This window comes from Musca vetustissima, unplaced genomic scaffold (genome assembly GCF_032173495.1).
Source record: "Musca vetustissima isolate MV318-11 ecotype Yass unplaced genomic scaffold, APGP_CSIRO_Mvet_v1 utg197628, whole genome shotgun sequence".
Lineage (NCBI taxonomy): Eukaryota > Metazoa > Arthropoda > Insecta > Diptera > Muscidae > Musca > Musca vetustissima.
The window spans coordinates 2,494-74,582 of record NW_026888608.1 but is presented as its reverse complement, the minus strand read 5'-3'; the positions used below and the strand labels follow the sequence as shown (position 1 = coordinate 74,582).

Sequence of the window (72,089 nt, the reverse complement as noted above, 5' to 3'; positions counted from 1 at the left end):
CGAGTTCTGACATTAGATACTGGCGCATCAAAGTCCATCATAAGATCAGATCTGGTAAAGGGGAAAATAACGCAATTAATGGAGTCAGACTGCGCACAGCAACGGGGGAGCCCGCGGCAGTACACGGCAAGATTACCAATGCCAATAAATCGGAGAATTACGAGTTTATAGTTGCCGATATCGTAGACGAAGTGATAATAGGCGCAGATTTTATGATTGCCTTTGGTGTCAATCTGGATATGAAAGAGCGTGTGATGACCTGGTCTAACGTCGAAATTCCGTTAAACGTGGGCTACGATGAAAGTACACCCATTAGACGTCTGACTACGGACCATCCAGAGATAATACCGCCCTGTGCCGAAGCAATAATATGGGTACCAATGAATGGAGATTGTGGAGCCGAGAAGTTGTGGGTGGTGGAACCAGCAGAAAACATAAACAGTAACATCCTAATAGCGAATTCCCTGGTGAAAAGCAACAAGGACGGATTGATTCCTGTTAGAGTTTTGAACCTGTCAAACAAGCAAGAGCAAGTTTGCCAATTTTCCGATAGTGGACAATGCACACCAGATTAAGCTGTAATTAATTTGGAAACTAGCACCGAAAAGCCAGCAGCCATGGATAAGAAGCACCTCGACGGCTACATAAAAGAGTGGACACCAATTATCACCTTCCGAGAGGAACAAGGCTAAGCAGCTATTATGGAAATATGCCTCTACCTTTGCGTTGACAAAAGAGCACCAAGGAAGAACATCAGTGGTGAAGCATGAAATCCATACAGCAGGCGCGAGACCCATTAAACAGCCTCCAAGAAGTGTTCCCCTGGCAAAAAGGGACGAGGTCCAGAAGCTGATAAGTGAAATGGAAAAGAGTGGTGTAATAGAACCATCGTCAAGTCCATGGTGCTCCCCAGTGGTCTTGGTCAAGAAGAAAGACGGAAGCACCCGATTTTGTGTGGACTACCGAAAGTTGAATGATGCCACTAAGAAAGACAGCTATCCGCTCCCAAGAATCGACGACACATTGGACACATTAGCCGGGACGTCATGGTTCTCCACCCTCGACCTGCAGAGTGGGTACTGGCAAGTAGAGATCGCCGAGAAAGATAAAGAGAAAACAGCGTTTGGCGTTAATGGGGGTCTCTGGCAGTTCAATGTCATGCCATTCGGACTCTGCAACGCCCCGGCTACACTTGAAAGACTTATGAAGCGTGTCTTAAAAGGGCTGCAGTGGAAGTCGTGCCTCATATACCTGGATGACATCATAGTCATGGGACGTAACTTCGACGAACACGTCAAGAACTTAAATGCCCCATTTTGGCATACCCTATACCTGGTGGCAAGTTTGCTCTGGACACAGACGCAAGTGCGTGCGGCATCGGTGGCGTCCTTTCCCAGGAAATCGACGGACAGGAAAAATTCATCGGGTACTACAGCCGGACATTGTCGAAACCTAAAATCAATTACTGTGTGATGAGGAGAGAGCTGCTTGCTGTCCAGCATTTTCTGCTGAGGACCGACCACGCTGCTCTCCAATGGTTGCTGCAGTTTAAGAATCCGGAAGGTCAACTAGCCCGTTGGATTGAGAGGCTCCAGAGTTATGACTTCAGAATCGAGCACAGAAAAGGCGGAAAACACGGTAATGCTGATGCCCTGTCTCGTCGCCCATGCAAGGTAGAATGCAGGCATTGCTCAAAGGCTGAGTGTAAAGAGAATATCGTTGATGTCCGACTATTGCAGTTTGAGTCGGGTGAAGATTGGAGGGGATCCCATTCTGGGCAAAATAATTTCAGCCATGGAAACGGGCAAGCGACCTAGTCGCAAAGAAATTACCTCCGAAAGCCCTCTTTTAAAATCCTATTGGGCCCAGTGGGACAGTCTACTTATAATAGATGGTTGCCTATATCGCAAATGGGAAAGTGAGGACGGTAAATCTCACCGGAACTTGATCGTCGTCCCAGACTCCAAAATAAGAGATGTCTTGTCGGAGTTTCACGATGGGCCAAGTGGAGGACATCTTGGCATAGCAAAGACGGCTGAAAAGGTAAAGCAGAGATTCTACTGGGTCGGCTGTCAAAAATCCATTGCCGACTGGATCGCCAATTGTGAAAGGTGCATAAGAGCTAAAGGTCCAACACGGAAGAGTCGAGGCTACATGCAGCAGTATAATTCAGGAGCCCCTTTTGAAAGAATCGCAATGGATGTAGCTGGACCGTTCCCAACAAGCGACTCTGGGAACCGGTATGTCTTAGTGGTCATGGATTACTTCAGCAAATGGCCAGAGGTTTATGCTATCCCAAATCAAGAAGTCAGGACAATTGTGGACGTGTTCAGCAAAAATTGGATTTGTCGCTATGGTATTCCATCTGAGGTTCATTCCGATCAAGGTAGGAATTTTGAATCAGCGATCTTCAAGGAAATGTGTGACTCCTACGGAATCAAGAAAACCAGAACGACGCCCCTACATCCACAATCAGATGGCATGGTGGAAAGATTCAATCGCACCCTGGAAGAACATCTACGGAAAGTGGTGGATAGTGGCCAACGAGACTGGGATGAGCATATTCCAAAGTTTTTACTGGCTTATAGATCGGCCATTCATGATTCCACATCACGGACCCCAGCCAAAGTTCTGTTCGGAAATTAATTGAAGCTACCTGGCGATTTGATATTCGGTGCTACCCCAAACGACGATGTGAACCAAGATGAAGACAGTCAAAACTCTTTTAGTAAAGTCCACGATGCAGTTCGCCATCGAATAAAAATGGTTAGCAACCGCATGAAGGCAAGGTACGATCGAGCGGCAAATACCGATGGGTTTCAAGAAGGGCAACTGGTACTATTGTTCAACCCACAACGAAAGAAAGGACTATGCCCCAAATTGCAAACGCACTGGGAAGGACCCTACAAGATTGTCACGAAAATAAATGACGTCGTTTATCGCATCCAGAGGAGCGACAGTTCCAGGTCGAAGATGAAAGTTGTACATTTGGAGCGGCTGGCCCCCTACGGAACGGGAACTGTGCCTATTCGGGACGAACAGGCTTAAGCGGGGGGCAATATTACGAATATAATTAGATTTAAGTTAATTTAGATGAATTCCGTTAATTTAAGAATTTGAATTTTAACGTAAATTTCTACTACGCAGTTTATTCGAATAACTTCACAACAACAACTACTGTATAGATTTTTCTACATCCTTCCATTTCCTCTTTCATTGTCTATTTTGTTGTTGACGTACAATTCTTGTTAAACGTCATCATTGATGATCGCTTAATTCCTCTTTCATTGTTACCCTCATTGTTCACTCAATGTAAGTTTGTATGTGTTTGTTGTATTGGTAGATTGTTCTGATGCTACCAGATTGTTCGTAATCTAGATGTTACCACATCGTCTAGAAACTTCTGTAGCGACAGGCATGGCTATATAAATAGAGGAAATGGCAAGGCAGTTAGTCAGTTGTGAATCAGATCGCGAATTGAAACCGTCAAGTAAAGTGCAAAGTAAATTTGTGTCAATAAAATCATTGTAATAATCGTAATCAGTAAGAACCCGCGTTTTATTTAGTACGAACTGCATTGGGAAATAAAACAACGTCTACACGGGATTAAGTAAAATCCAAGAACGTAACAATATTTGATAAATTAAATTGCATAAATTACAATATAAATCTTGATTGGCGATTTATATTGTAATTTTTATTCATAAGGTTAACAGTCAGGCGAATTCATACCTTAGTCTTCTCTTGCTGTCAATTTTTAATCGCCTAATAAAAACCAGAACAGGATAACAATTCGAAATATCTTTAAAAAACGTATTGATAAGATTATGCACGAATATTTTGTTTCGAATAAAAATATTTTTATTTATTTATTCTTCAAATAACAACTTTGACAGTCAATGAAGACTTTTGAATAAACCATCAATGAGCAAAAAGTTCTGAATGAGCATGTTCAAATCAGAGAACAACAACAAGTGGTTTATTTTGATACTTATGCGCCACTTGCTAATTATGAGCACAAGTATGTTTTGCCACTTGGGTATGTTTTGTCGAGTCGTTTTGCACACTCGGTTAAATTTCTTATCTCACTCTCTTGCTCTCTGTACATCAAGTGTTGTTACTTGTTGTTGTTACTCAGTTGCTTGCCTTATGCTTTTCGAGAGCGAAAACACAACGATCAGAACAAAGAAGAAGCAACAACTTGTTTTTCTAACAAGTGGCTTATGCACTTGAGTGTGTTATACGCATGCTTTTGATTTTCACCGGAAAATGTTCTCATTTGAGGACAATAATTTTACCGTTATTTTAAGTTTTCTTTAGTTTTGAATAATTAATGTGATTCATCAAAAGAGTTTTAGCAGTACAGTTTTCTAGTTACAAACTAAAATTAATGAGTTTGTTTGGTGAAATAAAATAAATAAATGTCGAACAATAAAACTTTTAAACTATAAAACTTTTAAAACATTCATTTTATTTTTCTTAAAACTGAGTATAATTTGCCGATTGACAAATCTTACACGACCACTTGTGAGTTTGTATACCTTTTACTCTCTCATAATCTAGCTGTGATCCTAAAATCAAACAATTGTTGTTGTTAGGGTGTGAACAAATACTCGAGTATAAAAAATACTTGCACTCAAAAGGCTTGACACCCAAAACACTTGTACTCATCTAAGTGGCTTACGTTTGTCTGTGGCTTGTTGAAGTTCTCTGGCCTACGCACCAGACACCTGAATCCGAACTGTGCAAATTAAAATGAATTCAACAGAAAAGAGAATATGGATATGGAGATATTTTTTTGCAAACTGAAGGCGAGCTAAGCTATTTTAGTGGTATATTATAGTACTGTATACTGTATGTTCGGTGAATCGTGCGATTTCTATACAACGAATAATCAGGCATGTCACAGAAATGAATTCCGTTCGGAAGTGGAATTAATTCCGTATTTAGCTTCTTCAGAATTTTTTTCGGAATGAAACCATTTTTGATTTTGAAAGTTGAATTGCATTTATTTGAGAACTTGTAACTTTTAAATTCACATAAAAATTCACATTTTTTGGCTTTTTATTTCAAAATTTTGTAAATTTTAGTTATCAATAGTTATTTATCAACAAATGAAACCTTTTTTAGGTAAGACAGCTTGATCCCTTTCTTGTTGTTTTAAAAATAAAAACAACAAGATTTTTATTTTTGGGATATTGTCCCAGGGAGTCACGTATCGCTCCACTAAACAAAAAACCCTTCTTCCGCAATTTTGTTACATCCACAACGTCAAGCCTAAGTAAAGTCTCAGAAAATGTTGTGGCGGAACATGTAACCATGTGCCATAACTCCAATGTTATGTGTCTCTACTTTGCAGGGAATCAACATAACATGTTTGTTGGTATCGCTCAATCACAGAAACAATAGAAACTCCCGGCATTTTTAAACAAATATTGGTTTTTCACTGGGATTTAAAGAAATAAGATTAATTTTGATCGACTTTTTCAGAAATATAGCACTTGGGCCCACACCGATAAGTTTGATACGAAATTATGCAACCAACCCAATAAATTTGCTTTGTTTTTCTTTAATTAACGTCAATCGGGTCTATTTTTAGTCGATCTTCTTTTTGTAGTTATAAAACTATCGAAATATTACCATAGACAAGGGAAATAGGAAGTGTATTAAGTAGTTGCAAATGTTTTGAGCAGGGCAAAAATCGGGAAAATAACAACAACATATTGAAATATATATATTTTTCCAAGTATAATATAGAAGGATGGCTTATTAAAGATTGTTTTAAAACATAACTAAAAAATATAAAAACCATTAAAATTTTAGTTTCGCCTCATTTTATTGCATTGCAGTTCTATTTGCAAATGCATTTTTATAATTTTTGTTCAGCATTATCAATATCTCTTCATTGAACCGCAATTATCAAGTATAAAAATTCTTTTTGATTACCTTCGGGTAATGTAAATATATTTGAACCAGAGAACTTCAACAAGCCACAGACAAACGTAAGCCACTTAGATGTTTTGGGTGTCAAGCCTTTTGAGTGCAAGTATTTTTTTATACTCGAGTATTTGTTCACACCCTATCAACAACAATTGTTTGATTTTACGATCACCGCTAGAGTATGAGAGAGTAAAAGGTATACAAACTCACAAGTGGTCGTGTAAGATTTGTTAATCGGCAAATTATACTCAGTTCTTGTTGTGTTGGGTCGTTTCAGTTGTCGTGGAAACTAGTATACTCATTGAACATGAGGGTTGTGTGTGTGCTATTGTTTTTAGTATTGCAAATGATTCTGTACAAGGTTAGGAAAAGAGCATACCTAAATTTTAATAAAAAGAAAATGCATGTTTTAAAAGTTTTATAGCTTAAAAGTTTTATTGTTCAACATTTATTTATTTTATTTCACCAAACAAACTCATTAATTTTAGTTTGTAACTAGAAAACTGTACTGCTAAAACTCTTTTGATGAATCACATTAATTATTCAAAACTAAAGAAAACTTAAAATAACGGTAAAACTATTGTCCTCAAATGAGAACATTTTCCTGTGAAAATCAAAAGCATGCGTATAACACACTCAAGTGCATAAGCCACTTGTTAGAAAAACAAGTTGTTGCTTCTTCTTTGTTCTGATCGTTGTGCTTTCGCTCTCGAAAAGCATAAGGCAAGCAACTGAGTAACAACACTTGATGTGCAGAGAGCAAGAGAGTGTGACAAGAAATTTAAGCGAGTGCGCAAAACGACTCGACAAAACATACCCGAGTGTCGATGAATCAGTGAATTTGTTGTTCAAGTGGCAAAATATACTTGTGCTCATAATTAGCAAGTGGCGATAAGAATCAAAATAAGCCACTTGTTGTTGTTCTCTGGCGTAGGCCAAAAGGTGGTCTGTTCCCGTACTGCCAGAATTTCTCACTTTTTACTACGATAACGAATTTTCCTTTATGATATCGAAGGAAATAGTAAAATCTAGTAGATTCTTGCAGTACGGAAACAGACCAATTATTTGTCTATTCTTAAATATTTAAATATAGAGAACAACAACGATTGTTGATGTTGGCGGGGTTTGAGGTGAAATGTTCTATAGAATTGCTGGAAGTGATCATATAGACAGCTTAGAGTTCGTCTTACAAAAGAACTAGAGATCTGCATATATGAGATGTGGAGTCCTTTTTTTAAGACCTAGCGGTGTTTTTTAATTATAGACCAAAACCTAGAGTTCTTCTTTTAAAACAACTGTATATCTGCAAATAGAGAGGTCTTTAGGTATTTGTCGAAAAGATCAGGCGGTTATCTTATAGGAGAACTGGCAGCTTTCTATGTACCAGTTAAAAGTGGTATTTATATAACAGACGGTCTTTAAAGACCAGCTGAAAATGTGTGCCTCACTGAAAACAATCTACTCTTTTTCTTACGGAAGTTTTTGCTTCCAGTTCTACGAGCCAGAACAATTCTGTCGGAAGGATTTTAATGGTTTTAAAATTTAACAATGGTGATGAGGTCGAGGTCATGGTTACATCAATATATTTAATTTTGTGTTTGTGACTGGGCTTATACCGTCTCCTCTTCTTCCTCCAAACTCATACCAGACAATTTAAATCCCAGCATAAAAATACGTTTGTATTTATTATTTTTTTTTTATTTTATTTTTTTAACAAACGTGCAAATGATATATAATTTTTTATTATTGACATTTAAGAACAATATTTAAAGTATGCATGGTTGTATTTGACGGGCTCAAGTACAAAAGACGCATAGTTGTATTTGAATTTTTGAAATGAGACTAACTTTATTATTTTGCCATGATATAAATATTCCCACTCCACATTACAATAACGGGGATAAAAAGACCTTGGCAAAACATTTTGCATATATAGCTAGAATTAGGCTGTAGAGGGCATTTTAAAATAGTGGGAGCTATTTTAAAATGCTTACATGTCGATTTTTGATATATTTGTTTTAAGAGTTAATTAATATGCATATTGTATATGTATATTTTTCTATTTGTTATATGTCATAATAAACTAATTATTTTAGAAGTGGCCTAACATTGACTTGGAGCAGCTGAGTATGCCTGTATAGCAAAATATTCGTTTTGCACAAAAACTGGAATATGATGTAGTTATACTTGACCCAATTACAAAATATATATTTACTTTTTATATGACAGTTCACCACGCCCTACAAACCATACGTTAAAAATCGTTAATGCCAAAACTGTTTCAACAGGTACGAAGCATCCAACGGTGCTCCGAAAATGAAGTCTATTTCACATGACTTATACAGGGAATTTCTTTTTGGGTCATTCACACACACAAACACGCATGAACCATCACTGACACATTGCTGAATACATGCACTAACATTTTGTTATACATACATGCCTATAAATACACGATATCGCATTGTAAAGAAAAATTAGTTCATATTTTATTACCTTTTTGTGGTTCTCTGTGGGTCTTTTATAAACTATAAAGGATCGCCGACATTTATTCTAATGCTGTAATTTGTATCATCCTGAATGTTATTCATTCTCCATTTATGGTACAAATAGTTTATCACCTCTCAATTTCACTACGAAGATTTACCAGCCAACGGCGTAAATTGTATTGATTTTTTGTCTGCTGTTCATATCCTTTGTTCTTTGAATGATAGTAATTTTAAAATGTTTCCACCCGATGAATTATTCAAACCACGGCACTAAATTCCAAACATTTATTCTTTTTTCAGTATGCTTTAACATTTCACCAATTTTATATATTTTGTTATCATTTTTCGCGTGTGAACTACGAGTTGTTTGTATGAAGGTGACGTCGTTTTTCTCGATTATGTTTGTTATCCTCATATACGATGTCCTGTGTTGTCAAAAAAGCTTTTCCATTAAAAGCTTTGCATCACTTTGGACAACAACCGTTTACAGTGTTTATTAAGAATATTCAAATGACATTGTATACCACGAAGCAAAACAAAATGCTACAATTGTACAGGGTGACGGCAAAACCCAGCTGATTTGATTCCACGTAATACTCGTGCCAATTTCGATGTGACAAATTATGTTTTTTAATGGCCTAACTGGAAAATTGAGTGCGCATTAAATTAGAAATTATTCTTTATTAAATAACCTTCCGTATTCAATTTACACGATCTAGCTGCTGTGAATGTTTGCAACTGTAAATCCTTCTTGATTGAATAATTTCATTGGTTCAATTAGTGGACATAATTATAAATTTGATAGATTTTCATCAATGATGAGCTTCAGTGTATTTTAAAGTAGGGATAATTCACATTCCTTTTTATTTACCAACGACGTAGCTTTTCCAGTACGATAAAAAGGGTTCTATAAGCACAATTTTTGCTTTGATTTTTTGTTTAACATCAATTTCTTTGCCAAGGTGCTAAATCAGGACTATATGTTACATAATACCTAAGGACTATATAATTTCGCCCAGTAAGCGAATTCATAGAGAAAACTTAAGTTTAACGTCAAATTGTTTGCCGAGGCGAAAAATAATTGTTTCGCATTTTTATATTTTAAAAAGAAAACATAACCAAAACCCAACACAATTTACAACTTTGTGAGATAATTTACATGAACATGTTCTTTAAAATCTTGAGATAGTCCAAATGTGCAGTTCACAAAAACTATATAAATTCAAATTGAATTGAATGTTGAGAAAATATTAATATTTTCGGTTCGACGTCTAACATAATTTTGTATTTATGTATAGGTTTCAAAATATGATTTGACAGCAAACTTTATACTCAGCTGTCCGACCTTATATAGGCCTTGATAATACCGACCAAATACGACCACGACAACGCCTGCGAGAATTGCCATACTACGACTGCGCCTACCATAATATGGGTGATGTACTTATATTAATGTATGGCATAATTATACAAGGTAGTCACATGTAGTCTCCCATGTTTCCAATTTTTTTTTATAAATTTGCTTTTGATAATATTCATCATTCAAATTTTAAATGAAAATACCTTCCTTGTGTTCATTGTTAATGTATTAATTATATCTCTTATATATATAAAAATGAAATGATGTGCGTTGTCTGCTAAAAACTAGAGAACGGTTCATCGGATTTTAAAAATTCTTTTTGCGTTGTATTCGTATTGTTAACCGGAAGGTTTAGCAGTAAAAAAATTTGCAAAATATTGGTTTTGAAAAAAATCCTTTTTTTAAACAAGCAGACAAGAAACGAAAATATTGAATTAAAATTATAATTTTTTTATCAATCAATAATAATAATAAAAATGCCAAAACGGGGACGACCAAACATTGGTCGGCAGAGCAAACAGGCTTGAAATGTTCGCGGAGGTCTAGGGAAGGTTTAAAAAGTGAGAAAAAATCGAAAACCGCGAACATTTTGCAGCCCATTTGCATTTCCTCGAATTTAGTATCGATCTATTTTGATAGCACCACGTCGCAGTTGTTATTTTGAGATATTTTGGGTGAAAATTGGTTGCGTATCATTCATTTAAGCCTACATTTGTCAAATATTGAAAATTTTCAAAATATTTAATTTTTTTCAATTGGATTGACATTGTACTGAAACATTTTTTGGGAGAATACAAAAATAAATTGAGAAGTATATCATTGAATGTACACGCGATCATTGTATGTATACGTTTTCCATAGACTAATGCAGAAGAGATTTTGAATCGAGTTCGTGTCCATTCAGGGTATTCGGATTCTAAGATCCATGCCCTAGATTATTTTGTTTAAAAATAATAATAGGAACAAGTTTTTCCTTAAAGCACCTCAAATGTTGGTATGCCACGGTCGTTTTTCAATATCTTTGAACATATAAACAGAACACCTCGCATATATCCGATTCCAAAAATGTGTATCACAGAGAAAACTAATATACGAAACATTTTCTTTGCAAAAATCTATCATTAACCTCAACTAAGATCAGATAAATCCTCAACTAAGAACAAAAACTGAGCAATATTAGACAAAATAGCCAAGACTTAATACCTTTAAAACGTTAAGATATAGTGTATAATTTCTGGGATGATGTTTTTATTCACAGGAATCCGTTATACCTAATTATAGCCAATTCTATGAGAAAATATGGCCAATGTCTTTACAATACCGAAAATGGGGCGAGACCTGTATGTATTGCTAACCTAAATAGATAAATTTTCGCAAAAATGTGTCTCACTACCTATATTTAGGAATGACATATTTTAGCTACTACAATGGGAATGGAGGCATATTAATTTTTGGTAGGAAGATTTTACACCGCATGACAAATTATGGGTGCTACCAATATTGTGGACCAATATAGACAAATTTTAGTAGGACTCATGCTACCAAATAAAACAATTACAGCTGATTAGTTTGAAAAACGTGCCCAAATCCCAAAAGGGTCGCATAATGTGATGTGTCATTATATGGAGGCTTTTCAGAAACATGGGCAAACTTTGTTAGGAACATTTTCCACACAATGATCATCCCAAATATAAAATTACAGTCAAATACAGATTATTAGGGGGTTACCAGGATACTTGGGCCAATATAGATAATTTTAAGTAGAGAGATTTTCTGCTCAATAAGTTTCACCTATATTAAATTAAAAGCAATTCTGTTGAAAATGGCGGTACCCTGAAACATGTGCCAACAATGACAATGTTTGGTACGGACACTTTCTGCTCAATTACAACCAATACTGTTGAAAAAATCTTGAAAAATTCATATGTTTATATGGTACGTGAAATATTGAGCATTTTCTTATGTGCAAATTTCAGAGCACTATCTCAATCGTGGTGGGTAGAAAAAACGAACTTAATATTGGGTTATCTTATGCATCAATTACAACCAATACTGTTGAAAAAATCTTGAAAAATTCTTATATTGCGGGGTACCGTTATATGGAGGCTATCCAAAATAGTGAACTAATATTGAGCATTTTCAATACCAAATATCCTAAGAGTAGTAGCAATGTATGTGCAAATTTCAGAGCACTATCTCAATCGTGGTGGGTAGAAAAAACGAACTTAATATTGGGTTATCGTTATGTGAATTATACATCAACAATATTGCTATGCAAGACAACGTTTGCCGGGCCCGCTAGTTTATAAACTTGTAATTATAAGTTGTAAAAACCATGGTTAAATTTTGAGAGCAATGTGCATATATTTGAAATTTTACATTATTAATTTCATGGACACTGGATACGGTAATAAGGAACACGTGCATTTTTTTAATTAACATATATTTTTGTTATTTCGGCAGATTTTTCAGCGTTTTGGAAAAAAACATCTTGCCGTATTCCCATCATTCCTGTTTTCAAAATCAGTTTTGGGTTGGTCAACTGTTAATCCCATATTCTCTTTAATTTTTTTCTTTTTTTTAGAATCAGTTCTAGCCTGCCTCTTTTGTACATGCATTTTATATGCAACGTACAAAATACATTCAAAAAACTAATCTATATGAAAATGGCTAATAAAAACCCCCTTTTACCCGATTACTAGAAACTGCACAACACAAATAGTGAAGTCAAAATAAAGAATATTATTAAAATAAACAAAAACAAAATATTATTGTAACAAAGAATATTATTAAATGAAACAAAAATAACAACATTAATATTGGGAAAAGAAGAGCACAAATAAATAGAAAAAATAAACATGAAAAACAACAAAACACAACAACAGCACCAGATCAATGTGGCTTTTATGGCATGTTCTGACGGGCATTCGAACAACGTAGTTCGCTCTCAGAATTACGTACATGAATTAACCCGTCTATACAACACTATTTTTAATTCATGTCTTCAGAGTTTTTTATTTCACACTTTTTGTTTCTTATTTTACACCAACATTCTAACATATTTGCATGAATCACATATGGATTTAAATAGAAAAAATAATTCTCTTTCTCCTGACTATAGTATGAACCCATATCTATTTACTTTTAATTCATGTTTTCCACTTTTTCTGAAAATATTCTTGTTTTCATACATTTTTATATTTTCTAAATTCAAATGTCACATATAAAAATTTGGAGAATATTTTGTTTGAGTTTCCCCAAATTTGTTTCTTGTTTTGTATGCTAATTAGAACCAAGGGGAAAGAAATTCATATTGCATTATGTAGATATCAAACTTGACATCCTGCTGCATATATAAAAACTATACAATTTTTTACTTTTCATTCATCATTTTCAATTTTACTAAACAAGTTTGAAAATTTTATAAATATTTTCAAGCTGTCAAAATTAATTTATTTTCGATAAATGCTCTCAATTGTTAGGGATGGGACAAATTTCTTGGTTATTCAGAGAGTGATTCGAATTGAACAACGTACAAAAGTCGGTGTTCGCTCAGACAATTTTGTATGGGGAACTAAGTAATTACTTCATAATTAAGGGCATTAGCTAATTTGACTGCCTCAACTCTTGTATTAAACAATGCAGGGCTTCTAAAAGGCACAAAAGGGCACCGTAAAATTTTGCAATATAACTCAGATTTATGTCCTCTTTAATATAAACTACAAATTATGACACGAATGTGGACGAATAATAACTATATGTCCATTTAAAATATAAAAATATAATTTTTTGGCATTTTCAATATAAATAACTACATCTAAATCACTTCCCCACACATAATTTGATACACAAATGTTACCGACACATTTGCAAAATAACTTTTTTCAGCCTTTTTTGCACAAAAATTTCTATGAAGTTTGACTTTGAAGTTTCACTACAAAAACACCAGACCACTTTTGATATTTATTTTAACAATTTTATATACATTAATCGGGTGTAAACAATTTTAACGATACTTTTTTAATTAATCCAAGAAAACAGGATATTCTAACCCTCTGTGCGATGTAGCGGGCATATGCTAATATAGAATAAAGCTAGATATAAACATTGAAATAAAATTATTATAAAATATTATTTATTTGAAATAAAATAATTATAAAATATAATTTATTTAGATATTTTCATTCTTCGTACGTAAATGGTTGCGGTTTCAAGTACAAATTTTATTTGAAAATGACAAAATCAAGTACAGAGTTGTTGGGGTTGCCATCATCGACTTAGCAAATGACACTACCATTAATAATTATGCCATCTTGTTCGAAATAAAAGATTTCGACTGTACAGAAGTTTTCGCTTATAGTCCACAACTATCGTTGCACAATTTTTGTGGACTATAAGCGAATTAGGACTATATCCGAATTTCGTTTTAAGCTCTTTAATCGACTATAGCTGAATCCTGATATAATACACGTCATGGAATATACACAACGTAAGTACTTTTTTATAAAATTAATGTTTATTAAAAACAAATGTTTATATTTATTTAAATTAAATCAATAATTTAATGAAATATAAAATAAAGTATGAGATCCATTTTAAGCACTTGGGGAATTAAATCAAATGTGAATTGTTCACAATTTTTAAAAGAATTCTGTAATCTTAGTGTTTTTAGATTACAATTTGAAGCATTTTTAATTTTCGTACTATTTTTTTATTATTTTATAAACTGTTGCTTTGTCTATTTTGTATTTGGCGCTCAATTGTCCACTTTTTAATCTACTTTCTTCATAGTCTTTCAATAATTTAAATTTTTTCTTCATACATTATATAACGCGTCTACCCATTTTCGCAAATTTTATGAATATAGCAATTTTTGACATTTGTAAATGTTACTAGAAATAAAATTGCCATGCCAGTGGACTATATGATTTTTTTTTCAATGCAATGTTTGTTTTGCATGCACAGAAAATGTGACTTTTAAACGATAATGGACTATAGGCGATGTAGACTAAAGAACAAATAATTTGTATGAATTTGGAAAAAAATTGTCAGTAAATATTATTGTTTTCGCTTACATCCGTTTTTGGCCTTTAAGCGTAATGGACTATAAACGAAAAGTACTGCATCTGTTTCTGAATACAGCGTCAGGATATAATTGTTTTTCGAATTTGCGACAACTGTTCCAATAACTCCACTTATTTTGAAACTTAAGTAACGAATGTCTATTTTGAAACAGAGTCAAAATAATTCCACAGAATATCTTATTTTAACAAGTGATGTAGGCAGCATAATGGGGCTGTAGGCAGCAAATAGTCATCATGACTCACATATATGTGTTTCCACAGTGAAAGTTTGCACAATTGAAATAGATGAAAATTGCATTTCATCAACATTATTTTCAGTTTTAACAAAACGGAAGATTTTTGATTATCCTTTGTTACAATACTTGGTTGTGTAGATCTCTCTTGTACATTATTTTGTAAGTGCAATTTAGTATGGATTTTCTTCTTGCAATACATACGCCTATTCACATTCACGAATTCCTGCGAAATATGTCCACATGTTAAGCTAAGATCACTCTACGCAAATATTTGACTCAAATATGTTCTATTTTGTTTGCCCAAAAAATTGAACACTCTTGATTTTGTGTTCACATTGCATTCAAATATTTGACAAATTTTGTTTGGTTCAACAGAAGGCAAATTGTGTCAAAGAATGTAATGGAAAAACATATTTGACTGGTGGTCACATTTCAAAATATATTTGCACCAAAAATGTTTGATCAAACTGCCAGAAAACTAATCTTTTGTCAGAGAATATTGGGAGAATTTTTGGTCAACTTCGATTATTTTTTCATGTTGTGTATTTTATGAATTTTTTAAGGTTTTGTGCGGGGAGATGTTCAATCCATCGAAAAAACCAAATAGTAAATAGTGTGTTCAATTTTGGAGAAAATATCGTACATGGGACCGTCCATAGAATCTCCAACTTCGAAATAAACATGTTACAAGAAAAAACGACGGGAAATTGCTGCCAGGAGAAAACGAAATACTAAACAATCAGGTTGAAAAAAAACTGAAAATGATCACCCTTATTAGGGTAGGCGTAGTCGTTGTATGGCAGCTTTGGTAGGCGTAGTTGTTGTTATTGTAGCAACATAATACATGTGGTGTGCCATTCATTGACTGGTTCTGCTTCCCCCACCTCCAAATTCAAGAAAGCTGTAACTTGGACGGGTTGCGTGCAATGTGAATTCGGCGATAGATCTTGGTAGTTGAAGAGGTGCAACGTGTTAGGTATCGAGCCGTCAATTCTTGTCCAATATGAATTGAGGTGCAACGCACCATCCTGATATTAGTTGCGTTAAGACTACTCGTGTTTGCCTTGGCAGCTGCTTCTCCTCTGCTGCGATGGATGGGGAGTGGTCTCCAACCATGGTATTCACGCGATATTGCTCTACTGCCTGAGCGACTGCGTCCGTGTGAATACCATTCAGACTGCTTGATAGACTTATTGATCTAGGGGTTCACGCTTATACCTTGGACCTGTCTCTCTAGATCATGAAGATACTTCCTGACGTGCCTCGGCGGGGGAGTCCACAGTGTGGCTGTTGATTTTGTCGCGGATATTTTCATATTACTCAGATGGAAGAAATTAACAAGGTCGGCTATGTAGAAGTTTAATATAGAAGTTAAACTAATAATGGAACCCGACGCAATGATCGTACAATCATCCGCATACATTACGATCTCTATGCCGTCCGGTGGTTGTGGAATATCAGAAAGGTAGAGATTGAACAGTTCTGGAGATATCACCCCTACTTGGGGAACTCCCTGTTTCACTCTACGGGGTTTAGGCTTCCTGTTTCTAAATTCGGCGACTGGCGTCCACACATATAGTTGAGTATTTAACGTTTCAAACACGGTCGGAGATTTGTCTTCTATATATCTTCGAACAGATTGGCATGTAAAACTGCTTCTCAACGATGGGTGTAGCGTCTTTGCTAACGGCGACAAGAGTGAAATCGGCCTGTACGATTCACCCCTGCCTATAGATATTCCGTCCGGGCCCAACGCTTTGGGTGACTTAGAGTTATTGATGACATCTGCAACGTCCTCCTTCGTAAATTGTTGTGGTTCCTCCTCAGCTCGGAGTGACCTTATGAGACGTAGCACACTCATTTTCGACATGTCACTCTCGGGGTGCTCTATGAATTGCCGGTTTAAATAACTCGGCACCTCTTCGGGTCTTTCACAGTTACGTCGTTAAATGTAACAGCCGTCCTTTCATCCTTCCTTCAAGGATTCTAGAGTGACTTAACCGTTACCCACAATTTACTTGTTCCGGTGGCAATGTTGCATTGCTTCAGGTGGTCTAGCTACTTTTTCCTTTTGTGCTTGCATTGTAGTCTGTTGAATTCAAGGGTAAGTTCTCGCACCCTTGGGTCTTCAGGGGTAGTACGATGGAGCTTATCACGCTCATTACCCAATACCGTTGCTTCTGCTGGGAAGTTAGGTCTTACTTCGGGTATTCGATCAGCAGATATAAAGCGTGCGGCAGCAGTAGCGATGATTTTCCGGAAATTTCTCTCAGCTAACCGTGGATCTGAGGGAATGTGCAGCTCTCTGAAGCGGTGATTGGTAAACTCTCTGAAGCCAGGCCAATCAGCTTTCCCATGGTTCAGGAAAGTACGGCTTTCGGAGGATATGAAGTCTGGTGGTCTGTTGACGGAGACGATGATCGGAAGGTGCCAAAATGGTGATGTCTGGCGAGCTGTGGCAATTGCACTTATCCTCGTGGGGGCATCCTCATTAACCGTGCAAAATGTTGAGCTCAGCCAGCGTTGTACCCCTCTGGTCATTACCTATGACGGAATGCCACAACTCATGGTGGGCATTGAAATCCCCTAGTACCAGATGGTTATTACCTCCTAAAAGCGAACTGATATCCAAGCGAGATAGGTCTGTACTGGACAGAATGGTGTAATAAGAATGCAAGTCACCTCCGCACAACGCTGCAAGCTACAGTTCTCGGTTAGCTTGGTTTCCTGGATCGCACCGACCATTATTCTCCTTGAACTCAAAAACTCTACAATTTCGCTGATTTTGTTGCGAAGACCATCGCAGTTGAACTGCAAGAACGATGCATTTCTAGGCGCGGAACAGCAATATGAGGTGTTAAATGCTGCGCGTTTTGCTGTTGGGGAGATTGCGGGGGTGACTCGTACACCGACGATTCAGTTGATTAATCGGACGTCGACTCCTGAGACACACTGGGAGACGGGCTAGCGCAGCACAAAGCTACGTAAGTCCATCCGCAGTACTCCTGCATCCTGTTCAGTCCATAGCAACCTCAAAAATGCACCCATTCTCCACATCCATTGCATCTCACCGAGATTGATCTATGGTGGATGCGGTTTCTGCAAACACTACAGAACCAAGGTCCGGGGTTACTTTCAATCCCGGGCAGGCATTCCGGGATATAATGTCGCTCCCAAGACAAAAATAACGCACACGAACATGTTGTTCTTATGAATATCGAGAAATGCAAAAAATAAAATATAATGTAACAGTTAATCAGTTAAAAATTAATCAGTAGATATTAATCAATAAAAATTATTTTCCTAGTTTTTTTTCTGTCGTCAACAGAATTTTTCACCACAAATTTGGCGTATTGTAACGACTTTCATAATTTTCAATACGACTACGCCAACCGTAATAAGAGTGGATAACTGGCGGTTGAAAAACAATTGGAAGCTAAACCAAAATATATACTGAAATTTGACTACTTTTGTAGGAAGTTTTGACTCCAATAATAATCCAAAATATGAAGTTTTACGCGAATTCGTGGAACTACGCTTAAAATAGGAATAATATTGATAATTGTTAGTAGGACGATTTCATACATAATATGAGGTTTTTATCCACCAGGAATCCTAAGTAGCAAACCAAAGCGAACTTTATATGGTAAATATAGCAAATAAATTTCTATATCGAAATTATTCTGCTAAAATGTGCTGCGGCCTTCAAAACCCCTGAATTCCAGCCAACAAAATTTATAACAATGTAAAAGCCGACACAATGTATAAATCAGCTGTTATTTTCCTTTAGGTATTCACATTTTGGACACATTGCTCAAATTTTTGCTTGCTGTCAAATAATTTTGTTTTCCCAAAATCAGATGTTTCCTTTAAAAATATTTTGTGGTTAGATTACGGCTATGGTATAAATACAAAAGGTGGTCTCATGCAGACATATGATTCCAATTTGTTAATAAATTTGCCTTTGACAGTATTCAGCAGGGTTTAAAATGCTAACGCCAAAATAGCAAAAACACAGAAAATTCATCCTCAAAATATGCAGCATAGCCAATCACAACTGCAACAAATATCAATACATTACGAAAAATTTTAGGAAGCAAAGCTAAAGCTTCTTGATTTTGACAGCAGCTACAAAATAGCAATGAACAACTACAACATAATTGTCAACGCGACTAACAACCAAAGCTTACAATGAAGACTAAACACCATGGCTGTGGCCGCTTAGCAAGATTTTTAGCAAACAAAACCCGAGCATTTTTCGATTTCAGTGTTGTCCATTGAAATTATATAAATTATATGAGATAATGAAAAATCGCAATTATGATAATTTAATTTTTTCGAACAATGACAATGATTAATACTTGCTAAAGGTTTTTATTTAATATATAATTTAGTTTTTAGTACTATTATTCACAGTTTTTAATTGCGATTTGACAACTTTAAATTAAATAACAACACACTAATTTCTGCGTTGGCCACACACTAATATAAAAACAACCATCGACTGATTTTTCGTCGGCAGCGAAATATGAATATGTAGTCGTACTGCCGATTAGTCATAACAAAAAAAGCTCGCATGTGAAATACGTGCTTAGCACGAATGCTGCGAACTAAAAAACCCTGGTATTCAACTTACGCATATCATGTATTCAGTGGCAAAAATTGCTAAATCATTTATATTTATAAATATTGTGAAGATCGCTGCCTCTTACTTAGCTGGCTTGTGACAGAACTTTTGTTCCATAAGCCGAGCTTAAAAAAGATTTCCAGGCGCGTCGGTCTTTAGCGCTGGTTTCCAGTTTGAAAGATCAAATTCGACAACGTTGTCTTCCACTTGATCTTTCCATCTTATTCGTGACCTTCCCCTTCTGCGTGAACCATCAGCTGGTTCGCTTTTATATGCCTTTTGGGCTTTGGCAACTTCATCCATTCTCACAACATGACCTAGCTAACGTAGTCACTGCAGCTCAATACGTCTAACAATGCCGATGTCCGAGAATAGCTGGTACAGCTCATGGTTCATTCGACGGCGATATTCACCGTCAACGCAGATCGGCCCATAGATCTTTCGGAGAATTTTTCTCTCAAACACTCCAAGAGCTGCCTTATCTGTTTGCGTAAGAACCCATGCTACAGATCCATATAATAGCACGGGTAGTATCAGCATCTTGTAGAGTGTGAGTTTGGCCTGGCGGGAGGTGGCCTTGCTATTGAGTTGCTTACTCAGACCATAGTAGCATATGTGGGCCAACACTATCCTTCTCTGAATTTCAAAACTGATGTCATTAGTTTTATTTATGGCGGTACCAAGGTATATAAAATCCTTAACTATCTCGAAGCTGTAGTTCTGAAGTTCCACAGTTGGTCCGAGTCTACTGGACGTCTTGCGCGTTGATACCATCGTTGATACGTCGATGTCATCGGCGTAGGCGAGTAACATGTTTTGTTTGGTGTACAGAGTGCCATTTCTGTTCACTTTTGCCTCTCGTATGATCTTTTCCAGCAGGATGTTAAAAAGGTCACACGACAAACTGTCACCTTGTCTGAATCCTGTTCGGTATTAAAGGGCTCCGAGAGGTCCTTTCCGACTTTAGCTACTGATCTTGTGCCAGTTAGAGTTATCCTTCATAGCCGAATTTATTTAGCAGGAATGCCAAACGCAGACATGGCTTTAAACACCATTGAACGGATAGGACTGTCGAATGCGGCTTTATAGCCGACGAATAAGTGGAATGTGTCGATGTGTTTTTCGTGGGTTTTTTTCCAGGGTTTGGCACAGAGTGAAAATCTGGTCAATGGTGGACTTGCAAGGTCTGAAGCCGCATTAGTATGGTCCAATAATGACATTGACCATTGTCTTCAGTCGTTCACACAGCACGTTGGATAGCACTTTATATGTGATGGGAAGGAGACTTATTCCTCTATAGTTGGCACAAATCGTTTTGTCTTCTTTTTTGTGCACGGGACACAGGATGCTGAGGTTCCAATCATACTAATCAGCTGATTTGATACCAGAAGTTTTTGAAATGCTCCTTCCAGATCCTCTGCACGCTGTCTATATTTTCCACCAGGTTTCCTTCTTCATCTCTATAGAAGGTTTTGGTGCAGGCACTTCCTCCGAATCGATATTCGCTCCTCGTATCGATCGAACGTCTAAACACTGGACGAATGCCTTCCGTCTATCATAGCATGGTCAATTTGATTTCTCGTTGCTTGATCAGGAGAAATCCAGTTGGCTTTGTGTATTTCGAGATGCTTGAATCTGTTGCTGCTAACTACCATGTTTTTTTGCTGCCGCGAAGTCAATCAACCTCATGCCGCTGTCTGATGTTTCTTCATGGAGGCTGAATTTTTCGATTTAAAATCGAAATTTGTTTTGTATTAAAATCTCCTAGCAGAATTTTAATGTCATAGCCAGGGCAGCGGTCATATGCAGTTTCTAGGCGCCCGTAAAAGATGTTCTTCTTTGTCTTCCGTCGGAGCATGGGCGCAAATGAGACTGATGTAGAAGAACTTCGCTTTTATACGGATTATAGCAATTCGTCAACTACTGGAGTGAATCTGGAGACGAGGTATTTTATTCCCTATAACACAGGGCGCATTTCCTGTAAGGCGATAATATCGGTTTTGTACTTCTTTAGTAAATCCGCCATAGCGAAAACTGCGCCTGTTAATTACAACGCACAAATATGAAATTTTATATCGATATGTCGAGTAGTTTTGTCTCTACAAAGGTTCAAATCTGATAATTATTTATAAACTGTTTTTTTTTTACCATATTTTCGAAAAATGGGTGTGTTTTTCTGATGCCCAAATATTTGAATATTCAAATTAATGGTTATTATAAAAGTGTTTATTTTAGTTGCTGTGGATGTAAAAAATAGGATTCGCTTTGGTTTGTATGTATATAGATATCATATGGTGTATACAGTCGTCCACACTTGTAGTACTTACAGCCTGTTTTTGTAAAATTCTAAACGGACGAATTCGAGTGACTTACAACCAAACTCCTTGGTTTTGAAAAATATGTCATTTACTTTTGTTTCGAATCAAAAAATATTTGTTTACATAAACAAAGGTTTGGTCGTAAGTCACTCGAGTTCGTTCGTTTAGAATTTTACAAAAACAGGCTGTTAAGGGTCCCATACACTATACATCATGCCGTACAGCATTTATCATAGTATGTGTTATTTTTTGAAAGTTTATTTATGTATGTGTGACACACACTATGCATGAAGAAAATAAAAATAGTTTTGATTTTGAAAATGAAACCCTATCAATCTGGTGAATAATATTCATTTTGAAAGTTGTCAGTAAATAATTTTGTGTACAAAAATAATAGAATTGTGTCGGAATAAAAAATAACTGAATTTACGACTCGATCGATTTTTTGGAATAGTGATTGAAGAGTTTGCCATACACTAGTCAATCTCACATATACACAAAGGGGTTCATCGGCATGACGGCATGATTTATAGTGTATGGGGCCCTTTAGTTCATCAAATTTTTAAAACAAATTTTGAAATTAGTGGAGCAGAAAAAAAATGAAAAATGTTTAGCTCTAAATTTTTTATTTTAGTGGTGAAAAGTGTGTTATTTAAGGAATAAAAAAATAGCTGCGGAGTCCTGCGGCCCTAAGAGTTATTTAACTTTTTTGGTGACAACCTTATGAAAATATGTGGCATATTCATGAAATGGTTAGAAGCGAATGGTCAAATATGTTATGTATACAATTAAATAAGTTATTGAGGGTCAAATAGGAAGGAGAAGATGGATCCAGAACATAGTAATAATACAATATTTTACATAAAATATGCAATTAAGTAGTAAAAATGTTATTCGAAGCGGATATATATGGGAGAATTGGTGTTAAAATATAGCTTTTAAATAAATTTTCAGTCAGTTTGAAGATTATTCTTTTTTATCAGATCATTTGAGACATAATCTTATAATCTAAATTTAGAGGTCGCACATGAATTACCTTTGTGGAAAGTTTACACAGAAACATATTAGTTAATGGCATGGGATATGCAAAGTGCAGTACAATACCTTTTGAGCGACTTTCACAAGATGCTAACAAGTCATGCCTACAAATAATTATTAGCATCCCGAACTTTTGTTAAAGCCGAGTTGAATAATGATTTTATTTAGTATTTTATATTACAATCCGACCTTGTAATATCCTTAAACAGCCATAAAGTAAAGGCCCGAGGTTATAAAGTGGATGATACTAAATCGTACATTTGGGAAGACAATATTTTATATATATCTCTGATGTATGTTTTTAAAATCTTGTGAATGATAAAAAAGTAATTTATTAGTTACTAAACGATATGAAATATTTATTATATTATAATAAAAATAACAAAAATAATACTACTATACTTAATTTAGCTGCATATATCGATTTTATAGTACAGAAAGTTAGAGTTTTAGGGACTTTTGGTATGGTAGGTACCCGAAATATAGACCAACAACTAAATTACAACACCAATTACTGTCTTCTCCAAAATTTGATGTAATTTGGGCGAAGACATGAAAATGTTCATGGAACTTGGATGAATATAAACAATTTATAGGTCCAAAATGCGGATTTTTCAAGGACCTTTATATTTGAGGTATATCAAATCTTGGTCCTACCCAGTTTTTGGTCCGTTTCTTTATAGGCATATGTAAATGTAAATTGCCAATTTTCATTGAATTTGATTGAATATTAAAGATTATATAGAGTTGCTTTATAGGCCTAATTAAATGTAAATTGCCAATTTTCAATGAATTTGTCTGAATATTAACGATTTTATGGGCCAAAAAGGGTGACATTCTCAAGACCCATTATATCGGACCCAAATATTGGTCCGATATATTCAATTTCATTAACTTACGATAACTCCTTCTATTTTTGGGCGCTGTTTATATGAACTCGCGACATAGTGCAACGTGCGCACATTCCAAGTGCAGATTCGCAGATCGCAGTCCTTTATACGTTTGCGGGGTCGCCAACATTGAGGGGGGTTTGGTTTTCTATATGCCAATCGACATACATACATAAAATTTTATGGAATTTATTTTTTTATAAAAACAACAAACTGGGATTCAGCCTGACTATTTTGCAAAAACGGAATTTAGTTTTCATATTATTTAAAATTGATAGATGAGTTCCAAATCAAAAAGGGTTGCCATCATAAAATTCCCAAATGAGACTACATATATTTACGCCATGATATTATTAAAATGTATTCGCAATAAGAATCATAACACCATGGCATAAAAAATAGATAATTATGCCATATATTATATATATATATATTGCTGGTAGCATTGTCGATAGAAAGTTTGTGGTTACTACATTATTTTTCGGTTAATTGCACATCAAAATTTGCACAAATTTTTGTTCAATTAACGGAGGAATCAATTATCCGAACCCGCTTAATAGAATAGTTTGTTCAATTACAGTAATCACGTATAATTGGAACTACTAATGATTTAAAAAAAAATCCAATGTCAAATACAAATTACGCTTTCTCGCAGTTTTTCCTTAGCACTAAACATATGTTTTGAATTAGTGAGATGCCACCTAGTCTTTTTCACAAATTATGTCAAATATGTATGTAAAAAATGGCAGATTATTTTTGAATTACTATTATGCAATTAACCGGTGAAAAATAAAAGAACATGTATTTTTGATGACATGAATTTTGAACCAATTAAGCGGGAAAATCAATTAACAGGGTTTAATTATCCGAGAAAATTTACATGTATTTTCCTATGAAATATTTTTTGCCCATCATGTGGTTCAATTATGCGTGGGTCAATTAACCGAAAAATACTGTATTATGAATTTTGGCTATAACCAATTGTTGAATAAATAAAATAAACCCTTGCTGTAATATTTCTGGTTTATAGGATGCAATAACTATAGAATAGTCTAATTATAAAAAGCTTATCGTTGTAAGACGTTTTTCGTTTAATATCAATCTTGTTAACATATTTATTAATTGCTTTATTAACTTTTAAGAATAATTTTATTATTTTTGTAACTGAGTTATATATTTGCTTTGACTCTTGCATATTTTTCACAAACTGGTAAAATGATTTGGTAATTTTTATTTACTTATCATCACACAATCCCATAGAAACTGCATCTATAAAATTCGAAAATTGAAAATGTTAACGTTTAAAATTATATAAAAAATTACGTGTAACAATATATATATATATTTATATAAATGACTTTACCTCTTTTTTAAATAGTGAAATTCTTGTTATATTTTTATGTTATTGGGCAGGTGGTTAAAAAATAAACATCCATTATTATGCTCAATTTTTTGTTTCGTTAATTCCAAACATCATTTTACTCTTAAAACAGAATTATTCCTCGTATTGACAAGCGTTTGACTCATTTTAAATTGTATTGACCGAAGACCGATATCATGGATAAGTTTAAACATATGTGTCAGCACTTGAAGTTTATAAGTACCATGTATAGGGAGAATATTTTTTGCAATATGTTTGTAGAGTTCTGTTGTGGGGTAAAATCTCGACAAGTTGAAAACTATTTTAAGTGCTTTATTTTGGGTTCTTTGCAATGATGTCAAGTATATATTATTTTTATGTGCATATATCATTGCCAAATAGTTGAAATGACTTTGAATTAGTGAATTATATAACAAAAGTTTCGTTTTTACATTAAATGTATTTCTGAATTTATGGAGCAGGCGGAACTTTTTTTCTTAGTTCATCCATATGCACATTCCATGCCAAATTATTTTGCATATATATGCCAAGATACTTTAACATTTGGCACTCAACAATTTTTAAATCTCCAATTTGTATATGAAATTCTTGATCATATTGTGGACATCGATGTCGAAATCTGATCACTTTTGTCTTATTTGTATTTATTACAAGTTTACTTACTCTACAGTAACCCATAATTTTAGCAGCATCCTGTTCCATTTGCCCCTTTAAAATAGCAATATGATGATATGGATATAGTAGGGCAATATCATCCGCATATAGAACTAATTTTCCATACAGATTCATATTGGATATATCATTAATATATAATGTAAACAGCAGCGGTCCCAGAACACTCCCTTTGTAGTACACCATACTCCACAGTACCAGTTTTACTTTTTGCACCATTAATTTCAACAAATTGTTTTCTATTCGTAATATAACTTCAATCAGTTGTAACGCATTACCACTAATCCCATAATATGGAAGTTTTGACAGCAATATTGTGTGATCTACAAGGTAAAAAGCTTTTGAAAGGTCATATAACACTGCACCAACTACTCCAAAGTTTGCATCTAAGCCATCACAAATAATATTTACAATGTTGACTACATCATCCTGCGTTCCGCCTCCTTTCCGAAACCCGAATTGCATTGGATACACCTGCCCAGTCTGTTCAAGATATGTTGAGAGCTGTTTATGCAACAGTTTCTCAAATATTTTATCAAATAATGACAACAAGGCTATTGGCCTAAAATCATATGCTTTATTTGCATTTGGCTGTTTGGGTACTGGTACAATTTTAGCTATTTTAAGAACATCTGGATATATACACTTGTTTACCATATTGTTGAAATTTAATATGTGCTCCCAAATATACTCTTTAAATGTATTTAAAATTATACCTGATATTTTATCATGACCAGAACTTTTGCCATTATCAGCGGTTTCGATAAGGCTCATAATATTATTTCTGCTTTCAATATTGAACGAAAAAGTTGATGCCATCTTGTTAAGGTACAAAACTTGTTAAAGTTGTCACCATCCGTATGAATAATTTTGTTTTTCAAGATTTTAGGAATATTTAAAAAGTAATCATTGAATATATTACATTTTATATTATCGTCATATACTTGTTCATTGACTTCATTGATAAGTTGAATATTATGCTTATCCTTTCTTCCAAAGCATTTGTTAAGAAAATTCCAACTTTTACGTGGATTTTGTTCCAATTTCTCTAGATTCCAGCTTATATAGGAATTCATACATATTTTGCTGGAAATTTTTATAATTCTGCTTAAGTTTTTTATTTAATATTCAATTTCATCCTTGCCTCTCTTCCTCCTCTTAGCCAATAGCTTTTCTTTGTATATTCTGAGCGAAGATAGGTGTTTATTCTCCCATGGAATAATTGGTTTTGATGTTCTGAGGCTGCTTACACTCTTTTTTCCTCAAGTGTCATTGCAAATACTATTTAAAACACATTTTAAAGTATAAGACATGCGAATATATTCATATTTTCCTTTTTAATTAACCAATCGTTGTAGAAAATTGTCTATTGTAAGCTTATTAATTAATTCACTTAGGTTGGGAGAATAATATGTTTAATTGGGAAACTCTCAGATTTTCAATGTATTAAACAAACAGAAAAAATGCAAACACAAAGTCAACATTTTCTTTTGCAATTTTTATTCCATTTCCATACAGTCAAAAGGACTTGTAATCTCATTACTGGAATATCAACAAAAAAGGTCGAAAAAACAATCAACACTAATATTCTAACGAGATTTAAGGGCCCCATACACTATAATGCCGATGAACCCCTTTTTGTATATGTGAGATAGAGAGGGGCAAGGGGAATAGAAATGAAAATAAATTGCTCGTACCGACAATTTTCTGGCAATTCGTTTTGTGTATTTCGTATTTGTTGACGTTTTATATATATTTAAATGTGAAAAACCGAATTGCCTTGTATAGACGCATGAAGCAAGTTCAAAAGAGAACGACAATATACATCATACCGACAAATGCTGTACGGTATGATGTATAGTGTATGGGGCCCTTTACAATTATTGACTGCAAATTAAAACACTTCACGTATTTTTGAATACGAAATGTAGGCGCTGCCGGTCTTTTATTAATAAATTTAATATATTTCAATTTTTAGGCAGATTCCCAACAGGTAGTGTATTTACCTTTGTGGATTTGGAACATAATCACGAACTGGAATGGTACGCCAACCTATATCGAGGATGTATTAGACTAAAAGTAAGCACAGCTCCGCCTGTGGCAATCAATTCACTTTCTTTCGATTTCATAAATTCCCGTATAGCATCAAATCAAAGACGGCAAAATACTTAAGTATCACTTCATCCGGTATTGTTTTGATTTAAACACAGAAGAAGCAGATCTGCTTGTTACGATCCGGATCGAGTACAGCGTAACGATAATACACCCAATCATAATGACCTTATTTCACACACACTCAATATATTAAAACCAATTTAAATTGAATAATCCAAAACGTTTTATGAGTGTAAATAAATATATGTAAAAAACGTGCTCAGTAACAAAACAGTAGTTTGAGATCAAATGATGTTCGCTCATCAACTGTTATAGTAAGACGAGCAGACAAACATGTTTGAATCAACACAGTCACAATATGACGTTCAGTATACTACAAGGTGGGTCTAGGGTATTATTTTGGGGTTTTACCCACTCTTAGAACTACAAAAAAATTAGAATGTGGGGATAAATTTGATTATTAATTAAAGAAAGTCACTGTATGTACTACATTAAAAGTTTAAAAATAAATATATTTGTGGAACTGTCAGAATTATTAAATAACAAATATAATCAGTATATAATAAAAACTACAAAAAGCTAAATTTAAGAGTCGAGTAGTAAACTCATGGCACAATCCATACAACTTTTATATGATAAAATTGTGGACTCTAAATCACGAAGCTTTTCTATATATTGTAAATGTAGTTTGGAGCGATTACTTTTGTATGTGACATCATTCAATAACTTTGATATAATATATGATATCCAATATATGTTGGTTTTTGGTTCAAATGTGTCCCACTTGTCACTGAAAAAAATATTTATATTTATTTAGAGTACTTGGTATAATTATAACTGATATTCAACATACTTTAAAATATCACGCATCATGCGATATATATCAAATTGATAGTCACCAGTCGCAGTGAATAGATCTTTGTCAAGGGAGAGATCATTGAAATAACAGCAATCTCCGTAAGTTATGCGTGACAGCGTGTAGTCAATAATGGTGACCTGCACACCTTTGGAAGCCAAATTAACGGATTGGCCTTTAATTTTATAACTAAAATATTTCTGATCTGTTTTGGCAATTAGAACGTTACCCCAATGTAAGTCACGATGTTCAAATTCATATACATCCTCCCCAACAGCCAGTGCAAATATGATCTAAAAGAATACAAATATAAAAGAGTTTATATCACTCCGTTTGTTTGGAAAATTCAGATTTCAGTTTTTAAATTACCTGTTTGAGTGCATAAAAGGCTTGCTCAGCATTTTGAAAAATAAATTTTTCCATATCTTTTCCACTAAATGCCATTTCCAAAATAACATATATTTGATCAGAGGAAAAACACTCGGGATGGTCATTTTCTGATTCTTTTTCGAGGTCATATTCCTCCCATAACTTTTGAAGATGAGCTGGGTATTGTCCTTTAACACACCTAACCTAAAACGGCAATTTAATGTATAATTAATATAAGTTGTGACACAGTAAACCGTATTGGCATTTACCGCTACGATGTTTACAAAACCGTTTGCAAAACTCATTCCTCTGTTTTCATTTCTTAGACCACATAACTCCATTGAAATAACAACTTCCTGCATTATTTGTTCAAACGATTTCTGAGCCTCTCCATTTACCAATTGTTTGCCTTCAATAGGTATTATTTTTAAAACAACATTATCTCTTTCTTTTCCTTCAGAATTTCTATATAAAAATACTTCTCCAAATGCCCCCTCGCCAATTTTTTCGCAATTTTCTAGGTACTTTTCATTATATGCGTTTGCAAAGAGCAATACGTTTCTTTGGTTGCATCTACTTAGTAATTGACGTTTGAAATTGGTTTTAGTTATTGTCCCTAAACTAGAATGTTTTCTATTCGAGATGGACTTACGGTGCGCAGCAACTGTTAGGGAAATTTTCCTCGTGGACTCACGTTCTCTATTAGCATTTTTGGGATTGCCTGTTGAATAAAAAAAGATTTCTTAAAATTAATATAAGTTAATATAAAATACGTGTATGTGTATTAAAAAGTGTTTTTTAATAATTTTGTGCATATTATACTAATTGGTGTGGTAAATCATTTTTGATTTGATTTTGTGTGCCGCCAAATCTAAGGCCGTAGGTTCAAACGGATTTCCTGTAAAATTTCTTAAGATTATTTATCCTTACTTGTCTATTTACTTTCTAAAACTTTTTAACAATATTATAACAACTTCTACTTTTCCTTTATGCTGGAAAAAAGCGCGTGTAGTGCCTATCCCTAAAACTAAAGGATCTTTCGGCATGGAAAATTTACGCCCCATTAGTATTCTTCCCGCATTGTCTAAAGTAGCTGAACATCTTATGAAATATCAAATATTAGATTATATCGAAGACAAGAAGTTGGTAAATGATTTCCAGTTTGGATTCCGTCGAGGCCATAGCACCGTCACACACCTTCTTCATCTAACCGACTCTATTAGGGAGAACATTGATGTTGGTAATTTTTGGTAAATTTGGCTTGTAGCTCTTGATTTGTCAAAGGCTTTCGACAAAGTAGATTACATATCGCTTATTGAGAAGATGAAAAATAATTTTCTGTTTGATAGCTCTGCTTGTAAGTTAATATATTCATACCTTTCTGTTCGTTCACTGTTTGCTTCTTTAAAGGGAGTTTCTTCTAGTCAACGGGATATATATACGGGTGTTCCGCAAGGCTCCGTATTGGGCCCCCTTCTTTTTATACTGTACATAAATGATATAGTGAAATGTATTGATAGTCATTATTGCCTTCAGTATTTTTATGCAGATGATATGCAATTATTTTTTAGGGATGGGCCAATTACAAATTTAGAGTCTGGAATTAATTGTACATTAGGCTCGATTAATCGTTGGCTTACCATAAATAATCTTTCGGTTAATATAGGAAAGTCAAAAGACATGCTGTTTAACCCCATTAGATATATATATATATATATATATATATGAATGGTTTAAATATAGAATTTATTGAAGAATTGAAATGTTTGGGATGTGTACTTGATAATAGGCTTACATTTAGTAGTCATATCCAATCACTATATTCTGCAGTTATACCATATTTACGTAAATTGTATTGCAGTAATATCTATTTACCAAATTTTGTTCGTAAGCGACTTGCTTTTGCATTGCTTATGTCTCGCATTAGCTACTGCCTTGAGGTAGTTTCTGGTAGCAGTCAAGAGAACTTGAAGAAAATTGAGAAACTTTATAATACGGTTCTGCGCTTTGTTTTTCGTTTGAAACGACCGGACCATGTTACAAATTATTCACTGCAGTTTTTGGGGGTACCATTTCACATTTACATTGACCTGTGTACATTAAACACATTTTATAAGATAATATGCTCTAATTGTCCGGTACTACTGCGTAGTAATTTTATTTTTTCTCATTTCATCCGCAACACACATTTGCAAATGCCTCGTTTTACCTCTTTAATGCTTGAACGATCATTTACGATAAGAGTTGCCCGTCTCTGGAACCAACTTCCTTCATTTTTGCGTATATTTTTGTACCCTGCTACAATTTTTAAAAATAAGTACATTGCGTTTGCTGTAAATCAAGATTGATCTACTTTTTACTAAAGGCTGCTTAAATTGTAAATTATAGTAGTTCTTTGCATTGATTTGAACTGATTATTACATAATGTTTTTGTAAATTATTATAATTGGGGAACCAGCTAATTGTTATCAATATTGTTAAGTTTTTATTATTGCTACAGATTGAATTTCTTATATTGTTGCTATATATTGTTACGAATATAACTTTAGATTTAAGTTAATTTAGATGAATTCCGTTAATTTAAGAATTTGAATTGTAACGTAAATTTCTACTACGCAGTTTATTCGAATAACTTCACAACAACAACTACTGTATAGATATTTCTACATCCTTCCATTTCCTCTTTCATTGTCTATTTTGTTATTGACGTACAATTCTTGTTAAACGTCATCATTGATGATCGCTCAATTCCTCTTTCTTTGTTACTCCCTCGCCTGTATATGTGTTGTTGTTATTGTTCACTCAATGTAAGTTTGTATGTGTGTGTTGCATTGGTAGATTGTTCGTAATCTAGGTGTTACCAGATCGTCTAGAAACTTCTGTAGCGACAGGCAAGGCTCATATAAATAGGGGAAATGGAAAGGCAGTTAGTCAGTTGTGATTCAGATCGCGAAGTGAAACCGTCAAGTAAAATAAAGTGCAAAGTAAAGTTGTGCCAATAAAATCATTGTAATATTCGTAATCAGAAAGAACCCGCGTTTTATTTAGTACGTACTGTATTGGGAAATAAAACAACATCTACACGAGATTAAGTAAAATCCAAGAACGTAACAACTGGTGTCGGAAGTGAGATTACATTAATACTACAATGAAGTTTAAGGATCTACGAGTGAAAGACTTGAAGAAGGAGCTCAATAAATTGGAATTGTCCTCTACTGGCAACAAGGCTGAACTACAAAGTGCAGTCGGTTGACGAGAAGATTCTGTCTGTGGATGAGAAATTTCTGGCCCACGACCACAGGTTTACGAATCTGGAGAAGAAAATGTCGGAACTGGAAATCAAAGGTGGTCCGGTGCGAGTTCCTGATAACACACTAACAATCAAACCTCCTGTATTCGACGGCTCTACGTCATTCAATGTTTTCAAGTTGCAGTTCGAGGCAGTGGCTTCTAGAAATTCGTGGAACGACAGCGACAAAGCGGTTGCACTACTTCTGGCATTGAAGGGCAGAGCTGCTGATGTTATACCGAGTATTCCTGTCGCTTCTAGGAACAACTATGAAGATGTTATTACTGCACTGGAACGTAAGTACGGTGGCGAACATAAACAAAACATCTACCTTATGAAACTAAGGGAAAGAGTACAGAGGGCAAACGAGACTTACAAGACTTTGCAGCTGAGGTGGAACGTTTGGTGCTAATGACGTATCCAGGAGAGAATCACCCATTGGTGGACCGTATGAAAATCGAAACCTTTGTGAATGGCATACGTGACCCTGAGATTAAATGTGCAACATATGCGTCACCAAAAGCGTCATTTGCCGAAACCGTGTCGTTTGCCCTTGCCCAAGAGACGGCAAGAATAATTGTTAAGCCCCAGACCCACAAGATTCGCCAACTGGAGACCGAATGTTGCGAACCCAAATCTCTCGTTAACTCGATCAAGGACGCCATGAGGCAGGTAATAGAAGAAACAAAGTTGGTAGGAATGACTAAGCCCAGGATTAGATGCTACAACTGCGATAAAGCAGGTCATATTGCGCGCGAATGCAGAGCTAAGCGCAAACGATAAAGGTCATTGTCACCACCTCCAACGAAAGATGGTAGAAGAATGACTCAACAGTCCACCAATGAGTCACCGTTAAACTAAATCGAGCCAGTCCAGCGGGGCATGAACTGGCTCCCATCGACGATGGCCCCACAATCTCCATAGCAATAGTACAACAAAAAAGTCACAACCTAACAACAACTGGGTACATCAATGGTGACAAGCGAGTTCTGACGTTAGATACTGGCGCATCAAAGTCCATCATAAGATCAGATCTGGTAAAGGGAAAAATAACGCAACTTAATGGAGTCAGACTGCGCACAGCAACGGGGGAGCCCGCGGCAGTACACGGCAAGATTACCCTGAGACTAACTATTTCCAATAAATCGGAGAATTACGAGTTTATAGTTGCCGATATCGTAGACGAAGTGATAATAGGCGCAGATTTTGTGATTGCCCTTGGTATCAATCTGGATATGAAAGAGCGTGTGATGACCTGGTCTAACGTCGAAATTCCGTTCAACGTGGGCTACGATGAAAGTACTCCCATTAGACGTCTGACTACGGACCATCCAGAGATAATACCGCCCTGTGCCGAAGCAATAATATGGGTACCAATGAATGGAGATTGTGGAGCCGAGAAGTTGTGGGTGGTGGAACCAGCAGAAAACATAAACAGTAACATCCTAATAGCGAATGCCCTGGTGAAAAGCAACAAGGACGGATTGATTCCTGTTAGAGTTTTGAACCTGTCAAACAAGCAAGAGCAAATTTGCCAATTTTCCGATGTTGGACAATGCACACCAGCTGAAGCTGTAATTAATTTGGAAACTAGCACCGAAAAGCCAGCAGCCATGGAGAAGAAGCACCTCGACGGCTACATAAAAGAGTGGACACCAATTATCACCTTCCGAGAGGAACAAGGCTAAGCAGCTATTATGGAAATATGCCTCTACCTTTGCGTTGACAAAAGAGCACCAAGGAAGAACATCAGTGGTGAAGCATGAAATCCATACAGCAGACGCGAGACCCATTAAACAGCATCCAAGAAGTGTTTCCCTGGCAAAAAGAGACGAGGTCCAGAAGCTGATAAGTGAAATGGAAAAGAGTGGTGTAATAGAACCATCGTCAAGTCCATGGTGCTCCCCAGTGGTCTTGGTCAAGAAGAAAGACGGAAGCACCCGATTTTGTGTGGACTACCGAAAGTTGAATGATGCCACTAAGAAAGACAGCTATCCGCTCCCAAGAATCGACGACACATTGGACACATTAGCCGAGACCTTTTGGTTCTCCACCCTCGACCTGCAGAGTGGGTACTGGCAAGTAGAGATCGCCGAGAAAGATAAAGAGAAAACAGCGTTTGGCGTTAATGGGGGTCTCTGGCAGTTCAATGTCATGCCATTCGGACTCTGCAACGCCCCGGCTACACTTGAAAGGCTTATGAAGCGTGTCTTAAAAGGGCTGCAGTGGAAGTCGTGCCTCATATACCTGGATGACATCATAGTCATGGGACGTAACTTCGACGAACACGTCAAGAACTTAAATGCCCCATTTTGGCATACCCTATATCTGGTGGCAAGTTTGCTCTGGACACAGACGCAAGTGCGTGCGGCATCGGTGGCGTCCTTTCCCAGGAAATCGACGGACAGGAAAAATTCATCGGGTACTACAGCCGGACATTGTCGAAACCTAAAATCAATTACTGTGTGATGAGGAGCTGCTTGCTGTCCTTGAGAGCGTTAAACACTACCACAAATACCTATATGGCCAGCATTTTCTGCTGAGGACCGACCACGCTGCTCTCCAATGGTTGCTGCAGTTTAAGAATCCGGAAGGTCAACTAGCCCGTTGGATTGAGAGGCTCCAGAGTTATGACTTCAGAATCGAGCACAGAAAAAACGGAAAACACGGTAATGCTGATGCCCTGTCTCGTCGCCCATGCAAGGTAGAATGCAGGCATTGCTCAAAGGCTGAGTGTAAAGAGAATATCGTTGATGTCCGACTATTGCAGTTTGAGTCGGGTGAAGATTGGTCGACGGAACAACGAGGGGATCCCATTCTGGGCAAAATAATTTCAGCCATGGAAACGGGCAAGCGACCTAGTCGCAAAGAAATTACCTCCGAAAGCCCTCTTTTAAAATCCTATTGGGCCCAGTGGGACAGTCTACTTATAATAGATGGTTGCCTATATCGCAAATGGGAAAGTGAGGACGGTAAATCTCACCGGAACTTGATCGTCGTCCCAGACTCCAAAATAAGAGATGTCTTGTCGGAGTTTCACGATGGGCCAAGCGGAGGACATCTTGGCATAGCAAAAACAGCTGAAAAGGTAAAGCAGACATTCTACTGGGTCGGCTGCCAAAAATCCATTGCCGACTGGATCGCCAAATGTGAAAGGTGCATAAGAGCTAAAGGTCCAACACGGAAGAGTCGAGGCTACATGCAGCAGTATAATACAGGAGCCCCTTTTGAAAGAATCGCAATGGATGTAGCTGGACCGTTCCCAATAAGCGACTCTGGGAACCGGTATGTTTTAGTGGTCATGGATTACTTCAGCAAATGGCCAGAGGTTTATGCTATCCCAAATCAAGAAGCCAGGACAATTGTGGATGTGTTCAGCAAAAATTGGATTTGTCGCTATGGTGTTCCATCTGAGGTTCACTCCGATCAAGGTAGGAATTTTGAATCGGCGATCTTCAAGGAAATGTGTGACTCCTACGGAATCAAGAAAACCAGAACGACGCCCCTACATCCACAATCAGATGGCATGGTGGAAAGATTCAATCGCACCCTGGAAGAACATCTACGGAAAGTGGTGGACAGTGGCCAACGAGAGTGGGATGAGCATATTCCAAAGTTTTTACTGGCTTATAGATCGGCCATTCATGATTCCACATCCCGGACCCCAGCCAAAGTTCTGTTCGGAAATGAATTAAAGCTACCTGGCGATTTGATATTCGGTGCTACCCCAAACGACGATGTGAACCAAGATGAAGACAGTCAAAACTCGTTTAGTAAAGTCCACGATGCAGTTCGCCATCGAATAAAAATGGTTAGCAACCGCATGAAGGCAAGGTACGATCAAGCGGCAAATACCGATGGGTTTTAAGAAGGGCAACTGGTACTATTGTTCAATCCACAACGAAAAAAAGGACTATGCCCCAAATTGCAAACGCTCTGGGAAGGACCCTACAAGATTGTCACGAAAATAAATGATGTCGTTTATCGCATCCAGAGGAGCGACAGTCCCAGGCCGAAGATGAAAGTCGTACATTTGGAGCGACTGACCCTCTACGGAACGGGAATTGTGCCTATTCGGGACGAACAGGCTTAAGCGGGGGGCAATGTTACGAATATAACTTTAGATTTAAGTAAATTTAGATGAATTCCGTTAATTTAAGAATTTGAATTGTAACGTAAATTTCTACTACGCAGTTTATTCGAATAACTTCACAACAACAACTACTGTATAGATTTTTCTACATCCTTCCATTTCCTCTTTCATTGTCTATTTTGTTAGGTTAGGCTAGGTTAGGGATGTACGGCTGTTGTAACAACCGTCCACTCGGAAACTATGTCCATTGTCTATTTTGTTATAGACGTACAATTCTTGTTAAGCGTCATCATTGATGATCGCTTAATTCCTCTTTCTTTGTTACTCCCTCGCCTGTATATGTGTTGTTGTTATTGTTCACTCAATGTAAGTTTGTATGTGTGTGTTGCATTGGTAGATTGTTCGTAATCTAGGTGTTACCAGATCGTCTAGAAACTTCTGTAGCGACAGGCAAGGCTCATATAAATAGGGGAAATGGAAAGGCAGTTAGTCAGTTGTGAATCAGATCGCGAAGTGAAACCGTCAAGTAAAGTAAAGTGCAAAGTAAAGTTGTGTCAATAAAATCATTGTAATATTCGTAATCAGAAAGAACCCGCGTTTTATTTAGTACGAACTGTATTGGGAAATAAAACAACGTCTACACGAGATTAAGTAAAATCCAAGAACGTAACAATATATTAGTATTTATTGTAATGTAATTATTAGGCTAGTAACAGTCTTTGCATTGCTTTGTATGAAATAAAATAAATAAAATAATTGCATTTTTTCAGTCTAATTATAACAGTCATCTTTTTTGTTACATTATCCTCTTGCTACATTACTTTTTTAGTTGTTGTAACATAACATCTTTTTCTCTTCTTTCTTTCTTTTGTAGAAAACTTTCTGCCGACTTTTACAATTTTGTAAAAGATTTGCGATCGGAGTTAGCATCGATAAAAACTGAATTTTCCTCATTATCGACCCGATTTGAAAACTTTTCTTCAATGTTCGATAAGTACAAAGATCTAGAAGAGTTTGTGTCATACCCGTCAGTTTCTGGACAGAAACGCAAGAGATCTACAAAAAAAAGCGCCAGGTAAAACTTTGCCTATTCTTAAAGTCTCGGGTTCTGCTGGGAGTACTGTATCACGAACAGTTTCGGAAAGTGTCATAGATACAACTGAATCTGTTCGTGGCCAGTCGTATACTAGTGTTGTGACGGAGGCAGCTACTGAAGCCAGAAAGGATACATCGGAAGGAATAATAACCCCTAAAACCAAGAGTGTTGCTATCCCCAGATTGGGGGCAACTACTCATGTAATACAGGAGTTATCACTTCCTTCATCTGATGCGTCTTCAGTGACTGCTCCCGTGGCTTGAACTGGTATAATCCCACAAACCTCCCAAAGACCATTAGTAACGGTTCCAGCCATGAAAATGGTATTTGTATCTAGGTTTGCACCGGATACTACGGCTGATGATATAAATTATTATATTAAATCAAAAATTGAGGGAATACTTTTTACGATGCTTTATGCTTCGACCAGTATATTCAAAGAGTAGGTCTTCATTTAAAATATTAGTGTATGAAGATATATTTACAAAGTTGATCTCGAGAGATTTTTGGCCTGCTAGAGCATTCGTAAAAGAATTTCTAGAAAGGACAGAAAATTTGGCTCGATTGCCTCGTAAACCAGAAACGGCTTCAGAAAACTAAAAAAATTTCTTACTATTTGCTACCAGAATGTAAGATGGTTTTGATTATAATATTATAGTATTTTCTGAAACATGGCTTAAAATATCTGTGCTTAAACTGAAATTCTAAGTTCAAAATATAAAATTTTTAAAAAAGATCTGATAAATAAAAGGGTTGGTGGTGTCCTCATCGCAGTAGACGCCAAATATTCCACTTTCCACCAATTAAATCATATAACTGATATAGAATTTGTCGACATATCCATTGAATTAGGTAAATTTAAATTATTCGTCACTTGTTCACCTTCATCGCAGCTTGATATTTATAATCAGCATATATTAGCAATACAATCCATAATTAATAAAATGAATGATTCGGACCGAATATTAGTTCTTGGCGATTTTAATACGCCATCTGTGAATTGGCTTTCGTAAATCATACACTTACGAAGACTAGGTCAAGGATTTATTTTGAATTAGTTAGAATACCTCCTATTTGTATTCCTGAAGATAATTATCACCCAACTTTATGTATATCCATGGTACATGATTATTTTATTTCTGACAATTCGTCAAACTCATTAAAAACTACTTTTAACTATAAAAAAAACGAACTTTTGCAAACTCAACTCACTTATCTCATCTGTAAATTGGACCTCTATATGCCTTTGTAAGAGTCCTATTGATCTCGAGTTTACAATAGATACATTTTATGTTACTCTAAACAAATTTATTTCTGAATGTGTTCCTACTGTTAGAACTAGAAACTCTGATAAACATCCATGGAATACACGCGAATTGTCAAGTATAAAAACTCAAAAAATAAACATTTTAGAAACTATAAAAAATCAGGCTCCACTATAGACTATGCTAACTATTCTGTTGCTAGATCAAAATATACAATAGAATCCCGAAGGTTGTATAATCTTTATCTTAGAAAGATTAAGGATAATTTTAAATCCAATCCAAAATCATTTTATTAATTTGTTAATGTAAAAAGAAAAGTTTCTTCTAAGCCTACAATTTTAAAATAAAATAACCAAGAATAATATTATATTATACATAATATTTATGCCCTTCTTACAAAGTCGAGAGGTCTCTAAAAATCTACGTAGTTTAAAACCTATTAAATGTCCAGGCCCTGGTGGTATAACCAGCATAATTCTAAAGAATTGTTCAAATACATTAGCATTACCTCTACCGTTATTATTTAATTATTCCCTTAAATATGGTTATGTTCCTACTTGTTGGAAGAAGTCTTATATAATACCCTTACACAAGTCTGGTAGTCTAACAAATGTCTCGAATTATAGAGGAATTGCAAAATTAAGTGCTATTCCAAAATTGTTCGAAAAGTTAATTACTACCGTTATTTCACACAAAATTCAACCCTTGTTAAGTCCATATCAACATGGTTTTCATAGTGGTCTTTCAACTATTACCAATCTCCCCCCAAATGAAAACCTGTGTACGTTGCTGACCAATATTATACACTTTACTTCTAGTGTGATAAAGGGGTTTGTTCAGCGTAAACAAACCGATACAATTTATACAGACGTTAGTAAAGCTTTCGATAGGGTTAACCATGGACTTCTACTTTATAAATTAAATCATATTAGTTTTAGTATAAATTTGGTAAATTGGATTTCATCTTACTTACAAAATAGGACACAGCTAGTTTTGTTTGAGGGATGTCTTTCAAAATCGATTAATGTTCCATCAGGTGTTCCGCAAGGAAGTCACCTAGGCCCGATTCTTTTCTATTGTTTGTAAATGATTTGCCAAATTCTGTATCGCATTCCAAATTGCTAATGTATGCAGATGATATCAAGTTGTTCATTACCCATCATTCTGAAAAGCAAACTGATTTACTCCAGCATGATTTAATTAGCCCATTTCAATGGTGCAGCCTAAATTGTATGGACTTGAATTTAAATAAATGTAAACATATGTGTTTTTCTAGAAATTCTTCTTCGATAAGACATTACTATATTAATGGTTCGGTTTTATCAACTGCAGATTCTTTCGTTGATCTTGGTATTCTAATGGATCCAAAATTAAATTTTAACAATCATGTTATATCTATGGTAAATAAAGCCTATGGTGTCTTAGGATTTATAAAACGGTGGGCCAAAGAATTCTCGGATCCATATATAACGAAACAACTATTTACGTCTCTTGTTAGACCTATTTTAGAATATGGTTCTGTTGTATGGGATCCCCAATATGCAATATATTTTTAAAAAATCGAATCCGTGCAGAAACAATTTTTACTTTTTGCACTGAGAGGATTACATTGGAATAGTAGTTTTGTGTTGCCATCTTATATTAGCAGGTTAAAATTAATTCGTTTGCCTTCATTGAAAAGTAGACGTATTATGTTGAATACTATGATGGTACTAAAAATATTAAATGGTAATATACCCTCGGATTTCCTAATTTCTTCTATTAGAATAAATGTTCCTGTCCGATCTAGTAGACACTGTTATATGTAGACTTCCACCGCACGAATTACTCTATGGGAGATCCTCTTAGTAAAAAGTAACTCTGTATACTCTAATGTAGATTTTTGCTTGAGCGTAGAACAAATAAAATCTAATATTATTGTATTTTTAAATAAATAGTAAAACTTAAGGGGACCCCCCCCCCATTCTCGGGGTCAAAATTTTTGTTGATATAATTCGAATCTACACTGATTAAAGAATGTCTCTACAAAATTTCAAGTGAAAATCTCAAGAACTGTTGAAGATATATCCGATTTATTGTGTCAGCATCAAGTGACGGCTGAAGGGCTTCTCAAACTTTAAACGCGTTTTTCTCTAAACATTTTTTTGCGAATGGCGGGCACGATAACTCAAAAACTAATAATCCAATCGGTTCCAAATTTTGCAACGTTTCTCTGGGAGTGTATAGCTCTCGTATGAACTAGGATAAAGCCAATCGGTGAAGATCTTCCACATTTTTCAACTTGGTTTTTGGTCAAAAATCGGCGATTTTTCAGGTCCACCATTTTGTTAATTTTAGAGCGAAGTCAATAATCCTAGTTCATACGAGAGCCAGACATGTACTCTTTCTAACACCGTTGGAATTTTCGGATTCCGATGTTCCAGTGAGGAGTTATCATGCCCGCCATAAAAAATATGGACTTTTCTTTGAACCCAAAAAACAACAACAAAACAACAACAACAAATTTTGGTAAATTATTTTTCTTCCTTTTTAAATCTTCAAATATATATGTGCCAAGTTACAAACCTTAACAAGCATTGGTATTCATTTACCAGCCCATTTAAAATCTTAAAAATAAAAAATCGAGAATGGGGGGGTTCCCTTAATAACAAACACTCTCAAATCCCATCATGATACGGATCATGGTGTGTACGCGATCCCTACGCAAGGGAAGGTCGCTCCCTCGGTCGGCAGAGGTGTGAAAGACAGGCGTTAGAACTTCGTAAAAAAAATCATATTAATAGCCCGTTTACAAAATTAAACGTTGTTTGTCGTATTGTGTTCAAAAGTATTTTATAGTACGTTTACATTTAACTGGATTTCGTTAACCCAGGGGGTTTCAATTGTCAATTCCTTTGCATATATGTCAAATAATCCTCATAAAGTAGGTTAACCCGCTAAAAAGTTCTAACGTATATGCCGTTTTAACCTTATGAATAAACCTTGGTTAACAGGAAATATTTTCAAAGCATATTATGTTTCAAATAACAAGTGTACGATAATCTAGTGTTTTCTTATAAAAATACTCAACACTTCCTTTTTTTATAAGTTAACATATATTTAATTTAGAACATAAAAACCTTTAGCAATTTGATTCTCAGTGGATATTTGCAATACATTGTCTTTCAAATCAGCATCTTTTCCTTTACAAAAAAGCTACAAAACCGGATTTAGATCTACCCGTCTCAATACATCTTCCAAAGTCTGAATCACTATAAGATTCCACCTCTCAACCCAAAATTGCACATAATTAGCTTTTACAGTATCGGAACCACAAACACCAATCACAATTTTAGCTACTTGGCTTGCATATCGTCTTTGTGAAAGAAAACCGGTAAAATTTGTTCAGGTCCATTTTTAACACCCTGAAACTCACAACTGAATGCGCCACACAAAAATCAGCAACATAAATTTTTTACTGCGAAATGTCACCCTTCCAACGAGCATAAATCTGAAATTGTTTGATCGATACTTTACGAGAAATCTATCCGTACAGCCATCTGCCGAAACAATAATGGATTTAATTTTCCTCATCCTAATAAGTAATATTTGACATTATATTATAATATTTGTAAGTAACATTTGCCAGCCGTATGTCTATGCTAATGTTATTTTCTTATTATTTAATTCATGATCTTCGGAAGAATCAATCAATGGCAATGAATAAGTTAGAAATAAATGCTGCAAAGACAAAAGGCATTAATCTTCAAACACGCCGTCCGAAAAACACATATGCGTTTTTCTTTGATGTTTCTTGTGCTTTTGATAAGATTCCCAGAAACTCTCTATTTTACAAACTTTCATCAATCGGTTTATCTTCTACATTTATTCGCATGCTACAGCATTTTTATACAAATAATATTATCCAAAGTCGTGTTGGTAGTGCACTATAACAACCGTTTTCTGTTGACAAGGCTGTGTATTAAGTCATGTTTTGCTTGCCTGATACACTTCCCCACAGTGTCAACGTAACTTTCACCGATTAAAATTCTGATTTATGCAGATGATATTGTCTGATTCAATGTGTAATTTAGATAACACTATTTAATTTAGATGACGTTGAGAATACTTCTCATATAAAAAATGTTAAGAGGTCTATGAAAATGTAATTTAATTGTAAAAAGTAATTGTAATCTATCAAATAATAAAATAAATAAAATTAAAAAAATGTTAACAGATATAAATCTCGAGCTAATTCACATTCTTTAAAAACAATTAATTAAATAATATATCAATTGGAAGTGAAAATTATAGTATACCACATTAACATCACATTACCTGCAGTTTTTTTAAAATCACTTATAATGGAATTTTGAATATCTTTTAAAATGTTAGTATAATATTATTTTCAAATTTATACATGGAAAGACAACAAATGTAGCATGTTAATTGTAAAATTTCTATTTAATCAGATAAAAAATAAAAATGGGTATACCACATTACCATATACTAACCTGAGGGTATTGAGTGAGTTCGTCGCCATGTATTCAAAGATTTCCTCCATTTTCCTGGTTGTAAGGTAATGACATTGTTTGATTTTGAGGAACACACATTTTGGGGACTTTTAGTTTTTTGACATATTACATTATTGTCAAAACACACGTTTTTGAGTGTACGTTTGGCTTTGAAGTTTTGTAATGCCAATGACAAAGACGACTCCACTTGGGTACCACATCTCGAACTTTCATTCGTCAAACGCAAAGAATTTCCATCCAAAGATACATTAATGAAATGCCCATTAATTGGTGTCGCAGTAAATAACACTTCTTTAGAATTTACTGATTGTTTCTTCTTCGGAGTACACCAGTTTCCTATGGGGGACAAAGTACATTTGAATGGTTTAATTAGGGTTTCCCCTTCTGATGGAGATGATATTATTTTTTTATTTTCTATTGAGTTGTTCCAGTGTCGCGTTCTTCGGTTAGAAGGAGGAGTTGCAGGTATATTTATTTCGGTGTTCTGCCTTTCTGATATGTTGGTAGTCATGCCAAAGCAGCTATTTTCATAACTAGAATTCATGTTGAATGATGCACGCACATCTCTTTTTAACAATTTCATTTCTCTCAAAATTCTGCAAAAATAATAAGATTCAGAATCAATAAAAAATAATGATCAATTTAATTTTTGTTTTCTTCTTTAGCGTTATTATTTCTGAGTTTATGTTTTAATATTTAATAAAAAATTTATAAAAATTATGTGAATGATAATGAAATTGCTAAAAGTTTTGCCAAGATTTTTCGTTAACATTCAAATTTATCAAAATCTTCGAAAATAGGATAAACGTCATCCAGGACCAAAATAAACATTACCCTCAAAATATACATGTTTTGCACTGTTGTACCCATGGCATAATTATGCAAGGTAGTCTCATGCAGATATATGTTTCGATTTTTCATGATTTTACATGGTCATGACTATGATGGCTTTGATAGAATTATACAAGGTAACAGCAAAAATACAACAAATAATTTCAACAACTGACGACATTTGTAATGTTGCCCAATATGCCTGATGAGTAAGTTAACCAACGGCGAAACGTGTCGCATAATGGTGGGAATGTAATATCTCTCTCACAAGTTACCACAGGATTGCATTGTACGAAAACTTTTTGATTAAATATTTAAAAATAAGAATTATTGTTAAAAACATTGAACATTGGACGTACGCAGAGAGAGGTCAAGGGTATGGCGGCTTATTATTAAGCCAAATTTACTAAGTCTAAGTTTCAGTAGAATACATGCTCTCACATTTTAAATTTATGTTTAAATGCAGCTTCGAAGATTCGAGAAATTCGAAACATATTTTTGAAACGCACCAAAAAGATCTGCTACTTTATGCAACGAAATCTATAGAATACATAATAGAATCGTTCGGAGAAGTGGGGGAAATAGTACGATTTAATTTGGATTTATATCCAATAAATAAGAAATGGGTGCTAGATCAAACCATTATTATTTCATACAGCTGTAATGTTATTTTAAAATAATGTTATTTTGTTATGTTATTTTCAAAATTAATATTAACATATTAAATTATACTTCTGTTATAAGGTTGTTGCGATGCAGTAAATTTTCATCACAAAATTGTGTAACCGTAACTTCTCGCTGACACCCAACACGTGTCCCAGGTTCTACAGACTTTTAATCTAAACCTTGCCAAATCATATAAACAATGTTTGTGTATGTAGTAGTAGATAAGTTAAAATCTATGCGACAAAATAGTGACAAGGAGTTCCACAAAATGTACAGGGAAACAAAAATTATTGCAAAGGGTTGGTATGCAAAAGTACAGGTCAAATGTACTGAGTTCGAACTCCGAATCTTTTTATAGAACTGTGTTATGTGTCCCATATTTGGCGAACTAATTGTAAATTTGACAAGCTGGTTTCTGAAAAATGAAATAATAGTTAATACATTATCAAATGTAGTGTCATTAATAATTATAAAATGTTCATATAAAGTTTTTAAAGAAATCATACAATTTTTTGAAAAACATGTTTGAAATTGTAAGCAGGAAGTAGGAACTGAAGTGGATCTATGCATCACTATGTGGAAAGTAAAGAACCCGACCATGTAATCCACTTGATGCGATTGAAGTATGTGACGAAAATCTATTTCCAAATATAAATATATTGTTGCAAATCTTAATAACGATACCGGTAAGCACAGCATCAGCTTACCGTTATCGTTTGAGAAACCAAATTCAAAGCCCACGCTGTTCCTCGTTAGCTCTTATGTGTATGCATAAATCTGAAGTGAATACTGGCGACATAATAAATATTTATATATCTATATTTCTATATATATAAAATATAAAAAAATTTGTTTGTTTGTATGTTACTGATAGACGCCAAAACCGCTGAACAGATCTTAACGAGATTTACACTGTATATCTGGGCATGCCCTGAAAGTAACATAGGCTATATAAACTATTAAAATTCCGCGTGGATGCGGAGTTATAGCATCAATAGTAAACATACCTCAAAATTTCTGAACATGTAATATGCGTTTATCTTAAGAACGGTTACAGATACCGTTTTCAAAATTTGTCTGAATAACGAAGGTGTGAATACACACCATCCATATAAAAATGAGCATGGTACGATCAACGGAAAATTCACATTTTACTGCATTTTAAAAATCAGCATATTGAAATTGAAAAATTTTTGATTGTAGATTCGAAAAATGCTGAAAAGATTTGACAGAGATTTTCACAGAACGTCATAACATGCCCTGGGAATAACATATGCTATATAAACTTCTAAGATTTCCCGAGGATGCGTTGTTATAGCATCAAACGTAATCATAACTCAAAAATTATGAACACAATTTTCTAAAGTGTTGATGTGTGCTGATGATGTAAAACTTTTCAAAAAATTTAGACTCACAAAATCAAGCCCTTACTCTTCAAAATGATTTGCACTCTCTTGAATCTTAAAAAATTTCAAAAAATATGCCTCTAAATGTCGTTCAATTCCTACCGATTATTTTATAGGATCTTACAAATTAGACAATGTTGACTCCTTTGTTGATCTTGGCGTTATCTTAGATGATAAATTGCGATTTAATTTGCATATTGAGTCATGCGTAAATAAAGCCAAATCTTTACTAGGATTCATAAAACGATGGTCTAAAGAGTTTGACGACCCTTATGTGACAAAACGTTTATTTGTTAGTCTAGTTCGGCCTACATTAGAATATGGATGTGCATTGTGGAGTCCGTTTTACAGTTGTTATTCTAAAAAAATCTAATCTGTCCCAACACAATTCCTCTTATTTGCTCTTAGAGGTTTGCCTTGGAGTACAGTTGAAGCACTCCCCCCTTATGAAAATCTTCTAAAACGTATTAATCTTCCAACACTAGAACGAAGACGTTTAATGCTAAGATCTATATTTTTAATAAAACTTTTACGCGGTCAAATTGACTCGAAATTTGTAATCGGTGAAATCAAGTTTAATGTACCTGCTCGACTTACTCGTAATTATATACCGCTTTATCTTCCTTTAGTGAGACCTAATTATGAGTTATGTAATCCCTTTAGATCACTATATGAAATATATAACAACCTGTATAATGGCATCTCTTTATCTGATCCAATACATGTAATAAAAAATTCTACTCTACGTTTAGAACTGTAGAGTGCAAGCAGTTGCCAGATGTTTGTGTTTGTCCTTATTGTTGTGCTGAATTAACTTTAAATTGTATAACCGGCTGATGTTTACTGTAGCCGGGGTTCCCCAACATTACTAACCCTCCATAATCCGGATTATGGGGTGTACGTTCTCCCTACGTTATGGGGAGGAGGCCCCCTCGGTCGGCAGGGGCGGGTAAGAGTGGCGTGGGAATGATCGAAAAAAATGTAATTTGGGTATGTCTTAAGTACGGTTACAGATACCGACTTCACACTATCACACTGTTCCTCGTTAGCTCTTATGTGTATGCATAAATCTGAAGTGAATACTGGCGACATAATAAATATATATCTATATAGACATAATTTGTTTAATTTGCATTGCAGATTATTTTTTAACTCTTTGAGCTTCGAATTGTTTCCGCAATCTTAGAACAACTTTCCGTTCACAGATTTAATGCAAATATCTTAAATAGGATATGAACAAAATTTGGCATCGCTACATCCTTGCATTCGGGAGATACAGTACATTCTTTCGGAAGAATTAAAGTCCAATATCAAGAAAACCAAATGCAAAATCGACAGAAAAATAATTTTAAATTATTCTCTATATTCATTTTTACAAGAGACAAAAATAATTCTGATGACAGAATTCGTACAATTTTAATACGAAGCGATTTAAATAATTTGGACTGTGTACACAAATTTACCCTCTTCTCTATATTGAAAAACTCATAAATTTGCCAAAAATTTTAATTTTTTGATTTTTCTTTTGGTATGTGTCGTCCATAATCAGGTCTTGACATATGAAATCCAAATAATATATATCTACTAGCTACTTATTGAATATAAGCTCTATAACATTTTGTTGCCTGTGGGCAACATTGGGCCACAAATGGTTAATATACAATACATTTAATATATACGCAATACATTAAAAATAATTATTTATATATTTTTGTGATCCCAATGAATATTGTCTTTAGTTTATGGGAACTGTTGCCTCACGTTGTCGATCAGACCAATAAGCAGCGATATTGCGCTGCGATGGCACCGGAATTCATACTGGCTTTCATGTAGAAGAGAGGACTCATCCAAGTATGTAATAATTTTATTTATTAAATGTTCCACAAACTTAGACAGAAAAGGCATTATAGAAAATGGTCTCAGATCATTAGAGCCCTTTTGAAATCGGTACAACTTTTGCTATCTTCCATTCTGCAGGTAATACAGACGTAGTGACAAAAGTATGGGCAACATAATCATAGTAAGGAAACACTAGTCTTAAGAAATTCAATTGAAATCCGTCACAGCCAACGGCATGACCAGTTAATTTTAAAGCTTCCATGACCTCCACACAACAAACAGACCGGAAAAAAGCTCTCCAACAACACATTCAGGTACATGTGGCATACGCATATTATCACGTGACTGATTACGCACAAAATTACAATTAAGACTCTTAAGATCATCACTATCTACTACATCCTCAGTATCATAAGAAACTCCATTCGTTTATAACACTGGCCAAATTTGTTTCTAAATTTTACAGAGCAAATATCTTTATGGGCCAGTCTCTTAAATTTTTTTGTTTATTACGTAGTTTACCGAATATTTTTCAACCCTCTTCACTTTCACATGAATATACTTTATATGCAAGATCTCTTACTGATAAACTGTACCGAATCTCATGAGATTAGTACCAGTCATCGTTCTTTATTCTCACAATATTTCATCTAACAGGAAAAGCGGAATTAATGAAATGAAGATGTGTATCCAGCAAGCTCAACTGAGCATCAACATCAGCCGTACTAAAAATCCCATTAAAATTGCACTGCGATATGTCAAGTGCATTAAGTTGTCAAGTGCATTATAGTTGTTTAAGCAAGAATTGCTATTTAAGATAGTTAGCCTTTGATTTGAAAGGCCATTCCCGTTGAAATTTGTCTACTCCTCTTTATTAAATCCTTGTAATAGTATGAGACTGTCAGATTTCAACGGACTTTTGTTTACATTTTGAGTTTGCGCCACCTTTAGGCATCTATATGTCAACAAACAATGTTATTATTATTACTTGGATAACTTTCGTTGTTACCGACTGGCCACACATATTGTTGGAAACACCTAGGCTTTATTGTAAGCCACCACACATATCGTTGTGTTTTAAGGTAATATTGTTTACCAATAAATAAATAGTCGGCATTGGTCGAACCCTTTTACTAATAAAACTATTGTGTTTTATTTCTATTTCTTTTTTTGATCACGAGTACGCATTGGGCGTACCACCCAAGTCCCTATAGTGCGGCCTTAACAATAGTCAATATATTCATAATACACTTTTTCACAAGAAACGTAAACACCAAGAGACATAAAGATAAAGGGACGATCAGAAAAGCTAGGGCGAGATCATTGATTACTCAATTTCAATAAATTTGAACATTAACTGAGAAAGTAGTCTAACAAAGATGTAGAAGCAACATCGTAGTGCGAGGAATACAATTATGAACTAAATCAAGATTCATCCTATTATTACACGCGTTCCTAACAATAAAACTCTTTAAAACATCATTTTGTTGTTAAAATCTCTCATGATAACGTTGTCATATCTAACAACAATATCACAAACTTCATTCTCCATAACATATCGCTCATTTGCAGCAAGACAAGCATAACTCAAAAAAGCGATTTTGCAGAAAATGCGTTTTAAGGTTTCAATTTACTCACACTTTATATGGGACCGAGGAACTTCTACAGCTTCTCAATTAGAGTGTGTAAGAGATATTCATATGAATTTTTTACACAACATCGAGTCTATTATAGCGAACAATCGTGCATCGTTAACTCCAAAATCACGTTTTTGAGTTAAGCTTGTCTTGCAGCAAATGAGCGATACATATCACCATGTGGGAGATAAACAACACCAACTAAAAACGTACAATTATTAAATGTTAACTCGCAAAACAGTTATTCCGCAACACCATTCGAAGTACCTCTACACATACGAGGGTAGTTCGGAAACTTCTTAGCCTAGCATAAAAAGGGCGGTATAAACAGAAAAAAGTTATGTGTTTTGGAAACTTCCATCTCTTTTATAAAAACATGTAAAATTTTGATCTCGCAACTCCTTCATATAGAAACGCATCCGAAATTTTTTTACAATGGAAGAAGTATAAATGCGTGCTATCATTAAATATATAAATTCAGTGTACTACTACTACTCTTTTGGATCAATTAAATGTACAAATTCAAGAAATACGTCCTGGGTTACAACACACACAAATTATTTTTCATCAAGACAACGCGGAAGCGCACAAGAGTGTTTTAACAATGGCAACGAGTTAACGTCCGAGTTGCTTGACCACTCACCTTATTCTCCTGATTTAGCTCCCAGTGACTTTTACTTGTTCCCAAAATCTAAAAAAGTCCTTGCTGGCAAGCGTTTTACTTCAAATGAAGATGCAATTACAATTGTAAACAACTATTTTGAAGACCTTGAGAAAAACTATTTTATTCAAGGGATATAATTGCTAGAACAGCGAAATATTAAAAACTAATAAACTAACTACTATTCAGAAATATTCAGCATGCTATCATTGACATCAACACTTCTATGCGGCGAGTTAGAAACTTGATTCTCAGTATCTTTTAGCATATTAGTAACATGATCTTTTTAGGGTTGCACTTATAAACTTAAATTTTCTGATTTGTTGCACCTTTAAAGTTTACGGCATATATACACTAAGTAGAAAAAGTCTGCGTACAAAATTGTTATACAAAATTATATCACATGCTTGATTGTAGGTCTTCAAAGAAATCGATGGCGTTTAAATAGTTGTAGATCTGGCAACACTTTAAATATATTAGTCTGCTTACAAAGAGTAAAATGGTGATTCCCGCATTGTAGTTACATTAATTATTGAACAAAAGCATGTTACAGAAGTAACTATTTTAGGTTTTTTTTTTAAGTTTTTAAAAGCTTTCTATAACAACAAAAAAAAACGATGCCGTCGAAGGGGAAAGAAATAAGCACGCCGAAAGAGAAATTATTGTCAAGCTCTTCAATGAAGAAAAAAACGGCGGTGCAATGATATGTATGGGTAGTAGTGGCGTTGGACAATTGGAATTAATCGAGTCTACTATGGATAAATATGCGTACCTTAACATTTTAAAGGTATATTTGAAGTGGAGAGCCGAAAAATTAGGTCTGGAGAACCACTACTACTTCCAGCAGGATAATTAGCCCAAGTACACTGCTGACAGAGTTAAGCTTTGGATACTCTATAATGTCCCTAAGCAGCTTCGAACGCCGCCGCAGTGCCCTGACCTGAACCCAAAGAGCACCTATGGGATGCCCTGGAACGACGAATCCAACATCACAAAATTAAGGCAATGCTCAAAGAATTGCTGCAAATATCTTCGACAGAAACTTCCAAGGTGGTCTCTTCTATGCCAAAGCGCTTTGCAGAAGATTTTAAAACGTAAAGGTTATCCAGCTGACTATTAATTATAATGTAAAATATGTAATTGAAGCTATATTATTAATTTAATTATTTTAATTATTAATTTTTATTCCTAGTACGCAGACTTTTTCTAATGAATTTTCTAGTTTTTGAAAGTAATTATTTTTCTATTCCTTATTGTTAAGATATAAATTTATTTTAACTTCATAAAACTAAAAATTATCATATTTTAATGGATATAAAATATACTGAATTTTGTGAAACTTATTTCAGCATTTTTTTATCGAATTGTACATATTGGTATCTTGTACGCCGACTTTTTCTACTGAGTGTACATTAATTTTGATGCAGCTCGATTGTAATGATCGTTTAAGTAAATACGTCTTCGAACATTCACACCAGTAACATCCCCAAACATCAATGGCTTTTGAAGTTTACCAGTCTCTAAAATAAGCAGTCTCTGACACCTACGTTCCTTTTGATAATATAGCAACAATGATGTTTATCCCTATGATGATTTCAATACCATATAAAAAGAACAGAAATTACAGACATTTTTATAATAGGGTCACTCAATCTCTTAAATCCACTGATTTTTATATTGGATCTGTTTAGACGTCTTCTATCTACGTCATTTGAAACTGTTGCTTCCTTCATTTCTCATTCCATTTCATTTCTCTCTTGGTTACTTTTAACAGTGCTATCACACGTAGGGCGTATATGTTTTTGTTGTCGAGGGCATTCTTATTACTATACACCTAAGTCTGTTTTTATATGGTCTTTTTGTACACGGTTTTGATATACACCTAAGTCTGTTTTTACACGTTAGATTGGTTCCAGAAGAAGCCGTGTAAAAAAACGTGTAAAAAAAGACATTGATCTTATACATAAAGGGAATTCCCCTAAATAAGTGCTATTCACATTTGCTTTGACCAGTAAAAATTGTTTGTACGCGCTAAAGGGGAATTCACCTAAATCTTTAAACTAGTGTTTGCAAACTATCGATGGTTTCAGACTTTTTTCTTTCATATATACTTTTTTGTGATATGAACATATTTCGCAAAAATTAAATCTGGAACCAATCTACCGTGTAAAATTGCTGTCCACCAGACAAGAAACGCGTAGTTAGAATTGGTCTAATAACGTTCTTATAGATCCAGCGTATCATCTTAGCATTGAAACCCCATTTAGAGTGGGGGTTAAATTTCCAGTTTAGAATTACTCCCAGATATTTGATATGACTATCGTTTTGTTTTGGAAGATGGGCTCATCACACTGACCTATTTCTGTCTTTCTAGAGGAAAGACATATCTCCGTTTTGTCCGGATTTACATTTAAGCCCCTCGGTTCAGCCCATCTAAATAGAAAAATTAGTTCTCTTTCTCCTGACTATAGTATGAACCCATATTTATTTACTTTTAATTCATGTTTTCCATTTTTTCTGAAAATATTGTTGTTTTCATAGTCCCAATTTAGATTAGGCGAGTTTACTTGCGGCAAGTCTTTGACTGTAGGAGAGAGGGGCAATGGGAATAGAAATGGAAAAAAATTGCTCGTACCGACAATTTTCTGGCAATTCGTTTTGTGTATTTCGTATTTGTTGACATTTTATATTTATTTAAATGTAAAAACTATTGACATCAAATGAAAAAAGAAATATTTTCGAAACCGAATTGCCTTGTATAGACGCATGAAGCAAGTTCAAAAGGGAACGATAATAATTGCCGCAAGTAAACTCGCCTAATATAAATCAGGACATACATTTTTATATTTTCTAAATTCAAATGTCACATATAAAAATTTGGAGAATTTTTTGTTTGGAGTTCCACAGGGCTCAGTCTTGGGTCCATTATTATTTATACTTTACTTTAATGATTTACCTACTATATTTAATTCTCGAATTTGTGACACATTTATTTATTTTTTTTCTGGATGTGTAGAAAGTTGTACAAATTCTAGCTTGGATCGGTTTTTACATTGGACTCGGTTTTTACATTGGACGACATTTGACAGAAAAATGTAAACAAAAAATCAATTATACTTGTTTTGAAAATGTAATATTTTCGAATCATCAAAATAAAATTGAAAAAAAAACATGAATGAAAATCTATCAAATTTATATTTGTATCGCTTCCACATTGCGGGTTATTCCATGAACTAAGATTTGCTTCCTCAATCTTTCCCTGCAGGCATTTTGAATAAATTAAATACGGGCGGACTTTTAATAAAGAAGTATTTCGAATTTTCCTGTTGGGGGATTTTTAAAAACATAATTTTCATATTCATATAGACACTAGTATAACGTTGGAATCAAATCAGCTGGGTTTTGCTGTTACCTTTTATATAGTCGAACGGGCACACAGTATGAAACTGAACTAAAATTTTCTGATAAGCTTAATCCCTATCCTGTTCAAAATTGTACGAAAATTGCCCCAATCTAACAATACTAGGTCCTTCCAAATGTAAAGCTTTGTGGAGTTCGGTTAAGTATTGTGACTTTCATAGCCACTAGAACATTGTTGGTCCATTTCATGATTTCATTTTCCAAACCACTGATGACCTTTGTAGGATTATATCAATGCGAATTATCGATATTTGTATATGACAAATTTAAAAATTTATACATATATGTTTGCCTGTACCCAATATTTGGAATAATTTGTATAATGGCGGATAGGGGGAATGTGGATGATAACACTAACCTATTCCAGTCAGTGAAAACAGAAAGCAATGATCTCCATATTTTAGGACTATGTCCCCGCGGGCCAAAACTGACTAAAACTAGAAACACGGTATGAAAACAAGAAGATAGATAAAGTTTCGGTGCAGAGCCTAAATAGCTCAGTACCGGCGGATATCGTTGATCTTAACATGTATGTTTCTACTTTAATTTATTTCAGATTTTGGCAACCTAGCTAATTTTGCCGTATATGTTACAAAAACCACTTAACCTAAACTACACTAGCACTTATATTAAATCTTAAAAATAGAATAACAAAATTTGAACAATTTTAAAGAAATAAAAAAATTATTCATAAAAATAAAATTTAATTTAAAAAAATATATAATAAAAAATGTATAGCACGTAAACTACTCTTAAAACTATAAATTTAACATTTATAGCGAACACTTCCTGATCCCAAAGTTTTGAGACTTATTTTTCATACAAATCTTTACACTTTTTATAACGAACTATTTATTCGATCCCAACATTAAGTTTACATATATTTTAATTTGGTAATAACGAACTTGCTACAAAACTATGCGTGATATTGACGACGATAATCTTCACAAAAGTTAGTTTTTACTCTAACTCCGCTGATGACCTTTAAAAAATGTCAGCTGTAATGTCAGGGTTATCAAAGAAAAAGAGAAAACTACATTGAACCAATTTTTTCCTGGTCAAAATTAAAGCAACCTTTAATTTTTTATTTCAAATAACCATTATTTTTGTAACCATTATTTTTGATTACAGCAGGACACCTACGAGGAGTTGAATCTATAAAACGCTCATTTTTATCCTTGGATATACTATTCCTCGAATCCTGAACCTTTGGGAAGAGGTTATGTCTGTTTCCTAATTTGTTATTTTCTTCAGCGGACGGAACCACAGCGTTTTCCCAACACATTTTTTATAAACAATCCAACGCATTACTTCACAAATCTCGTAAAAAGATTGGATTCTATAAAAAGAAAAATAGCCGATACCATTATTTACATTATTTAACTGATGCAATACCTATTGGATTTATAAACATAATTTATTAAATATCATGTTAACCCTTTGTGGCCTAACACGCGCAATAAAATGGTTTAGAGCTTATATTTAATATGCAGCTAGTTGATATATATTCTTTGGATTTCATATGTCAAGACTTGGTTATGGACGGTACATATCAAAAGTATAGCCACTTCCAAATTTACAACCACATTAATAAGATCTTTTGAAATATTTTCCAGAGGTAAGTTTCATTACCCTATTTATGGGGATATATTATGGGGAACAAACCCTGTTATCAGGAAACTGGAACTTCGGGCACAAGAAACAGGTTCTTCAGAACGGATTAATTATAAATGGATATCACTTTTCTCGGTTTATTGGAGCCTGATTGTTTGGAAAAGGATCCAATATTAACCCTCACCAATTCTGTGCCTTATGACAGAGGTTACACGGGTAAACGCATGCCCAGGGCCGGCCACTTAGCTATTGAAAAACTAGGGATCTTACGCGGATACTGTCCGTGGAGTGAAAGCACTTCTGTATTGTTTGTGGTGCATTTACACACTAATTTATTAATAAAAAATGCTCCTTAAGAACTAAGTATTACAATATGACTTAACCTATCTTAGACTAATGTGTAAAAGAGAGAGAGAGAGTGCATCTGTCATAACACATGGAGTGGACACACACATTTCTTTATCTCACATGTGGCAAGCACGCTACACATGCTTATCAGTCTGTAGTGAAGATTACTCCCCGTAATCTCACCCAAACATACCACATGTGGCAATAGAAAACTCCTATCTTATTATTGTGTACAAATATTCAACCAAAATAATATCTATCTCAAGTGGACTGTAGACAAAAATAGACACCGGTTTAACTAAATATTCTCTCTTCTACACAAGAGACCCACAGCAAGACATTCACTATCTTTATTATTTAAAAACCATGTTCGCTACGTGAACAGCTATATATTTTAAATAAAAATCATAGCCCAATTTTGTATATGCTCATAGGAGAAAGTCTTAAAAAAAGGGATTGAAGACCGGCTACTTAAAAAAATTAAAACTAAAGGAAATTCTGCTCGCGTAGCCCATTTGTCCATAGGAGAAATTTTATGTCCGCAATCAAAGGCAGCTACTCAGAAAAAAAATAAATAAAAAAAATTTGGAGCAAGTTAAGTTTACACATCTGGATTTCTGACACTGGATTATGGGGACGAGACCTACTGATAGTTGTGATAGTGTGGTCTCTCATGTTTGGCCTTTTGTTAATTTTTGAGCGAATTTGGAGTAGCTCTCAGTTTTCTATTTTAAAACACACAAATTTCAAATTCGATCTTGTATATTACGTTATTACTTGCTTCATAATGAATATGTACGTGTAGTCATTTAAAAAACTTCATAATATTATATGTTCGGATTATCATACCTTTATAAGATATAGTCATTAAGATTTAATTATTACATGGAGTAGTATGTTTTGCAATTTATCTAAAATCGGCCTTTGAGGCTTCAAATTGCATATTTGAAAGAAATAAATAAATTCAATAATTCTATTTCATACGAGAGCCAAACATGTACTCTTTCTAACACCGTTAGAATTTCCGCATTCCGATGTTTCAGTGAGGAGTTATCATGCCCGCCATCAAAAATAAGGACTTTTCTTTAATCACCAAAAACAACAACCAAAGTTTGCATATTATTTTTTTCTCTTTTAAATCTTCAATTATATATGTGTAAAGTTACAGACCTTAACATGCATTGGTATTCAATGAATACCAATGAAAATCTTGAAAATGTATAATCAAGAGTGGGGGAGGTTCCCTTAAGACTAAAATGATGGCAAGTGTAATATAAAGCAAAATATTCTCCAATCTTTCAACATTAATATCAGGGAACACGCACATACAATGTTCATCATTGCAATCAGCACAACACGCTCTACTTACGATAGTTATTTCAAAAAGATCCTAGTAAATACATCAAAATTGATTTGTTCTCAAATTACTTCCGTATCCTAATCATGTCTATTTTTGTTACTATCTACACACTCACGGTTTTTCTTCCAATAGTTTATCGAAAGAATCCTTCCAAGCATCGTCAGGCAAAGTATTGTCTTCTGAAGAACTCATATCACACATCATTAGGAAAAATGTTTTCAAAGTCGTAGAAAATATATAGTTAGAGCAATATGTTACACTATTTAAAAATGTTTACAAACAAGGCGCACTACGGAGCCTATCATAAGTAATATTTTAAAGTGTTTACTGATGACGGCGTTGAATTTAAATGCCCCGGCCGGACAACTAACTCTGTGTTTACAAGTGACAGGGCAGTAGAGTTCATGTTCTGATGACGGCGTTAATGTTAATATTCTCGGATGGAGCAGTAACACTACGCTTAAAAGAGACAGGACAGACAGTAAAAACTGACAAACTTTTCAAATAAAGAAAAATCGACTGGGATAGAGCACAAAATGCTCTATCGTGTAACCGTTTAAATTCACGAAAATATTCATTTTTGTTCGATAGTCAATAGTGATAACAAAAGTGACAGTCATTAAAACGGCATTTGCATTAGATCTTTTTGCAGGGTTAACCTACTTTATGAGGATTTATTTGACAAGTATATAATGGAGTTGACAATTTAAACTCATTGGGTTAACGAAATCCGGTACAAAGTTGAAATTTTCCATTTAGTTGCAATTGCGATAAACGGACGATTTCGTTTTTATAATTTTTTTATTATAATTATTTTTTATTTTTTGTGATGTATAATATAAAAAGAGTGGAAGATGGTAATATTTGAAAAGGTTTCAGTACAATTTGGAAAATAACATATGAGTCGTTTATTTTGAAAGTGGTCTAAGTCCATTTGTTCCTATATTAAGATGTTTAAAAGTTTAATACAGTATTTTTCGGTTAATTAATTGGTTTCCCCGCTTAATTGAACCACATGATGGGTCAACAAAGTATTGCATACGAAAACACATGTAAATTTCCTCGGACAATTAATCCTTTTTAATTGATTTTCCCTTTAATTGGTTCAAAGCTTCATGTCATTATTATTGAAAAATAATCTGGCATTTTTACAGAACCATGGTTCCTTTTGAAAATATGCATGGAATCACTTTCAGGATGATTTGTGCTAAGTTTCGTGAAAATCGGTTCAGATCTAGATATAGCTCATACATAGATCCATGGTATAATTATTACAAGGTAGGGCACAGCTACCAACTGATTACAATTTTTTCTCAAGATGGCTTGTTCCATCAAATCAAAATAAATATTTTGTGTATGTGTATGTATTGTTTTGAATACAATGTCAAATAAATTCAAAATAAATTAAATATATTCAAATTTAACATGTTCGTCTGGAAGTAATTACTTTGTTATGGATGAAACAAACATTTGATGGTATTCCCTACTGGATTTTTGGAAGAAATCATAACCTTTCATTCATTTTTCGCGATTTTAGTTTTGTGTTGAAAAAATGTCAAATAAACACAAACACTTGTTGCGTTTATTTATTTTATTTTTGGCAGAAGAGACATGTGCATAGTTGTTTTTTTGTTATTCACCTCAAGCTGTCCTACCTTGTATTATTGTACCATGCATAGATCTAGATATTCAATTCAATTCAATTTTATTTAACTTGTAATTCAAAGCCTTCAGGCCCATTAAAGATAAATTACAAAATGCATATGATATGCTTAACCTAATAAAGGATAAACTACCCCAAAAAATAACCATAAAAATTCAAAAAATTAAAACATAAATTCATACAATCGTAAATACCATAATAAAAACTACTCCTACACAATCTAACATAATTAAATTAAGTTAGAGAAAAATATATAATAAATACACATTAAAACTAACAATATAAAGATATTAACAATATATATATATATATATATATATTACATATTAACAGAATAAATAAAAAAAAAATATTAAGTGCACTTTCAGAAACTTTCACAAATTAAAATAATAGGCACAAAGCGCAAGAACAAACAGGTGAAACCACCAAAATATAAATCTATTATTTTCCAAAGGTCAACTCCAACATAGCTCATAGTTGTGTGCGAAAGACCCAAAGTTTGTCCAATTGTCGATGATGCTTCAAGAGCGACGTTTGTTAGGATACATATGTGATAACAAATTTTCCTTTATGATATCGAAGAAAATAGTGAAATCGAGTAGATTCTTGCAGTACGGGAACAGACCAATGTAGAATACACCAAAGTGGCCCAGCCAGACCAGTGTTACCGCTGGCAATTTAAAAATAAGTTGCACAAAAAGTCGTTCCCTTGAAAAAAGGTCGCACAGAAAAATAAATTTGTCAATAAAACTATTCCGAGAATAAAAAGGAAAAATCAACTTTAAAAATTTCAAAGAAAAAAATTCGCACAAAGTTAAAAAGTTGCAAACAGAGTTATAGGGCATCAAAAAGGTTGCAAATTGCGACTTTAGTCGCACAACGGTAACCCTGAGCCAGACTTTATTACTTTCCTTACTGGCAAGGTATATTTAATAAGGTAGCCGCATCGGCCCAGCTGTTGGACAAATAAATGTCAAAAATGTTGTTGTAATGTTGAACCAAAAAATTAAAAAACAAAATTATGAATGAAAATCTCCGAATTTCGAAGAGCTTTTTTGGCAATACTTTTATTAACATTTTCTACAAGAATTTGTGTAAAAAAATGTTGTCAATCTGTTTGTTTTGGCAAAATATTTTTGACATATCAAAATACAACAACCGATGTTTGTTGTAGAAATTCGCCGATGCGACTACCTTGTATATCTACCTTGCTTACTGGTTTTACACAAGGTGTATTTAATAAGGTGTATGCATCAGATACAACAACAAATATTTTACAAAAACAACATTGTTGTTATAGAAATTAAATTGTCATGCTGACAATCATTTTTTGACAAAAATAAACAAAAACAATTATTAATTTATTTTTTTCAAGAAATATTCTTTGAGGAATAATTAATGAATTTGTATATTCTTGGGTTATTGGCGGTTTTAGGTCAGTGAAAAATAAAGTTTAAGACCTGGTCGCGATTAATTTTAAGTTTCCCACATGCAGCCCATGGCTCTTTGTGATGTTTATATTGTGAATTACAATCAATTTTTCTATGGAGTAGTGTCTTTCAATTTTGTTGCCTTCTTAAAGGAAATTGAGCGACATAAACATAATCTCCTCCATTTTATGATTATCAGGAATTTATGGACAGATTTCCACACATAACGTAAAATATGTGGACAATTCGACGAACGGGATTATAACTGATTTAAGCATAGGTTTCCTTTCCGTCCGCCTAATGAATGTAGATTTCTTGAATTTTTATTATTTGTATTGCATTTAATATTAAAAATAAAATGTACAATAAAAGAAAAAATGATTTGGTATGTTCCCCGGGAACATTTAAGCTTCTGGCATCAATACATTGCCCACTTTCTGGAACTTGCTTAAAAATATATAAGGAATTAGTTTTTACTCTCTTTTGTGATAATACTGAAAAAAGTAAACAGACAAAATGTAGTAAGACTTAGCAAATAAAGAGCTGATTCAAGAAAACAATTTATTTCGCCAAATTAAACAACAAACAAATTACGAACACAATTATTTGTATTGCATTTAATAATGAAAATAAAATGTACAATAAAAGAAAATATGATTTGAAATGTTCCCCGGGAACATTTAAGCTTCTGGCATCAATACATTGCCCTCTTTCTGGAACTTGCCTAAAAATATATAAGGAATTAGTTTCTAATTTAATGAAACTTTGCATTACTTACGAATTTTCTGTAATTTTTATACAACTTAACTTCAAATTGAACTTTGCAAAATAAAAAAATGTTTTGAATAATTTTTGTGTTTGGTTATAAAACAGCTGATCCAAAAATGGCTGAGTTTGCAAAATCTTACTGCATAAAATTCTTTCAGTAAACTCCAGTAAGTTTGTTGTTATTGAACTGTCAAACTTGCTCTCTCACTTGACTGGATTTTTAAGTAAACAGACAACATTTAGTAACATTTGGTAACCATTGTTACCAAATATCGAGTAAACAGACAGAGCTAATTTATGACAAACACTAGGGTACATCTCTACTAATTGAAAACATATGTTTATTGCTAAGAAAAAGCCGCGATAAAGTTTAAATGTTTGATTTGTATTTGACAGAAATTAATTTCTCCCAATTAGGCGTTATTTCTGAAATTTAACTAACAGTTCAATTATGCGGGAATGTGAAAATTTTGATGTGCAATATAAATATATTGTCTACCCCAAAAAATAGTTTGTAAACACCAGGTAAAGACAAAATCAAAAACAATTTCGATTAGTTCAAGATTTATATTGTTTCTGCTCCAGAATTGCATGAAACTATAATTTTTTCAATATCATAAAGGAAAAATTGTGTATCGTAATAATTTCTCGTAATAAATTCTTTCAAGCTCTGAAACAGACATATTCAGTAGAGTTGGGCAATTTAGTTCACTTAGCGGATCGATCTTTCTCGTTCCTTTTTTAAAAAGGAACTAGTTCCTTAATATAGTTCCTTTGCTCCATACAGTTCCTTTGCTCCAAATAGTTCTTTTGCTCCATATAGTTCCGACTCCTTCATAGTTCCTTTGAATCTCTATCTCTCTTTCATCTTTCATTTTAATTATTTATTCGTTCCTTTGATCCATACAGTACCTTTGCTCCATACAGTTCATTTGCTCTTTATAGTTCCTTTGCTGTTTATAGTTCCTTTGCTCCATACAGATCCTTTGCTCTTTATAGTTCCTTTAATCCATATAGTTCCTTTGCTCCATATAGTTCCTTTGTTCTTTATAGTTTCTTTGCTCTATATAGTTCCTTTGCTCTTTATAGTTCCTTTGCTCCATATAGTTCCTTTAATCCATATAGTTCCTTTTGTTATGTCACCCTGTTGCCTACGTCATATTACACGAATCACCAATGTAAGTGCAACATTGCATGACGATCATATGTGTTGCTGACGTGTCAGGATTTGATTGGTTGCTGCATTTTTGCAAATTGGCGATCCCTAACCAGCCTGCAAATGACTTTCGCGTCATTCTCGAGAGTAGCGGACGGCGAGATAAGACCGTAAACGTAAACGAAAAGAAAAGAGGAGAAACAAAAAGAAAAAAATAAAGTAATAAAGAGTGAAGAATATACATCCAAATGGATGCACTCTAAAAATAAAAAAGTGTGTGTTTTTCTTGAATTAATATTGAAATTGTTCAATATTTTTCTTAACTGGTTGGGTTAATTTGTGCAAACCCAACAACAGTGAAGAGCCGCCACCGAGGCGCTGGGACTGTACCAGTGAATTACACGTGATGGTGCACGCGCGGTTGGGTAACGGTACAGTGAGTTTTTTTTTTACTATACAACAAGTTTAGTTCGAGTATCAGTAAACCCACAAACATTCAATAGAAAAATAGTGCCGCCAAAATTTATTAACCCAGTTCAGACTTAACCAACTCAAAATTCATCCGCCCACCAACTTTCTACAAAAACCCAGTGCCGTCAAAATCAAATAACCCAATTCATACCGAACCATCTCATAAACCAGTACACACCAACATTCCTTAGACAAGCTAGTGCAATCAAAATATAATAATCCCCGTTCAGACCTAAACATTTCGCAAAACAGTTCACACATCAACCTTTCAGCAAAGAAATTGTGCACCACCATCCAACCAGCTGTACCTCAGTTATCCCATAGCCCAGTACATACACAGCATTACATAGACAAATTCATACATCATCATCAATAGCCTGAAATTCAACCCACATCAACTGCCGTTATTAATTCAACTACCGTTACCCTCAGTCGCGCAGCTTGGATCCATGGCAATTGTAAGTAAATCCGTAGAAGACCTAACAGGGATCAAATTTACTGTAGACGGATATTAGAAAGATGTCCTGAATTCTGATTGGCAGCAGTGTCCTCCTACCTTTACTATTAATTAATTAATCATAATTTATACAGACGTTATTATAAATACATTATTATACATACATTATTATTCATTTATACATACAATATTGTTACGAATATAAATTTAGATTTAAGTTAATTTAGATGAATTCCGTTAATTTAAGAATTTTAATTGTAACGTAAATTTCTACTACGCAGTTTATTTGAATAACTTCACAACAACAACTACTGTATAGATTTTTCTACATCCTTCCATTTCCTCTTTCATTTTCTATTTTTGTTATTGTCGTACAATTCTTGTTAAACGTCATTCCTCTTTCTTTGTTATTCCCTCGCCTGCATAAAATTCTTTCAGTAAACTCCAGTAAGTTTGTTGTTATTGAACTGTCAAACTTGCTCTCTCACTTGACTGGATTTTTGAGTAAACAGACAACATTTAGTAACATTTGGTAACCATTGTTACCAAATATCGAGTAAATAGACAGAGCTAATTTATGACAAACACTAGGGTACATCTCTACTAATTGAAAACATATGTTTATTGCTAAGAAAAAGCCGCGATAAAGTTTAAATGTTTGATTTGTATTTGACAGAAATTAATTTCTCCCAATTAGGCGTTATTTCTGAAATTGAACTAACAGTTCAATTATGCGGGAATGTGAAAATTTTGATGTGCAATATAAATATATTGTCTACCCCAAAAAATAGTTTGTAAACACCAGGTAAAGACAAAATCAAAAACAATTTCGATTAGTTCAAGATTTATATTGTTTCTGCTCCAGAATTGCATGAAACTATAATTTTTTCAATATCATAAAGGAAAAATTGTGTATCGTAATAATTTCTCGTAATACATTCTTTCAAGCTCTGAAACAGACATATTCAGTAGAGTTGGGCAATTTAGTTCACTTAGCGGATCGATCTTTCTCGTTCCTTTTTTAAAAAGGAACTAGTTCCTTAATATAGTTCCTTTGCTCCATACAGTTCCTTTGCTCCAAATAGTTCTTTTGCTCCATATAGTTCCTTTGAATCTCTATCTCTCTTTCATCTTTCATTTTAATTATTTATTCGTTCCTTTGATCCATACAGTACCTTTGCTCCATACAGTTCATTTGCTCTTTATAGTTCCTTTGCTGTTTATAGTTCCTTTGCTCCATACAGATCCTTTGCTCTTTATAGTTCCTTTAATCCATATAGTTCCTTTGCTCCATATAGTTCCTTTGTTCTTTATAGTTTCTTTGCTCTATATAGTTCCTTTGCTCTTTATAGTTCCTTTGCTCCATATAGTTCCTTTAATCCATATAGTTCCTTTTGTTATGTCACCCTGTTGCCTACGTCATATTACACGAATCACCAATGTAAGTGCAACATTGCATGACGATCATATGTGTTGCTGACGTGTCAGGATTTGATTGGTTGCTGCATTTTTGCAAATTGGCGATCCCTAACCAGCCTGCAAATGACTTTCGCGTCATTCTCGAGAGTAGCGGACGGCGAGATAAGACCGTAAACGTAAACGAAAAGAAAAGAGGAGAAACAAAAAGAAAAAAATAAAGTAATAAAGAGTGAAGAATATACATCCAAATGGATGCACTCTAAAAATAAAAAAGTGTGTGTTTTTCTTGAATTAATATTGAAATTGTTCAATATTTTTCTTAACTGGTTGGGTTAATTTGTGCAAACCCAACAACAGTGAAGAGCCGCCACCGAGGCGCTGGGACTGTACCAGTGAATTACACGTGATGGTGCACGCGCGGTTGGGTAACGGTACAGTGAGTTTTTTTTTTACTATACAACAAGTTTAGTTCGAGTATCAGTAAACCCACAAACATTCAATAGAAAAATAGTGCCGCCAAAATTTATTAACCCAGTTCAGACTTAACCAACTCAAAATTCATCCGCCCACCAACTTTCTACAAAAACCCAGTGCCGTCAAAATCAAATAACCCAATTCATACCGAACCATCTCATAAACCAGTACACACCAACATTCCTTAGACAAGCTAGTGCAATCAAAATATAATAATCCCCGTTCAGACCTAAACATTTCGCAAAACAGTTCACACATCAACCTTTCAGCAAAGAAATTGTGCACCACCATCCAACCAGCTGTACCTCAGTTATCCCATAGCCCAGTACATACACAGCATTACATAGACAAATTCATACATCATCATCAATAGCCTGAAATTCAACCCACATCAACTGCCGTTATTAATTCAACTACCGTTACCCTCAGTCGCGCAGCCTTCTGTTGTTGGATCCATGGCAATTGTAAGTAAATCCGTAGAAGACCTAACAGGGATCAAATTTACTGTAGACGGATATTAGAAAGATGTCCTGAATTCTGATTGGCAGCAGTGTCCTCCTACCTTTACTATTAATTAATTAATCATAATTTATACAGACGTTATTATAAATACATTATTATACATACATTATTATTCATTTATACATACAATATTGTTACGAATATAAATTTAGATTTAAGTTAATTTAGATGAATTCCGTTAATTTAAGAATTTTTATTGTAACGTAAATTTCTACTACGCAGTTTATTTGAATAACTTCACAACAACAACTACTGTATAGATTTTTCTACATCCTTCCATTTCCTCTTTCATTTTCTATTTTTGTTATTGTCGTACAATTCTTGTTAAACGTCATTCCTCTTTCTTTGTTATTCCCTCGCCTGTATATGTGTTGTTGTTATTCCTCTTTCTTTGTTATTCCCTCGCCTGTATATGTGTTGTTGTTATTGTTTACTCAATGTAAGTTTGTATGTGTGTTTGTTGCATTGGTAGATTGTTCGTGATCTAGGTGTTACCAGATCGTCTAGAAACTTCTGTAGCGACAAGCAAGGCTCATATAAATAGGGGAAATGGAAAGGCAGTGAGTCAGTTGTGAATCAGATCGCGAATTGAAACCGTCGTGTAAAGTAAAGTGCAAAGTAAAGTTGTGTGAATAAAATCATTGTAATAATCGTAATCCGAAAGAACCTGCGTTTTATTTGGTACGAATTGTATCGGGAAATAAAACAACGTCTACACGGGATTTAAGTGAAATCCAAGAACGTAACAATTGGTGTCGGAAGTGAGATTACGATAATACTACGATGAAGTTTAAGGATCTACGGGTGGAAGACTTGAAGAAGGAGCTCAATAAATTGGAATTGTCCTCTACTGGCAACAAGGCTGAACTACAAAAACGTCTGTTGGATGAGTTCGAGCGCCGTGGTATGAACATCGATACATATGAGTTTGACAGTAAGGATGAAGTGGATTTATCGGAAATGGGCGAATCCAACGGTGGGGAAGTCTCGTCAGTAGCTGCCAGGGGTGACGATTTCAGAGAAATGCTGGCTAAAATGTTTGAAGAAAATTCCAGAAGGAGCGAAGAAAACACGAGACGAATGTTCGAACAGAATTCCAGAAACTTAGAAGAAAACACGAGAAGAATGTTCGAAGAAAATTCGAGAATAACGAACGAGAAACTCGAGTACATTACAGAAGTTATTGGAAGGAGAGTGGAAACCGTGGAGGTCCAAATTAAAGAGTTGGATAAGAAAGTGCAGTCGGTTGACGAGAAATTTCTGGTCCACGACCACAGGGTTACGAATCTGGAGAAGAAATTGTCGGAATTGGAAATTAAAGGTGGTCCGGTGCGTGTTCCCGATAACACACTAAAAATCAAACCTCCTGTATTCGACGGCTCTACGTCATTCAATGTTTTCAAGTTACAGTTCGAGACAGTGGCTTCTAGAAATTCGTGGAACGACAGCGACAAAGCGGTTGCACTACTTCTGGCATTGAAGGGCAGTGCTGCTGATGTTATACAGAGTATTCCTGTCGCTTCTAGGAACAACTGGAACGTAAGTACGGTGGCGAACATAAACAAAACATCTACCTTATGGAATTAAGGGGAAGAGTACAGAGGGCAAACGAGACGTTACAAGACTTTGCAGCTGAGGTGGAACGTTTGGTGCTAATGGCGTATCCAGGAGAGAATCACCCATTGCTGGACCGTATGAAAATCGAAACCTTTGTGAATGGCATACGTGACCCTGAGATTAAATGTGCAACATATGCGTCACCAAAAGCGTCGTTTGCCGAAACTGTGTCGTTTGCCCTTGCCCAAGAGACGGCAAGAATGATTGTTAAGCCCCAGACCCACAAGATTAGCCAACTGGAGACCGAATGTTGCGAACACAAATATCTCGTTAACTTGATCAAGGACGCCATGAGGCGGGTAATAGAAGAAACAAAGTTAGTAGGGATGACTAAGCCCAGGGTTAGATGCTACAACTGCGATAAAGCAGGTCATATTGCGCGCGAATGCAGAGCTAAGCGCAAACGATCCAGGTCATCGTCACCACCTCCAACGAAAGATGGTAGAAGAATGGCTCAACAGTCCACCAATGAGTCACCGTTAAACAGAATCGAACACAGAGAAGGCGGAAAACACGGTAATGCTGATGCCCTGTCTCGTCGGCCATGCAAGGTAGAATACAGGCACTGCTCAAAGGCCGAGTGCAAAGAGAATATCGTTGATGTCCGACGATTGCAGTTTGAGTCGGGTGAAGATTGGTCGACGGAACAACGAAGAGATCCCATTCTGGGCAAAATAATTTCGGCCATAGAAACGGGCAAGCGACCTAGTCGGAAAGAAATTACCTCCGAAAGCCCTCTTTTAAAATCCTATTGGGCCCAGTGGGACAGTCTACATATAAAAGATGGTTGCCTATATTGCAAATGGGAAAGTGAGGACGGTAAATCTCACCGGAACTTGATCGTCGTCCCAGACTCCAAAATAAGAGATGTCTTGTCGGAGTTTCACGATGGGCCAAGTGGAGGACATCTTGGCATAGCAAAAACCGCTGAAAAGGTAAAGCAGAGATTCTACTGGGTCGGCTGTCAAAAATCCATTGCCGACTGGATCGCCAATTGTGAAAGGTGCATAAGAGCTAAAGTATAATTCAGGAGCCCCTTTTGAAAGAATCGCAATGGATGTAGCTGGACCTTTCCCAACAAGCGACTCTGGGAGCCGGTATGTCTTAGTGGTCATGGATTACTTCAGTAAATGGCCAGAGGTTTATGCTATCCCAAATCAAGAAGCCAGGACAATTGTGGATGTGTTCAGCAAAAATTGGATTTGTCGCTATGGTGTTCCATCGGAGGTTCATTCCGATCAAGGTAGGAACTTTGAATCAGCGATCTTCAAGGAAATGTGTGACTCCTACGGAATCAAGAAAACCAGAACGACGCCTCTACATCCACAATCAGATGGCATGGTGGAAAGATTCAATCGTACCCTGGAAGAACATCTACGGAAAGTGGTGGACAGTGGCCAACGAGACTGGGATGAGCATATTCCCAAGTTTTTACTGGCTTATAGATCGGCCATTCATGATTCCACATCCCGGACCCCAGCCAAAGTTCTGTTCGGAAATGAATTAAAGCTACCTGGCGATTTGATATTCGGTGCTACCCCAAACGACGATGTGAACAAAGATGAAGACAGTCAAAACTCCTTTAGTAAAGTCCACGATGCAGTCCGACATCGAATAAAAATGGTTAGCAACCGCATGAAGGCAAGGTACGATCGAGCGGCAAATACCGATGGGTTTCAAGAAGGGCAACTGGTACTATTGTTCAACCCACAACGAAAGAAAGGACTATGCCCCAAATTGCAAACGCACTGGGAAGGACCGTACAAGATTGTCACGAAAATAAATGACGTCGTTTATCGCATCCAGAGGAGCGACAGTCCCAGGTCGAAGATGAAAGTTGTACATTTGGAGCGGCTGACCCCCTACGGAACGGGAACTGTGCCTATTCGGGACGAACAGGCTTAAGCGGGGGGCAATGTTACGAATATAAATTTAGATTTAAGTTAATTTAGATGAATTCCGTTAATTTAAGAATTTTAATTGTAACGTAAATTTCTACTACGCAGTTTATTTGAATAACTTCACAACAACAACTACTGTATAGATTTTTCTACATCCTTCCATTTCCTCTTTCATTTTCTATTTTTGTTATTGTCGTACAATTCTTGTTAAACGTCATTCCTCTTTCTTTGTTATTCCCTCGCCTGTATATGTGTTGTTGTTATTCCTCTTTCTTTGTTATTCCCTCGCCTGTATATGTGTTGTTGTTATTGTTTACTCAATGTAAGTTTGTATGTGTGTTTGTTGCATTGGTAGATTGTTCGTGATCTAGGTGTTACCAGATCGTCTAGAAACTTCTGTAGCGACAAGCAAGGCTCATATAAATAGGGGAAATTGAAAGGCAGTGAGTCAGTTGTGAATCAGATCGCGAATTGAAACCGTCGTGTAAAGTAAAGTGCAAAGTAAAGTTGTGTGAATAAAATCATTGTAATAATCGTAATCCGAAAGAACCTGCGTTTTATTTTGTACGAATTGTATCGGGAAATAAAACAACGTCTACACGGGATTTAAGTGAAATCCAAGAACGTAACAATATTATACCGTTTTATTCCATTTTTTTTATGTAATCATTGTTAAATACGCCTCGGCGATCTCCCCATTTCAAAATTAACCATATTCTGATATTTTTTTTTTTTTTTTGATAAATACAGTCGTAGCGACGAACTTCTACATCACATCGAGCTCGATAGAAAAAAGGAAATTTATTTCAATCTGAATTTTAAACCATTATAAACCCAAATATTTGGGGAAATCACCTGAGAGTATGTTCTAAATTCAGTCCTGGTATATTTCTTTAGTTTCCTAAAGCATATTTGTAAATCATTCATTTATATTACATCATCCTAAGGTTTAAGAAAAACTTAATCTTGAATATTATTGAATCCAATTGTTATTAGATGTAACTACTTTAAGCTTATAGGGTATAACCTTTGAATAAACAATAAAAATGTTATCGAATTATGAATTTAAATGAAAGGTTTGACCTATGAATTAATTGGTAAATAAAGAAAGGTAATGTAAAGGTAATTGGGCAGCCGTAATTAAGTATGGGGGTCCTCATGATTCAGAGGCAAATTCCACCTCTGTGCGATGCAATGTTTGCAACAATTGGTGTCACCTGAGGAGGTGCTCAGGTCTCACCTCACACCGCGACTGGTCACACAGCTTCATTGCCAGCTGTTGCCTGCAGCCTTCGACATCTAGCACCTTAACTCCAACAGCCCCGAGAAATTCCATCCCTTCTCAGCAACCTGCCCAGAACTCCAAGTGGAACTGTTCGGTTTGCGGGGAAATCATACGGAGAAATATGACATCTGTAAGGTGCAATGGTTGCAGAAACTGGCGCCATTGGAATCCAGGCTTTGTAGCCGATTGCTGCACTAACAATCCAGCAATATCCGCTAGAATCCAGTGGAGTCCTTCCAGTACTACGGCTAGCACTCCGTCTAGTTTTCCATCCAGTAGTACTGCTACTAGTGTGAGTACTAGTGGTAGAGCTAGTTATTCCGTTAGCTCTTCCTCCAGTTCTGTTGCTAGCTCCCCGGCTAGTTTTCCGTTAAGCAGAACTCCTACCAGTTCCAACGCTGGTAGTTCCACTAGTTGTTCTATTAGTGATTCGCGTACTACGGCTCATACTGGTAGTGAAGTTAGTTATTCTACTAGCTTCTCTTCCTATTCTACGGCTAGCACTCCGTCTAGCCATTCATCAAGTAGAATTCATTCTAGTGTTCCGACTAGCACTCCTTCTAGTCATCCTATTCCAACAACGAATGCTCAAAACTTCCCATCCAGACAACAGCGTTACAGGCAGGTTTTCCGTTCGCCGAATAACTCCGCCCGCCTGCCTCAACAGCAGCAGTCCATGCAGGGGAGTGATCCAAATACCTCATTCCTAATCATGCAATTTAATTGTAATGGTCTTAGGAATAAGGTAATTGAGATCACAAACTTCATGCATGAAAACAACATCCTCATTGCTGCCTTGCAAGAGACGAAGCTGACCAGTAGTTGTTCCTTATCCTCCTCCGGGAATTAAAATATCATTCGGCGAGACAGAGATAGAGACCATGGCGGGGGACTCGCATTCATCATCCAGCGAGATGTCAGATATACTCTGACTACCCCTCAGTCTCCTTCCCAGTTTGATCATTTCCTGGAGGTTTTGAGCATTTCAGTTCATTCCGACGATGCTGAAATTGAAATTGTCAATGTATATATTCCGCCCGTCAACAGCATTGGGGCTAGTTATCATCCAAGCATCATCCATCTGCTGCAGGGAGATAATAAACTTGTTCTTGGCAATTTCAACGCTCATCATGAGATATGGTATTCTCAACTTCCAAATGATCCTCGCGGTGTTCTTATTGCAAACCAGATATACGAGTCCGATTTCGCTTCCATCAATGAGGAATCCTCTACCAGAGTCACTGCCAGGTGTTCGAGCTCTCCGGACATTTCCATCGTCAGTCCATCGCTCCTTCCATATACTTCCTGGCAAACCAAGGTCGCTTTAAATTCAGACCATATTCCCATCCTGGTCACGGTAGAGAAACCCAGCGATTTCGTAGAGCCCGATCAGCGTACTTTTATGAATTATAATAAAGCCAACTGGCACGGCTTCACAAAATTCATTGAGGACTCCTTAAGTCCTATGCCGCCACCCGTATGTGCCAGAAAGGGTGAGAAGATTTTCCGAGA

General features: G+C 35.1%; 1 protein-coding gene across 1 annotated transcript; it reads right to left on the bottom strand.

Moving 5' to 3' along the window:
- Positions 1-28,735: 28,735 nt before the first annotated feature.
- LOC133336489 (serine/threonine-protein kinase haspin homolog) lies at positions 28,736-57,615 on the bottom strand. The gene is made up of 7 exons (XM_061544785.1): positions 57,530-57,615; positions 44,121-44,228; positions 43,937-43,968; positions 29,645-30,096; positions 29,376-29,579; positions 29,004-29,299; positions 28,736-28,940 (listed from the first exon to the last, which is right to left on the bottom strand). Exons 1-7 carry the CDS (start codon positions 57,613-57,615, stop codon positions 28,736-28,738), a joined length of 1,383 nt encoding a protein of 460 aa, XP_061400769.1.
- Positions 57,616-72,089: the final 14,474 nt, after the last annotated feature.

Coding starts and splice junctions, on each gene's coding strand:
- LOC133336489 (XM_061544785.1), bottom strand. CDS start 57,615: ATGTGTGATATGAGTTCTTCAGAAGACAATACTTTGCCTGACGATGCT. Junction 29,300..29,375: donor CCTTTTATGCACTCAAACAG/GTAATTTAAAAA, acceptor GTATTCTTTTAG/ATCATATTTGCACTGGCTGT. Junction 28,941..29,003: donor ATGATGCGTGATATTTTAAA/GTATGTTGAATA, acceptor TATTTTTTTCAG/TGACAAGTGGGACACATTTG.